The 72,089-nt window shown below is 37.1% G+C and overlaps 1 protein-coding gene across 1 annotated transcript; it reads left to right on the forward strand.

Annotated features, from left to right (window-relative positions):
- Positions 1-9,740: 9,740 nt before the first annotated feature.
- LOC125234207 (hemicentin-1-like) lies at positions 9,741-53,234 on the forward strand. Its single transcript, XM_048140416.1, has 7 exons — positions 9,741-9,795; positions 10,248-10,390; positions 21,216-21,426; positions 33,208-33,252; positions 42,778-42,895; positions 51,172-51,359; positions 52,982-53,234. Exons 1-7 carry the CDS (start codon positions 9,741-9,743, stop codon positions 53,089-53,091), a joined length of 870 nt encoding a protein of 289 aa, XP_047996373.1. The 3' UTR covers positions 53,092-53,234.
- Positions 53,235-72,089: the final 18,855 nt, after the last annotated feature.

Genomic DNA, 72,089 nt, shown 5'->3' on the forward strand with positions numbered 1-72,089 from the left:
TTAAATTGTGGCGTAGGCGAGAGGCTGGCAACCTGTCACTGCAATGTCACAGTTTCGTTTTCTTTCAACCCCTTATTTGCCAAGAGTGGCACTGAAGCTTTAGTAGTTTCATGTGTTCTGCCTACCCCTTTATGGGATACAGGCGTGATTGTATGTATGTTGTACGTAGATAAGGTAAAAGTAACAATGCTCGACAGTGTAATTAAATACATGCCACTTTGTCAATAAATGTGACTAAAGGGTGACATACATTGGCTATTAGCGCCTTGTACCTTTGAAATGAAATGAAAATATTTATTTCAGTACAGATGGTATTTTATTATATTACGCACTAGTGCGAGAAGTGGTTCATTATAATATGTCAGGCCGAAACTTTGGAGGACCATCTGTACTGAAAAATGTCGTACGATACACGTGCGAAAAGGAAATTCGTAACTCGTGTCGATTTAATTTATCGCCACTCGTTTCGAACTTCCTTTTCTACGCACATATATCGTCATGTACTATTTCAGACACCATCAGGTATCCATATTCAACCTAAATCAAACAATGAAAATAAAAATTTCAAATAATTAAATAATAGAACATTACTACAGAGGCCGGGACAAATGACCTATCTCAGACCTATCCGGCCTCGCTTCGCTCGGCCGTCTATATGTCTTCGGCCGGCAACCCCATTTCCCGCCGAGGTATGTATAGTGCTTTTCTCAAACATGGTATGAAATAAATAAAGTCTACTGAAAATAGTAACTTTGGATGGCTATATCTCCTAAACGGTGCGTCGTAGCGCAAAAATAATCGAATTTTCGTTCCCCTTTAATACCTCGTATACGCCTATAAAAAAAAAAACAAAAAATTAAAAAAATAAATAAAAAAAAGGCAGGAAAGGAGGAGTTGACCTTCCATCATCAGCTCAGTCACATAAAATTATTACCATCAGACGTAAATACTGGTGTATCTTTGAAAAATAGACTAAAAACATTACATGTGCCTATAACATTTGAAGAGTTCCCTCGATTTCTCCAGGATCCCATCATCAGACCCTGACTTGGTGCCAATGGGACCATCTCGGGGTTATACCGGTTCGATCAAAAAAAAAATTTTGAAAATCGGTCCACGATTCTCGGAGATATCGAGTAACATACATACAAAAAAAAAAAAAACATTCAGTCGAATTGAGAACCTCCTCCTTTTTTGAAGTCGGTTAAAAAGAAGACTTTGCCGGCCTTGGCCTGCAAGGCTTGTATGAAATTCCATTATCTATCAATCGTCCTAGCCGCACCTGCAACGTCATACTTCGCTGCCAGTTATAAGGCACATAACATCAATATTTCATACCATGTTTGAGAAAAACATCTTACGCGAATGTTATTGCAAAACATTAAGTTCATTGATTAGATCGAACATGCATTGACATCCAATGATTATGAGTCCTTTGTTGAAATTACTGACGTAACGTACGTAACGTAACGTAATCTTTACAAAGTCTAAAAACTAAAGCTGTAACAACGTTCAAAACTTGACACATATTTACCTCAGCAATATCCTCAAAAGTTGGATAGTTGAGAGTTTGCATTTAGTCGCAGGTGAAGCATGGCGCGTACGTGCCTCCCGGCCGATACGGGTACTGACCCGACCTTATTAAAGTCTTACAAGCGGAATCTAAGCAAGCGGGACGTCCTTCGATCTTGTTGCTGTTTATCAGAAAATGGCAACACTAATTCTATCTACACGTAAACCTTTGACATGAGTTTTTGAGGTTTAGAGAAAAATAAGTTAAGTACTCGGAAGTATAGGAGATTATACTTTGTCAAGCTATGTCAATTAAGGTGAAACTACTAGTGTGTGACAGTGAAATTTAGTTGAGTTTTTGAAGTTTAGATAAAATAATACGTCAGGTACTTGATAGCGTAAACGTCTCAGAAAATGACATTCACTGTACTTGAGTCAGAGTACTTGAACGTTTTTCGTAACGAAAAAAAAAAGACGTAAACTGGGCCAATAACTCTAATAATAATTTATAAAATAGATAAAATATCTGTATTCAGCTCATACAAAAATGAAAGTATTTACGAGTACGTCCCCTGACCGGGCTCGTCCTTGGAAATAAGGGCTGTTTTTCCGCTTCGCCAACTTCGCCGAGCAATTTCATGGCCAAACGGAAACTGGGAATAGACGAGAGCTTTCGATAAAGATAAAAGCAGAGATCAAACAAATTTTGTAAAAGTTACTGTAGGCAGATATAAATTAGGAAGAGTAACATGAACTCTGAAATGAGGTAAAAGTGTCAATGTTCGACTCGTGTAAGCTCAATTAACACCCCTCTTAGTCAGGCTTATTGACAATGACTTGAGATTGGAAATGGTATCTACTGGTACACAGTAAAGTTGAGCGTTCGTTGGCACCTACTTTTTAAGAATATAAACACAGGTGTTTAGACTTTCGAGTAGCGGCAAATGCACGTAAAAATAGATACTTGATACTGTCCAGTAATGAGAGAATCTCTCTGAGTTTATATTCTTAAAAAGTAGGTGCCAACGAGATATTATTAGGTATATCTAATATAATATATCACAGTTTCGTTTTCTTTTAACCCCTTATTTGCCAAGAGTGGCCCTGAAGCTTTAGTAGTTTCATGTGCTCTGCCTACCCCTTTATGGGATACAGGCGTGATTGTATGTTTGTATGTATGTAATATGTATATCTAATAATACATTTAAAAATAAGCAAAAAACACGCAGACGAATTGATAACCTCCTTTGCGATTGGAACGTCGTTTAAAAAAGCGAAACATGTCGAGCAATCTTCGAATATTGAGTAATACTCGAGTGACGCAGTTAACATTGTGAGTTTAAATAATATTTAGTGACTGAACTACGTTCTTTCAATGACTGCGGTGCCTATGATAATATCTTTTCTTACTGCAGTTGATAACTTTAAACGGTTACGATGGAATACATTAGAGAAACGCGAAAATTAGGTTAAGTTATTCCAGTGTTTTGCCAACTCGTGTTCGTTGCAGCCAAAATTATTATGTACGTGATTTTTCTGTACTTTATGCGCTTGTAAGCCTGTAAGGAGTAAAAACGTGTGATTTGTGAACACATTACATGTAACAGAAAATTGCACCTACCAACGTATGGCGTATCGCTACAACTACTGTACTCGAGAATGTTACATATTTTTATTTAACTGCTTCATAATTAAATTACCTAGCGTACCTTTTAATAGTTTTTTTTTTGGTCCGAGCTATAGCTCAAACTGCTATAATATTTACCTCCAAATGAAGTATCGCTAAATTGGTCAGAATTGCCGTAGTGGCACAAGTTATATAATAATTATAATTATGTTTTTAAAGAAAATGAGTTCATAGGTACTTTAGAAATGTGAAATCAAATAAATTTGTTTCAAAACTATAATTATAAATCGTAACCTAAACATTCTGAAACGGTACTACGGTTTATGTTCGGTTTAGTATATAACTGGCGTCTGTTCACCGTGTAGATATTAAGGGCTACTAGAGCAGCTCTTGAGCCGAGACTACAGCAGGAATGTTGCTACAGTATTGCAGTTGCTATCCAGTTAAATTTTCCATAAATAGGAAATTCTTACGCAGGTTGACTGAGTCCCACGGTAACCTCAAGAATGCTTGTGTTGTGCGTACTCAGACAACGATATACATAATACATATATAAATACTTATATACATAGAAAATATCCATGACTCAGGAACAAATATCTGTGCTGGGGGCCAATTTTTGAGTCTGACTGTCACTAAAATACCGGTTGAAAACGGTGAATTGCCTATTATTTTCAGTGACAATTTTCTGAATTCGAACGCCGTGAGACTCAAAAATCAGCCCCCTGATCACACAAATAAATGTCCTTACCGGGATTCGAACCCGGGACCGCGGCTTAGCAGGCACGGTCACCACGCGCTAGGCCAGACCGGTCGTCAAATGTGTGATTAGACGATTTAAAATGTGAAGCAGTTTCTTTTCACATGTTACAGAAATGCACATAACCGATCACGCGACCGTAGTCACATGCAATAACAATTAGATCTGATATTAGTAATTGCAAACAATTTGTGTGTGTGTGTGCGTGCGTGCGTGCGTGCGTGCGTGCTTGCGTGCGTGCGTGCGTGCGTGCGTGCGTGCGTGCGTGCGTGCGTGCGTGCGTGCGTGCGTGCGTGCGTGCGTGCGTGCGTGCGTGCGTGCGTGCGTGCGTGCGTGCGTGCGTGCGTGCGTGCGTGCGTGCGTGCGTGCGTGCGTACGTGCGTGCGTGCGTGCGTGCGTGCGTGCGTGCGTGCGTGCGTGCGTGCGTGCGTGCGTGCGTGCGTGCGTGTGTGTGTGTGTGTGTGTACATATGTATTGCAATTGAGAGATAAATAATACACATTACTAGTAATGAACAATTTAACATTCTGAATGAAATTATAATATATTTACTCATCAAATTCGATATATTATTATCTATATAAATGCGCAAAGATTTACGCGTGGCTATTAACAAATTATGTTACAGTTATATAACTCGTATATCTACTATGTTAGCGTGTTCTAAAGTTGATTATGTTGCCCAAGTCTCGACAGCTCGCCACGGATTTTAAAAGTTAGGTGAAACGCGAAGTTGCCTGCCAACTTATGTTTAGTACTGAACACATGAGAATAAACCCTTTTTCAGTGTAATTCGGGCATCAATTGTATATTGGTTGACATATATATCGTGAGGCTTTAATACTTAGTTGACACCCTTTTGTCTAATGTAAATGAGAGATGGAATGGAGTCTGAATTATAATTGTACTTAGTGTTACTTACTTACTCGAAGTACTAACTTACTTAAACTATTTACTCGAAATCCAACAACAATAATACTAAGCGGCCACATTCATAACTAAGTTATAACCAATGCACTGTATATCTCTCTCTCTCTCTCTTTCTTTATGAATGAGTAATACTTGATTTTTCTTCTCTCTCTGTTTTAGATCTGTATGCTCCTTGTCTGGTCTGTTTTGATCTTGTTATACGTATAACTACGTAAACTACGTAGTTTAGTTTAGTTTTAGTTTTAAGTCTAGTTTTAATTATGGGTGCCCTGAAAATCAGTGCCGTGTCTCTTAGACACGGTCTACGCTGAGCGGCATACTATTTGGTACACTTGTTCACTCGTTTTGTATTGTGTTGTATCTATATTTTTCTTATACCAAATTAAAAAAAAAATCTTTCTTTCTTTCTACTCAAGGTACAAAAAGGTAAAATACCTACAGGTTTATCTATTTATTGTACATAAAGGAAACAAAAGAGACACAGTTACAGTCAGTAATATACAATGTAGGCGGACTTATCCTTTAATGCGATCTCTTCCAGTCAACCTTTGAGGTAATGAGTCGAAATGACAAAAACGTACAACTACTAAAAAAATTAAATGCTAATTTTATATATTATTATTTTATAGACTGCAACAGTTTGTAAACTGTTTGAGAATATTTTTATTTGTCAATTATTTATTTATTTTAAGCCGTAGGTACGTTGTACAGTGCGTTCATGTCAAACATCAATACAAGGAGTTTTTTGTGGTTAAATAACCAGCTACCTACTATTATCTACGTTAAATGCGGAATTGCGAACTTAACGAAATGCAGTAGTCTTTACTCACAAAATTTCCAGAAAATTCTAAATCGGTTTAGGGTAAGTGCGCCGTTGTTCGTGCCTGGGTGCTATCGCGGTGCACGCGATGGTTGTCTCAGCCGCTTTAGGTAGGGTTAGGCCTTAACTATGGAACTGATAAACTACGCCCGTTTAGGCTTAGCGTGTTAACTGAACTAGCAGTTGCAATTTGGCGGTATTATTTGAAACTGATTGATTTGTTGACTTCTAGGTACAACCCCCGACGCAAAACGACGGGGTGTTATAAGTTTGACGTGCCTGTCAGTCATTCTGTCAGTGAGTGTGTCTGTTTGTGGAATCGTAGCTTTCGAACGGATGAACCGATTTAGATTTCGTTTCTTTGTTTGAAAGCTGAATTATTTTTTAGCCATGGTTGATGAAAAATTTTCCACTACGTAGGTATTTTTTTCAAAATTTACATCATAAAAATTGAAGTCAACACTCAAAATCGCGCCAATCGCGTAGGCTTACACAATCGTTGTAACCAATCATATGCTTGCCGCGAATTCATTAACCAATAACGGTGTACCATTCTACCGGGGAACTCCAAACGAGAATTCCAGTTATAAGTATGTAATGTACTATGTGAACACCGCCGGGCCTATGTTCGTTTTTCACCTTATTGCATTGTAATAAGGTGAAAAAATGGATACATCTCTTTGCAGTCGACTGTACCTAGGTATAATATAGCCTTTGCTATGGTAGAAATAAATGAGTAAGTACTAACAACAAACTAAATGGAGGAATTATAAGCCTGGCTTCCAATTTTGATTAACTCATTGCTGTTGCTATGATGGTATCCAGATTCGAAGATATGCAACCATTGAGCTTTATCTAATACGTAAACGCATTATTTTCAACAGTGTTCCATTTCTATATCAAAACGTATCACTATAGCAGAAAACCTCCTTTCACTCAAATATATAACACGTACACAAAGAAGTTATTCAACGCATCAGCCATCACAGCGTTTCCTGACCCAATGTTCATGTCACGACGAGATAAAAATTTAGAAACAGATGACTGCAGTCATGTGACGACAAAAGACGGTGGGTTCAATTTCCAGGCATCAACTTACAAATAAAACGAAATATAATATAAGTATTTTTTGCAAAAAAATCATTTTTGGCACAAGCTTTTATCGCCTACTGTATGTACCTTTCTTTCAACAGTCATCTACTGCTCTCCGACGAAGACGTTTCTAAAAACCCCTTACACGATGGGGATACAACGTTTCATAACAAAGTTCCTATGACCACCTTTTTGCTCCATCATCAGATCAGCTCCATGATACCATAATATTGCATTGTCACGTGATTTGCATAATTATGTATGCAAAATTTCAACTCAATCGGAAACCGGGAAGTGGGTCAAATTTTGCTTCTACGTTTTGACGCACACTAACATACTAACAAGGCAAGTTGAATAAAAGCTTGTAATATATAAAGTTCATGATGATAAAATGTGTTATTATACAATTTACCACTTTTACAATACAATGTGTATGGGTTCTTAGGACAAGAGCCTCAACCTTGGTCAGGTTGAAGTATGCGGCAATATCAAAAATACACACGATATAAAACTCATTACCATATAGTTCATTAAAAAACGAGTCATGACGTCACGTGACTCCATTAGCAGGTTTCCTGCTCGCGAACAACACACGCCGCACTCCGCTCATTTCCGAACCACCGTGGCACCTGCAGAGGCGGAAATAAGAAAGCCTTTGCCCTTCTTATGAAGGGAGCAGAAGGGGTTGGGGCCACGAAAATAGCGTGGCGGCTTGTCAATGATAGCTCACGCTAGAGCGGGCAGGGATGAGTCGATGTATAAAAGAATTTCGTATCCCGTAGATCACGAAAACTTCTAATTATCGTAAAAAAAGCCTTTGCCGCTCTCATGTAGAGAGCAGAAGAGGATGTGGCTACGAAGACAGCGTGGCTGTACATCATTTCCATTTTTCATACATTTCTCTTCTGCCCCACAAAAGATAGATTAAGAATTCAAGATTCATCCTTGACGTGTGTAAAGTGTGTGTCGTCATCAAAGATGTGATTTTGAATGTAGTAAGTGAGAAGTGAAAATATATGCACGTTTCCCCGCATAATTATAATGGCAGTTCATACAATTTCTACGTCAAGATACCACTTCGACTTTTCCCTTCCGACTCGTCGCCGTAAGGCGGTGTTGCTGAGCATGTTTTCTTACCACCCGTCATTACCCAAAAGTAATACTTTTCCTTGTGCTTTTTGGATATCCATTATTGGCTCAATAACCCTTTGATTTCATCTAATAAAATCTACCTTTATTATCTTGTATAGAATATGTAACTGTCATCAATCCAAACTATGTATCTAAAAACCACGCGCACATTTTTATTTTTATTGAACAGAGATAACTATATGTACAGTTTGTTATCATTTCGCCAAACTTGCGTTTAACGGCGAAATGAAGCACTCATTTTCAATGTTAGTACTTACCTTAAATTGAAAGACTTATTCTAGTGTTAATACATAATAATATCTTATCAACTACTAATGGCCCATTTCATAAACGCTTGTAAAAACCGGAATTAGCTAAAATCGCTTGACTTTTAGCCATAGCCTTACCTGCGCGCAGATTTCGGCGCCCACACGTCAGCGGTGCAGCAACTAAATGAAAATGACAGGCGTTTCTTTGTGTGCACTCGGTCTTTTGTTTTTCTTTAACGCCTCTCCGATTCCACATTCTCTCGAAAATGTCTTTGTGTTTTCAAGAATTATTTAATACCTACAGTGTATGAAAGTGTATTAAATACACTACATTTTCTTTGTAGGAATCGGTAGTTTACTGTTATGGTTTTAAAAGTAACTACGAATCTGCATGCATTGATACTTAAATTAAAAATGAATGCAACACACTTAAAATACACGACAAAAAGTAATTTCGTGAATACCTACTTTTGGTCCGGCCGTCCTTCACCCACACATTCATGGTTGACGACCACTTCGACGGCAACTGACTCGCGAACTGGCGGCGCGCGTATTTAAAGTGAATAGTAATCCAACGCACGATCGATCGATGTCGTACTGACGCGGCAAACTTGATTATTTTTCAAACTAGATTTTTTTATAGTTGAACGCACGATCGTATTAGCCTGTGCTGTAAGGGATAAGTTCTAATTTGCTTATGGATAGGACAATTAACTTGTGACTGAGACTTTTAAATAATAAGCTATAACATATTTATGTCACAGTTTGTATTTAAAAGTATTCCAGGACAAAAAATACTTAGGTGAGTTGTTTAATTCAATTATTTCAATCGCTGACCATACATAACATTGTACTGTTATACGATCATTTCAGCACCTGGCGCGCACACAATATTCAATTTCCACTAAGAGAAAACTCCAGTAAGAATTTCGTTCAATTTTTAAAAATACTTAAAATAAAACGCTCCGTTCGTTTCGTTCAATTTATGCAGTAACAGGTATTTGAAGTTGGCGATAACGGGTCCCATTTTGAAATAAAAATAACAGGTAAAAATACTAGAGGTACGTGTACTGGAGCTGTTCCTTTGTTTCTAGTTACCGAGGGACGCGAAAATACGCTTAGAGCATTGCAATTGTATCGCAGTGAAAAAGCAATATTTTGAAAAGCGGTCCAAGTTTGTTTACATTTTATTTTTGATATTTATAATCTGTGGCAGCATTTGTCCATCAAACATTGTTACATCAAACTGTTCAAAACAAAAGTATTTTCTGACAACGATTGTATGGAACAGCAGCCACCTCCTTCGCGTCAACATTTCGAACTTGGACTCCACTCTCGGAGTGGAGTTCGGCCAAATTCATTTCAAATGGAGTGAACTAGCACATGCGGCGAAGCTGTGACAGGTTGTTTACGCGTTCCTATCGCGGCGATCGCTGGCCGGGCACGTTACCACTGCATCCTACTTTGTGGTGACGTTATTGTTTTAGCTTTTGCTTTGTGCCAGGTGACGACAAATGCGATTTAGTTTTAGGGTTCCGGAAAAGGATATACGAATCCTAGTAGTCTAGCACGAGTGACCTTTTATCTGAAGCGCTAACGATGGATTTGGTTCCAAAGTCAAAACACAAGGTCTACCCGGGAGCGCTGGATCGAAGTACCTAGTAGGTAATTTAGGCTAAATTCATAAGAAGCCCACAGACTGTCAGTTCACCGGACGATATCGATTTCTTAGTCAAAATAACTGACAGGTCGTTATCCTCCGGCAAACTGATAGTCGGTAGGCCTCGTAATTGTATACGTGCGTAGAGAGTTACGCAAAGTCCGGTGTCTTGTCTTGACAAGGATGTCAGTACTCGTATGCTCCCAGATGTCTTTGATTCATCATGTCTAAAGAAAATAAGCTTAGAGCCCCTAAGTACACATTTTCTCAACACGACATCGTATTCCCGTATCCTGTTAGTTGTGATTTTTAACCCCCGACGCAAAAAACGACGGGGTGTTCACCGGCTACTTTTTAGATTGTTTTCGAGCTATTTATGATCCTACTGACTTCTTCAAGTTCTTCAAAGTCAAGCCACGAGTAATTTTCATTTGTTTTGTCCTCAGGTCTCGGTGGATTATCCGGCGTGACGACAGAAGTGCGGCCAGAACGACCGTACTTCGACGACGTGTCGCCTCGGAACGTGACGGCGGTCGTCGGACAGTCGGCCGTGCTGCGGTGCCGCGCCAAACACATCGGGAATCGGACTGTGAGTACAGTATCATTCATGGACCCCTAAGGAGCAAATATAGTCAGTTTTTTTTTTAGTTAACCAATTTTATCAATTCGTAAATATCGGGAATATATAAATTATTAAAAATATAGTAAAACAGTTAATGTGATTAACTGTAGGTACAGTCAACCATTTGGAACCCTAGGCCACTATAACCATGTCAAAATGACAAGAGATTTCTTACAATCTTATTTATAAAATCACTATGACATAGTTGGATGCTGATAAGCAACAATGTGTCAACCCACACGCCAACCATTTTGAGAAAATGGCGTCTAAAGATTTTTTCTCATTTTTTTGTGTTTCTCTTAAAAAAAAATGTTTTTATATATATTGTTTTGTTTTTCAGCTATAATACGTTCAGTAGTAGTGATTATTGTAGCTTAATTTCAAAACAAACTTCAATTTGACGAAATAATGCCCTTTTCTTTTATTGCGAATTGTTCGACGACGTCAAACTTTTTCAAGACTGTGTTATGATACTTAACCCACTTTTGCTAATTGTTTAAAAATATCTATGAGTCTTAAATAAACATGTTAAAGCACATAAATTGTTGTTGTAAAATACTCTACCTGTGCATATTTTTAACTTTATAAGTGTTAAGTAACATATCAGTCATGGTCACTTATGTTATTAGGTATGTAGGAATCAATACATTATTTATTAATCAAACCTTTTAATGATTTTTCTACTCCCGAACTGTTATTCGTCATTTACAGGATTGTGCGTATCGAAAAAACTGAAAACGCATTGTTTGGTTCTGTAATCATGGCAACGCATTGCATTAACGATACTCGTGTGTGCGCGGGAAGGCTTTGGGCAGCTGAGCTGACAGTGCAAACCTTTGCAATACAGGAAACAGTGTGAATTTCGCGAGAATTATTAAAAAAAACTATTAAAAACTAAATGCATGGTCGTTGTAAAAGTATTGTATGCAATGGTGTTTAACTGACTCCAAAATACTCGTGGAAAGTACGCCACTGATATTTCTTGACCTCCTTTAAACGCCTGTTGAATAAAATACTATAAATTAACTATTAGAGTAATGATCATTTCTAGACACATATTTAAATTATCTGTGCTTTTTCAACAAAAAATCGTTACAAAAACCAAATAATCATCTTTAAAAAAAATAAACTACTTATCTTAAATATACAACAAAATATTTTTTTACGCTAAGAAATAGACTAAGTCATTTAAATTATGAATAACTCATGACTTGTACAAGAACAAAACATAAAATATCTTTAACAAAATAATAAACTACCATTCAGTAAGTATTCAAAAATCAAACAATATTTTTATGCATACATTAACACGTCTTAATGTAATTAGTAATTATAAAAAAATAGTAGCTTATATTAGATTTTTATATAAAAACATACTTGTAAAAAATGTTTGCAAATTATAATAACGAATATGTATATTCATGACTTAAAATGTTCAATTTCGTACTGAATTTACCATTCATGTGCAAAAATATACTAATGGACTAAGTCATAACTTATTCAAACATAAATTAATATGAACAGTTATATTTTACAATATAGTGTCATGGTACTTACACCAAAAACGAACAATTTATGACCCGAATATAATTTAACAATAATGACTTATGTTTTATAACACGGGTCGTAGCATAAAACAACGAATAAAATATCATTTTACAATAATCATTCAAGTCTCATAGTGGGTAACTATGTCATTTTTTGCGTTTTGCAAGAATGAGTCAAGTGTAAAAAAATCGTTGAGTCAACCCTCTTAACACATTATTGTAATTTAAATATGTCTTCTGCCAATTACTATAATAAGTTAAGGTTCTTGACACATTAATGCAAAACAGGCAACACACGATAAAGGATTTGTGTTAACCTATTTTTTTACTTTTGGGATAGTGAAAATTTTCAAAATGAAAAGGTCATTTTTGCAAATAGAAGTTTAAAAATCCAGCTATAACATGGCATTAAAATCTCATGTTTTTAGTTTTTGTGGGTTGACACATTATTGCTTATCAGCATCCCTACAGTGGCTTAGGGTTCCAAGTGATTGACTGTACTTTAACCTGATGACCGGCCACCAGTTTACACTAAATTCGTCCCAATAAAAATAAATTAGAACATCCTCGCCATGTTCGCCTAAATCACTCCATCAACTTAAGCCTTGAAAAGCCTTTCATAAAAAAATGACACGGATAATACCCGCCCTCGCCATATATTATAATGCATCGCGGGACATGTCGAGGGGCCATATATTCCCCAAGTGTTCACCATTTATATGCCAGCCGCTGGACCGTGCCTGAGGAGGGCTATCGGAGGCCTTCGACATTGAAAAATCGTGTCATACTGCTAAGTGATGGATGGAGTGAGCTGTTTCAAGTGTTTTATGCGAGTTTAAAAAGGTTTACGAATGTATGATCGATTGGGAATGTACGTGATGTGGCCGGTAAATAAATAGACGTGCTGACAGTGCATGACTGATGACTGATGTTAGGAGCGCGTGTCAAAAAACGTGCTTAAATAAATAAACAAATAAATATGATAATATTGAATTTCACGGTACACAGGGGAGACAATATTGTAACTACAAATCTGTTAATACTTGTCTAAATCGAGACTACACTGAGAGAAAATACAACCAGTTTTCATGTACGTTCAACAAGTTTTTTGGTTAAAATAGCGCCTACGTCGCTTTGGTTCAAACGACAAGCTACTTGTCATTTGAATCGGCAATATATTTGAATCAACAAGTCGATTTTATAAAAACAACCTGACACATATTGTTTTAAACATACGTTTGGCTGATTCAAACGGATAAACCGCAACAAGTCGAACTTGTTAAATTCACAATACAAATTTCTCTCAGTGTAAGTAAATAAAACTTTGTAAGACTTAATTTTAAACTAACGCCGTCGAAGCTAGCGATAAAGTGGTCCAGTGCAAGATTTTTCCATACAGTTTTTTTAAATGTGTTGACAAAGTCAAACGCATAATCTCCCAGAACTTCGGCACATTTCCATTCTAACTTCATGGTTTCTGATTTCTTCGAAACTGCATAACTAACAATAATAGCAGAATCCTTGCCAAGAACACTAATTATTTGAAGTGTTGAACCGTGATCATGCCTTACGCCTGCCAAGCAGCGTTCTACATATCCACAAACTTACTGGTTCCGGCGCTCGCGAAGCTACTGTCATACAACTGTCTGAAAGTTTGTGTGTGATGAAGTTGGTTGTTGATTTGGCTGCTCGCACGGATACGTTTGGGCGGCCGCGAGCCAAATTGTCTTTATTGTCGAGTCATTGTTTTTGAATGGTCGTATCGCCCATATCTTTTCATTTTGAGTCGGATTTGGTTTCATATGCCTTTTGAAAAGGAAATGTTATTTTAAAATCTATCAAGTACGAATAAGATATTTATGAAAAAGTTGTTTGTACTTACTTAATTCGAATTATTGATGTTGTAATCAGCAGTAGCAATTATTTTTGTAGCCCCGATTGAAATATCCAAAACATCAATCATTTTGCGCCCATTAAAAAGAAAACAGCGCTTCATTTGTGCGTACAGCATCTTTATTTGACCACAACCATTCTTTGTGCCCTTTGAGGGTGAGTAAATGCGCGTTTGAATTATATTTTTTAATTCGGAGGTTCTGAAAAATTAAAAAATAAATTCTCCTTTGTCGGGCTTTTGTTTTTAGACGTAATTAGCGTGAGCCGCTGCGAGCCGCGTAAGCCTACGTAATTAAGCAAGACGAAGCGTCCGCCGTTTCTTGGCCCTCTAAAATAATAAAATAAAGTAGGGGACGGCATTTTTGGGCGCTCTCAAATTACTCAAGTTCTGAATATGCTAATTTTATACCATTCACTAAAACTACTTGATGCTGTGGACAAAGCCGAAAAAGCAAAATAAGAGAGGCTGACCCCATTCGCCACGTGAAATGTGTATCTGTATCTCATAATATTCGGTCTGGACCTAATTTTAAATTGCACAAGGTGTTAGGTCAGTGTTGGACGTAATCGTCAATTACCATTAACCATTAATCAATTGCATTGGCCATTGATTTCGCAATTAATCAATTGCATTAATGGTAATTGCAATTAAATGTAATGGCCATTTAATTTTTGCGAAGCTTAATGCCATTGATTGTCAATGCAATTGTCTGATTAATGCCATTAAAGTTAATAAAAATTAATGATCATTGATTTCAATTGCAATTATGTTTAATGCAATTTATTTATTTTTTTCATGAACTAATAATTGATACTACTATTTTATTAAAAGTGTTTAAATATTATAAAAATCATATGAAAACAAACTTCAGTGAGTCAATAAGGCCTAGCAGAATGACCCGACCTAAACCCTGGCAGTGCCTAGAGGAACTCAGGTTTGGTGCGACATAGACACACGTGTGTTGTACCGAACCCGAGTTCCTCTAGGTGCAACCAGGGTTCAGTATCAGCTCTACCTTGGGTACTGCTCACCCAAGTACTCATCAAGACAAGTCCTACGACGAAAACAGCGTTTGCCTATGTTACACCAAACCCGAAGTTCCCTTAGGTGCTGCCAGGGTTCAGCATCAGCTCTATCTTGGGCTCTATCTTGTTATCAGCTCACCCAAATACTAGTTGGATGACGAAAATGGCTTGTTTTTATGTTGCACTAAACCTGAGTTCCACTAGGTACAACCACAACCAGGGTTCACGAAGAGCAGATTAGAAATCTCAAAATAAGTACCTATTACCTACTTAAAACTTTTATATGTTTCGTCTTTTTTAAATTACACAATTTATTTTTGTTAATTGTTAATTGTCAATGACACTTTCAATTTACATTAGTAATTAATTTAATTTTTAATGGTTTGTGTAGCAATTAGCCATTAATCCTTTTCAATTGTTAATTTTTCAAAATGCATTAACGTTAATGGCAATTGGTGTTAATTGCAATTAACAATTAATTTTCCGTCAATTGTCAATGGTTAATGGCAATTAAAGTTTTCAATGGTTAATTTTTAATGGTTAATTGCATTGACGTTCGGCCAACACTGTGTTAGGTGCACAATGCGGATTATTAAATATAACTTGCACGTTCAAACTAAACTCTACATTATATTTATTAGTAAAGAGGTTTCATTATATAAATTTAAATAGATATCATACACGAAAGAAAAAACGACAGGGCCCACTGGTGGCCGAGCCGGGAATCGAACACGGGTCTTCAGCTTACGCGGCTAACGTCCTCACCACTAGACCACCCGCCCGCCCAGGCCGCCGCGCAGGTTTCATTATACTTAAATTGATACAAACTAAGACGAAATACTGTCTAAGATCAGTGTCTTTGTAAATTATGAAAAATTATTAAGAAAATCAGTTTACCTTGCATATACTTTCAACTCGAAAAAGCTTAGCCTTATTAAATTAATAAAAGATATTTCGAGTAAAAGCTTTAAATGTTCGCCTTAAGCAAAATGTTTCAGAATTTTATGTTTATTTTCCTTCATCAATATAAATTGACGAGGTACATTTAACTCGAACCCGACTAATCCAGGCGACTCGATTAAAATCCTCATTCAAAGCTGAATTTCTCTTAAAGCTTTAAGTACACGAATAATGGTACTATTTAGTACAATTTTAAGAATAAATAAATGAGTGAAGTGAAACAACATTTTTTTGTCAAATGAATTTCAATATTTGTATAAATATGCATTTAACTTCTGTCACTGCCATATCCGATCTACACGGTGTAACATGAGTACTGATGTGCTGACGGAAAGTTTCCAAAATTCTGAAATTTTCACATAGGAAAACTTCGGAAACTTTCCATACTTTGTATGGACAATTGTATGGATGGAAACTTTCCATTTCATAAATTTAAATTCCCTTTATTTTTCGTGAATTTTTCATGAAATTTAAGATTTGTTTGGAAAGTTTCCGCAACTTGCACATCACTAAACATGAGGAAACCGAATAATTTTAACCACGAATTTCTGAGGCCAAAAAAATGTTATAGTTATAAGTTTAGGCAAATTAAAAAAAAATGTTTTTCATATAAAAAGTTAATGTTAATCATGAAATGGCACTGAACTGGGTTTTTACATTGTTTCAAAACTGTCACATTTTGACATCTATTAATGAGAATAGTGAGACCCACATGACGGCATCAACGGCGTTAAAAAGGTATTCTGTAACGAGTAACAATAGGTAACAAGTTGGTTTTAATCCTTACTATTTACTATTAATATTATGTGTGTGTGTGTGTGTGTGTGTGTGTGTGTGTGTGTGTGTGTGTGTGTGTGTGTGTGTGTGTGTGTGTGTGTGTGTGTGTGTGTGTGTGTGTGTGTGTGTGTGTGTGTGTGTGTGTGTGTGTGTGTGTGTGTGTGTGTGTGTGTGTGTGTGTGTGTGTGTGTGTGTGTGTGTGTGTGTGTGTGTGTGTGTGTGTGTGTGTGTGTGTGTGTGTGTGTGTGTGTGTGTGTGTGTGTGTGTGTGTGTGTGTGTGTGTGTGTGTGTGTGTGTGTGTGTGTGTGTGTGTGTGTGTGTGTGTGTGTGTGTGTGTGTGTGTGTGTGTGTGTGTGTGTGTGTGTGTGTGTGTGTGTGTGTGTGTGTGTGTGTGTGTGTGTGTGTGTGTGTGTGTGTGTGTGTGTGTGTGTGTGTGTGTGTGTGTGTGTGTGTGTGTGTGTGTGTGTGTGTGTGTGTGTGTGTGTGTGTGTGTGTGTGTGTGTGTGTGTGTGTGTGTGTGTGTGTGTGTGTGTGTGTGTGTGTGTGTGTGTGTGTGTGTGTGTGTGTGTGTGTGTGTGTGTGTGTGTGTGTGTGTGTGTGTGTGTGTGTGTGTGTGTGTGTGTGTGTGTGTGTGTGTGTGTGTGTGTGTGTGTGTGTGTGTGTGTGTGTGTGTGTGTGTGTGTGTGTGTGTGTGTGTGTGTGTGTGTGTGTGTGTGTGTGTGTGTGTGTGTGTGTGTGTGTGTGTGTGTGTGTGTGTGTGTGTGTGTGTGTGTGTGTGTGTGTGTGTGTGTGTGTGTGTGTGTGTGTGTGTGTGTGTGTGTGTGTGTGTGTGTGTGTGTGTGTGTGTGTGTGTGTGTGTGTGTGTGTGTGTGTGTATGTGTGTGTGTGTGTGTGTGTGTGTGTGTGTGTGTGTGTGTGTGTGTGTGTGTGTGTGTGTGTGTGTGTGTGTGTGTGTGTGTGTGTGTGTGTGTGTGTGTGTGTGTGTGTGTGTGTGTGTGTGTGTGTGTGTGTGTGTGTGTGTGTGTGTGTGTGTGTGTGTGTGTGTGTGTGTGTGTGTGTGTGTGTGTGTGTGTGTGTGTGTGTGTGTGTGTGTGTGTGTGTGTGTGTGTGTGTGTGTGTGTGTGTGTGTGTGTGTGTGTGTGTGTGTGTGTGTGTGTGTGTGTGTGTGTGTGTGTGTGTGTGTGTGTGTGTGTGTGTGTGTGTGTGTGTGTGTGTGTGTGTGTGTGTGTGTGTGTGTGTGTGTGTGTGTGTGTGTGTGTGTGTGTGTGTGTGTGTGTGTGTGTGTGTGTGTGTGTGTGTGTGTGTGTGTGTGTGTGTGTGTGTGTGTGTGTGTGTGTGTGTGTGTGTGTGTGTGTGTGTGTGTGTGTGTGTGTGTGTGTGTGTGTGTGTGTGTGTGTGTGTGTGTGTGTGTGTGTGTGTGTGTGTGTGTGTGTGTGTGTGTGTGTGTGTGTGTGTGTGTGTGTGTGTGTGTGTGTGTGTGTGTGTGTGTGTGTGTGTGTGTGTGTGTGTGTGTGTGTGTGTGTGTGTGTGTGTGTGTGTGTGTGTGTGTGTGTGTGTGTGTGTGTGTGTGTGTGTGTGTGTGTGTGTGTGTGTGTGTGTGTGTGTGTGTGTGTGTGTGTGTGTGTGTGTGTGTGTGTGTGTGTGTGTGTGTGTGTGTGTGTGTGTGTGTGTGTGTGTGTGTGTGTGTGTGTGTGTGTGTGTGTGTGTGTGTGTGTGTGTGTGTGTGTGTGTGTGTGTGTGTGTGTGTGTGTGTGTGTGTGTGTGTGTGTGTGTGTGTGTGTGTGTGTGTGTGTGTGTGTGTGTGTGTGTGTGTGTGTGTGTGTGTGTGTGTGTGTGTGTGTGTGTGTGTGTGTGTGTGTGTGTGTGTGTGTGTGTGTGTGTGTGTGTGTGTGTGTGTGTGTGTGTGTGTGTGTGTGTGTGTGTGTGTGTGTGTGTGTGTGTGTGTGTGTGTGTGTGTGTGTGTGTGTGTGTGTGTGTGTGTGTGTGTGTGTGTGTGTGTGTGTGTGTGTGTGTGTGTGTGTGTGTGTGTGTGTGTGTGTGTGTGTGTGTGTGTGTGTGTGTGTGTGTGTGTGTGTGTGTGTGTGTGTGTGTGTGTGTGTGTGTGTGTGTGTGTGTGTGTGTGTGTGTGTGTGTGTGTGTGTGTGTGTGTGTGTGTGTGTGTGTGTGTGTGTGTGTGTGTGTGTGTGTGTGTGTGTGTGTGTGTGTGTGTGTGTGTGTGTGTGTGTGTGTGTGTGTGTGTGTGTGTGTGTGTGTGTGTGTGTGTGTGTGTGTGTGTGTGTGTGTGTGTGTGTGTGTGTGTGTGTGTGTGTGTGTGTGTGTGTGTGTGTGTGTGTGTGTGTGTGTGTGTGTGTGTGTGTGTGTGTGTGTGTGTGTGTGTGTGTGTGTGTGTGTGTGTGTGTGTGTGTTTGTTTGTCCGTCTTTCACGGCAAAACGGAGCGCGGAGCGACGAATTTACGTGACTTTTGGAGGTGGAGATAGTTGAAGGGATGGAGAGTGACATAGGCTACTTTTTGTCTCTTTCTAACGCGAACGAAGCCGCGGCAAAAGCTAGTTGGTTATAAATCTGAAACTAGGCGAAATTAGAAAAAAAAAGTCATTTTACTCTTAAAATATGATCAGGAATACGATGTCAAAATTATTCGATTTACTCATGTTACACAGTGGTGTATATCGTTTCTTGAGCAATTTTTACTCGTATCCAAGTTAATTAAATTAATTTTAATTGATGTCAGGTACTTATGAGTCTTTAAAATTAACATAAACTTACGGTATTTGAAATAAGTACTTAAGGATTCTTACAGGTTGTGTCAAATATTTTGTATTACTTATTTTTATCCAACCAATTTATATTATTACCAAGAGATTAAAAATTAAGTGACTTCCATGATATTTACCTACACGTGTTTTTACACCAAATACCTACTTTCATCCGCCGAGTTTTCCCAACATTAATTAACCTTCATTATGGTTAATTTACTTCTAAAGTAATTAAAACTGGACCATTTAAAAACAAAAAACACATTTTACAGTTGAATGTGCAAGCGTGCCTCATAAATAATTCATGCTGGAGTGTGGGAACACGCGAATGCTGCACAATGCACATTTTTATGACGTTTTATTACACTGTTTAAACAAACTAATGTTGATGAACATTTTGAGTGTTTCGCTTAAACTACATTTAGAGGCGAGGAGGGATTTTATAAAAAAAAAGAATAATAATTTCTAACTAAACTACTTACTACAGAAAGTGGAGTCTGACAATAAAAACTACTTATCGCGGTGAGAAATATATTTTGAGTGACCTACTTACAAAAAAGACAGTGCAAAACGCAAATATTTCAAGCCTCTGCCACATTAGTAATCACTTTACTTTTTGCCAGCATAAATTATCCATACTTAGGGCCGGTTGCATCAAACCGTCTGTCACCGTTAAAGCGTTCGTTATATGTTATTATGTATGGGAAGTTCCATAGACGTCTGCTGCGTGATGATGATGTGTCTGTCAACTGTGGTTGATGCAACTGGCCCTTAATATTATAAATGGGAAGTGTGCGTTTCTGTTTATTTCTCCGTCTTTCACGGCAAAACGGAGTGACGAATTGGCGTGATTTTTTAGGTGTAGATAGTTGAAGGGATGGAGAGTGACATAGGCTACTTTTGTCTCTTTCTAACGCGAGCCAAGCCGCGGGCAAAATCTAGTTATACATAAATAACTACCACCGCTGTCTTAGCAGTGTTAAACTGACATCGACGGTGTCATTCATTTGCAAGTAGGTACCTACGAGTAAGATGTATATTTTGTATAATTATAAAGATGGCGAATGCGCTCGCATGTATGTCAGAGTCAAACCGGTGGTAGCCGTATAGTATTACACACGGAGTGAAAGCTAAATAAAGAGATTTGTTATTTGAGTTCAATTTCAAAACTGATTTTAATTTATTGTTGAACAAACTAACCAAAACTAGTACCTACTCTGTATACTGTATGGCCACAGTATAATAAAGAGTAGGTACTATCGTATGGTATGGCCTAAATGAAAACGCGTTATCGCTAGTTAAAATTTGTTGCCCGTGTGGCCTCGGTGAAAATCAGTTTTAGCTAGAATTTTTCAGTCTAAAATTGTAAGTTCAGGAAGTATTTTGGTGCGAGTAAGGTTGACAGAGCTGAATGTACTATGTTAGAGTCGGTACGCATGTGACACCTAAAGTCGCATTTAATCAGTTGTTTCACACTTGCCATCCATGCTAGTGTAAATGGGAAAGTGGGTGTCTGTTTGTTTGTCCGTCTTTCACGGCAAAACGGAGCGACGAATTGACGTGATTTTTTAAGTGGACATAGGCTACTTTTTGTCTCTTTCTAACGCAGGCGAAGTCGCGGGGGAAAAAGCTAGTTTTTAATAAAGAAAATGCGTTTTTGGTCGAAAATATTCAGTAACTATTTAATTTATGTTTATTGTGCTCTGCCCCTCTAGCACAACTTGTCTTGTCGCGCGCGAGTCCATACTTGAAGTCGCGCTTGATGTATGAACTCACGCTCGACAAGGCAAGTTGTGCTAAAGGGTCTGGTATTAATTGAAACCTCTCTCCAGGTATCGTGGATGCGTAAGCGCGACCTTCACATCCTGACGTCACACATCTTCACATACACGGGTGACGCACGCTTCAGCGTGCTACACCCTGAGCCGTCAGATGACTGGGACCTAAAAGTGGACTACGTGCAGCCACGGGACGCCGGTGTCTATGAGTGCCAGATCAACACCGAGCCGAAGATTAATATGGCGGTGTTTTTGACAGTTGAAGGTAAATATAGACATATCTACTCTAAATAGTGTAGTTAGCTAGTTAGGTCACGATAGGGTACCTAAGATGAACTAATTTTAGCCGAGGGACGCCGGCGCGTATGGGCATTTCCAGAATTTGGGACCCCCCAATCAGCGAAAGTTGTTAACAAAAATTAACTCACTGTCAGTGATGTGACGATAATTAAGCATGAAATTTCAATAAAATATTGTTTTTGTATTAATTACATAAACTTTAAGCGATAATTTACATTCAGAATGTGAAAAAAGTAAATTTTTAGACAGATTTTATGCTTAATTGTCGTCACAATAACAACTTTTGCTAATTGGGGGGACCCAAATTCTGAAAATGCTCGTATGTGCCAGATCAACACTGCACCAGACAGAAGATAAACAAGGCGATGTTTTTGACAGCTGAAGGTAAATACAGAAATATCTACTCGTAAACATGACTATAGTAGGCCACCCTGAGCCATGTCATGACTAGGTGCAAAAGGTAGACTGCGTATAGCTAATGTGGGAGGGACGCAAGCGTATACGAATGACAGAGCAATACCGAGCTGAAGATTAATATGGCATTATTTTTGACAGTTGAAGGTAAATATACTCAATACTCAATACTCAAAGCTTTATTGCAAATAAGGACAAATCCATGCAGTAGTGGATACACAGTATCAATAGAATCTTAAGCTAAACTAAACCAAATAGGTATGTAGGAATATTCATCTCAAAAAGGTATTAATAAAATTCACATTATAACATTAAACAATTCATAGTGTAAAATTTAAAACGATTCGATAAAATGATGAATAAGAGATATAGAATTAACCACTAGAATTACTGAGTGATAGGTCCCTGGCGTCCGAAGACTGAGAAACCTTAGTGGAGCTGAGGGACGCCAACGTGTACACGCTTAAACGCTTAATTTAACAGATCGACTCGATCGAAGACGTACGTACCACGGTCGATAATACTTAATTTAACAGATCGACCGTTGCGTATGTATTTACCGGCATAATTACTCGTGTTGCGTCGAAATAGGGTTAATTATTGGGAACAGATATACTGTCTGTAGGTAGTGTATCTAGTAGGTAGATTGTTATTTTTAGATAAGATGGAGCGCATCGCCAACAAACTGTTTTACAGTTTGGCAAACTTTAATAATATGCTTGTGTACATTGCCTTTTTTGTTTAAAAAAAAAAGTTCTGTGGTTCAAATATTTATTGCGTCCAAGTACACATAAAAGTTTATATTTAATTGGTAATATTTAGCCCATTAGAATATTTATAATATTAGTTCGGGTTGAACATGAACATTGTCAAAGTAAAAACACTAGCCTCAACATTTAAAAATAAAATTAAACGGAGTGAATATAATATATTTGTTTTGCAACAAGTACAATTTGTCTGCCGACGTTGCTCGTAATTTACAATTTGGACGCAAACGCTGAACATGTACAGTAAAGCATGGCATTACACGATGATATATGTTTTGCTTAAAAGCTTTTATTAAGAGCGTTTTAAAGTTTAAATAAAATAAAACTGTCACGATGTACCTATTACCTATCTATCTAAATATATGAAAGTAGAAACTGCCACAGCCGAAACCGCTGCTGGTCCTAGGGATTCCAAATTTGGCACTGACGTTCTTTATAATGTGTAGAAGAGCACTAAGAAAGGATTTTTCAAAATTCACCTCTTAAAGGGGTGAAATGGGGGTCCAAAGTTTGTATGGAATAACAATATTAGATTAGTACGCGGGCGAAACAGCGGGAAAAGCTAGTTTAAACATAAAGTTTTAGTGATTTAAATTTTATATTTTATACCTGAAACCTGCTACATCTTTGAAGTCTGGTCTGGTCTGGTATATCTGAAGTCTGCGATACACATTGGACTAAAGCAGCGTAGGGTCTATAGCCCGAGCCTTCTCATGCGTCATACTTGGTTATACTACATAGGAGGCCTGTGTACAGTAGACGGAGGCAGAATTATATTTTTTTACGTTCTTTTGAAGTCTGAATTAATTTGAAGACACGAGTACATAAACGATCGCAAAATTTAAATTGTAAATAGTACTTAGTACCTAGAAATCTGCAGTTCTTGAAAATTTAGTCCCCAGTTTAGGTACCTAAAGGTCGCCGACCGCAAGATTTATACAACTCATTCCCTAATCCAACAAACGTTTTAAAAACTTTAATAAAATATAAAAACGGTCTCTATTCTGGGTACACACAAGGACCCACTTTGTCCCCAGCTGCCGTCCAATGTGAAAACTGACGAAGATATAATCGCACATTCATCTATTGTCATATTAGGGGGCTAATGCTCGTATACAAAGTGAGGCATATCAGTCTTTGTTAAGCACGTGGAACTCGGCTTGGGTATTTGATTTTCTTTCTTATGAGTTGCCGTCAGTTTTTAGGGTTCTGTAAGAAGGTTCAAAACGAACTTATGGTGCGACTCTGTCCGTCGATCACATTACTTTACTTACATTAGCCGGCGTAGCTTTATTTGACGTTCATATGCGCATTGTAATATGCCTACTTGAAAAATAAATATTTCATTTTCATTTCATTTCATTTTCATTTTCATACTAAACATATCGAGAACTACGTATGCTGTCTATTTAGATATAGTTATGATATGGATATTGTTAACTACTACAAATTGACCTATTATTTTCTAGTTACTAGGTCGTTAGAAAGAGCTCAAATTATACAGTCATTCAAACATTTTTTTAAAGGATTAGTTTATAGACACTAACATGATTTTGCAGACAAACGTGCTTGCTCGATGGTAAAATACTTTGTAATAAAGCGTTAACTGAAAAAAACTTTTAGAAAATAAATACTGCCTGGCTGCCGCTCTAAAAGTTTAAAGTGTGACTCGGTAAAACTGTCAACGCCTCTTTGTCGTTCAAAGCTTTGTCCAAAGTTAGTGTATAAATTAATTTAATTTGTAGGAGGTAGGGCATAGCGAATGATATTCCGCTTTGTGTGGTAGGGCACAGCACAGCGGATATCGTCTCACTCGAATCTAGAGCAGAGCCCAACTGGGGTAGTACCTCCGCCTTACAGAAGACCGCAGCCAAATAGCACTAGACCCTACTCATAGTGTTGTGTTCCTGCCGTTGAGTAAGGCTGCCAGAGCTCAACGAGGGTGCGGTGTGCTGATGACGGGAGGACTTACGGAACTAACTTGTTCCGTCTATTGTCCATTGAGTCGTCGGCAACCCGAACCCTCCTTAGAATTTGTACACTCCTTTTTGCTGTGAACTTAACACAGCAAAAGGGAATGTAGGTACAAGTTTCTAATGGGGTGGCAACGCGCATGTGACTCTGTTTGAGTTGCAGGCGTCCATAGGTTACGGTGACCGCTTTACATCAGGCGGGCCGTATGCTTGTTTGCCTCCGACGTAGTATATATATATATATATTTTTTTTTTATTATAAATGGGCTTACTCTTGACCACAGACTAGCCAAAGGCAAAGACGTGGCCTACGATGGAGTGAGTTCGCCCAGAAGATGCCTGTTCACTCTTGATTTGAATTTCGGAATTTTATAAAGTACTCCTTTTACACGACTACCCAAAAAAACAAGTACCAACCTATTTTGTTTGCACACTAAATACTTCTTTCTTTGGACCATTGTTATGAAAAAAAAAACTGATGTCAACAAATCGGCCTACGGCCAATATTAATATAATTACCTACACTATCATACAAGTCTGGCCAAAAAGAAATTAAAAAGTGGCAACATTGTAGTGTCATCCTTTTCAAACTAATGTGTGAGAAAAAGGGACGACACTACGATGTTGCCACTTTTTAATTTCTACTCTTTTTGGTCAGATTGTAAAACATTAAATTATGATCATAGATAACATGTCGTCTTCAACGTGAAGAAAAAGGGAGACATACAGGCCTATGATCAAAGTGATATGATAATGTACATAATATATAGATTTAAACTAACACGATCTTCACTCATGTCCGTGGTCACGGGTAGAAAGTCGGTCCGTGGTAGGGTCCGAAACGTCGGGTTAAATATAAACGTAAGTTTTGACGCGATTAAGTCCCGTTTTAATTTAATAATATGAATGTACATAATATCGGCCAGTCAAATAAAGTCAGACCATGATCTGAGCCAGACCATGCTAAGTAGGTAACTTTTTTTTAAAAAACGTCATAAATTCATAGAAGTAAGACTATGTTACTAAATATGAATTAAAATAATTATTTTCATATTTTCAGTTCGCTTATAATGTAGTTGAGGTATGATTTAACTATTTTATTGTAATATCAAAATGTTTTGATTATTCAATAATAGAATTCCATTGGTAATTTACAATAAAATTAAGAAACAAAAACACAGAACTATAATAGTACATTTCGTTATAAGTGCGAGAAGTTTGTCATTACCATTACCGAAGAATGACATTCTCGCACGTGTGACAGACGACGTTTTTTAATACAGTTGCGAAAAAACACTACAACGGAATAAAACGATAAGCAATCCGAACTCTCAATTTTCGCATTGACATTGACGCATTATTTGACAATTCAACGGCGTATCTTTTTATTGGGTGCCATAAAAACAAAAATTTACGATTTGAGACGATTGTTTAATATATACTTATATTTTAATTCAATCGATCCATTTAATGCGATGTATACAAATAACATTAAATAATTATGACAAAAATACGTAACATATTAAGTTTTTTGAACGTGACTACTTTGACAACAGACGCGTTTCGTTCCATTCATATTCTGTTTACACGACTCATTATGACCCATTTTTCAAAATATAAACCATTTTATAAATTATGTTTAATATGACTAAAAGTAAACAATTACATAGGAAATATCAATGTTTTAAATATTAATCCCTTAATAGTATGTTTATAGTTTTATTCCGTCTTAGTAAATTAGACTAATATTAAAACATCTCGATAAGTAGTCTTAAACTGGAACGCATACTTTTTACAAGTGCATAGGGGCGGAACACTGACTATATCATGTAGACTCCCTAACTACGCTACTCTTGGTCACAATACATTCAAGCAGCGATATGTAATAGGTACAGTCACGGACTTTAAATTGTTGATCCACTTCTAGCTCATTTTATACTGGAACATCATAGTTTTACTATGCTTAACTATAATATGTCCAGTATAAAATGAGCTAGAAGTGGATCAACAATTAAAGTCCGTGACCGTACATATTTAGTTGTATTCTACACCATTTACAAACTTTACACTTGAACGGTTTGTTTTCGGATATGTTAGTTCGATTTGGGGTTAAGTTTCACCTACATCCAATTATTCGACTTTTTACGTACTAGTGCGTAAAATCCAACTTCTCGCACGCTAAATAGCCAAAAACGGGCACTTTTTGAGCAACTGTATTAAAAAAGCATTTTTTGCATTGATTCTTATAGACTGCATCCTTTTGCCATCAAAAGGCGAAGTTGAGCATCAAATATTTGAACAGCCCGACCAGGGCCGGATTAAGGGTAGAGCGAGTGGAGCGGCCGCTCTAGGCGCCGAATGGTAAGGGGGCGCCAAAATCGTCATTGCGTGGGCGCACACATAGCCCAATGGCGAGAGGAGCCGGAAATGAAATTTATTCAGATATTGAAAATCTAGATTTGTAATTGTGATTCAGATTATCTGAAAAGTTGCACCACAATGCCACCATGTACCACATTCATAAGGTGAGAGCTGTTGCTACAGTTGCTAGGGCGCCGCGAAAGATGTTTCTAGCTCTTGATGAACCACATTGTTGGGAGGTGAACGACAAAGACAATGTTGCGTCGCTATCCAAACGCTCAGTGTTTATCCACAATTCAAAGCGGAGTTCCTCTTAAAGCCAAAGGCGCAAAACGTCTCACAGAGGCGCAATTTTTTATTTCTAATAATGAAAAAATACAAAGATATAGAACATCAAAGTTCCGGAGTGTGGGTTCTAAGTAAAAATTGCACCTAGGCGTGAATTCACGCGTAACTTCACCGCAGTGAACCGTTGTCATTTTTCGTTTACGAGAAATAAGAAATAATACTTGCCTAAAATTCTTTGATAATCTAACTGACGGACTAATTAGTTTTTTTAGTCGTCTCGCTTATTAACCTATTTAATTCCAAGCTTTGCTCTTCTGCAGTTTTGCAATTAGAGTGGAACTTCTCGACTTCTCAATGTATGTCCAAGTTGGCCATTGCTGAAATTTGCTTTTCTCTCCCATGCCTTGCCTTGGCCCTGAACTAAAGCTCAAATCCGACTGTTATCAGATATTGGTTCCTTGGTCTAGGGCTAGAGCTTGGTTTTTGGCCTCTTTTGTTTCATCACAGCCATTTGTTCTTGTCACAGAACTTAATTTAGATAGAAGAAACAAATTCATATATTTGTATAGGGGCCGAGCGTGTCAAATTTTGTACTGAAGTTGATTCTTGCCTGTAATTTTAAATATGTCTCAGGCTCTTGATTGTTCATAATTTTTGTGTTGTTGCAATTGAATATCACGTAACGAGGCATTTTTTATGTTTTGGTTGACTTTAACTTACAAAAATTGACGCCCGAAAGCTGCAAGCTGCGAGTAAAGACGGACAACTGGATTTCACTGAGTTCATTTGACACGCTAAGTAGATACGTTTGCTTGATCTATGGTATATATGACATCTGTGGTTCTTGTCCACTACTCAATGAACACGCCGCACAGGAAAGCATTAACCTCGCGTACGTTTGTCCTATGACAGCCAGGGGCTTTTATGGCACGTATTTAACCGGGCGACTAAATAACCATAGAAATGGGTATCAAATATAATAGTTTGGCGACTAAAATGGGGCCTCAAATTATTTCAATATGAGGTAGCATTTTAATGCCATTACGGCTACGGTTTATTCAGACGCGAGTACCAACTATTTATTTGGCAACTGAATTATTATATTGGAAACAATTTAAGAGAGACAGTTTAATAGGAAAACGGCTATCTATTAATATAAAATATACAGTTCTTTTAAAATATTTATATAGCAAATTAACATAAAAAGTACATTTAAAATTTATACATCGGCACTCATCACCTGAGCTGTCATTTTAATAAAAAAAAGGATTCTTATAAAATATAATGGTCGACAAAATATTGTACTTATGGGTATGAAATTAGGTGTTTGGGAGTGCTGGCAACTTCGTCTCTATACAATGAATTTAACTTTTCATGACGTTTACTCTATCGAATCTAAGGCCGGTCTTACGTAGTCTTAACGTCACTCTAAAAGATTCATTTTTTTGGCAGGAAAACCTTACTCAGAATATGCCTTGGCATAAATCGTTCCGCAGATTTTATAATATCCAATATTATGCTGGCATAATGTTAATGAGCAAAATAATCTTCTAAATTAAGAGTACTTCCGTAGATTTTTGTTTGCATAATATTTAGGCAGTAAAAAGTTGTCCATCTTCTTCCTATTTCTGTTTTGATAGCGAGTCTTGTGTGTTGGGGATGCAAGATACCTAACACTCCTCCTCGCTTCGCTCGTCGTCGTACCTAACGGTGCCTCTGGGACTGTATTTCATTTCCTTTTTGCTATCGTTGTTTTGTTCATACAAAGTACCTAAGAATTATGCCATAGCAAATTTGGTAGAACTTATATTCTACTAAAAAAATAACCTAACACTAACCCACTTTTCTGCTAGCAGAAAATAATTCTGCTCCTATACCTCTAATATTATACTATACGATTAACACGGTACTTTTTTTAAATGCCATGTCGGTGGTAAACAAGCATACGATCGGCCTGATGGAAAGTGGTCACCGTAACCTATGGACGCCTGCTACTCAAGGGGTATCATATGCGCGTTACCGACCCATTAGAAGCTTATACACTCCTTTTTGCTGTGTATTTATTATAAAATGATTTGGTACGCGTTCCCTTATAGAGATATTTAAATACTACTCGTGGTTTACGGGTCGCAAATACGATGTTTGAATAGAATAAGTAGAATAGAATAGAATAAACATTTATTCGTGAACACAGGCAAGACAAAATACACATAATAACAACAAGACGGAAAGGAATGAAGTGCCACGAAATGGCCTCATCTCAGCGTGTTGCTGGTGACTTCCAGCGCTGATTTTCCGATGGGACCATCGTATGTATGTATGTATGTATAAGCTTTATTGTACATAAAGGAAACAAAAGAGACACAGTTACAGAGTCAGTAATATAGAAACGATTTTATATGTTTTTTTAAAAAAACCTACTTCCCAGTAATTTTTTTAGTTGCCTCCGCAATTTAAATACTACTTTAAACGATGAGCTAAGTATAATTATTTAGGTGCTAACATCTATATGACTACAAATATTAAAAATCTTACGCTTTACAATACTAGGTGCCAATTATTATTTTAGTCGCCAAAGTATTGTTTAATGTTCCTCGGCAATATTTTTGTCGCTTGAAATTTGCTGCCGTTTTTTCAATAATAATGATGCTTAATATTTGAGGCTCATATATTTTTTTGTCGCCACAATATTAAAACACAGCCAAATTATTGTATGCAAGACTTAACTTCCCGTTTAATATTTTAGTTGCCCGGTTAATTATATGCCTTATAGAATCAAGCCCTCCCCCCCATAAACAATAGAAAAAATTTTCGCGCTCGCTTCGCTCGCGCTATCAATTTCTCTCGGTGGGCATACATGGGAAATATTTTAGTAACCTAGTCAGGCGGATGCGACGTTTCAGATGGACACAGCGAATCTCTTGAGCATTTTGGCAACGAACCCCCCGCCCCCCAAAGCTTAAACAAGGGGGCGCCAAAACTATATCTCGCTCTACCTTGATCGAGTGCGCGGGCCGGCGCTGAGCCCGACTACCCTGAAGTCATCAAACACCCGTGTTTTATTAAAATTAGAATTGCTTAATTTAAAGTATATTGAATGGTTTTATTATGGAGAATTATAATTAAGAATCCGATTTTTAAAGAGACTTGCGGAGTTCACTTCTTTATTTAGGTAAATGGGTCACGGCACGGCTAAGTAGTATAATTTTTTAATTTAATAGAAAAATATCCGATAAAGTATCTGCTCTTATAGATTGGTATTCTTTAGAGGATAATGGGGAGATGAGAACTTAATAATATGAATTGGGTCAAGGAGTGCTTTAAAGATTTCAGAAGTAACAGAATAAAGAATATTGAGTAGGTATCTAAGAATTTAATGTTAAAATATACTGCTAATAATCTCAATTTATTTTGGAAATTGGAAACAAGTATTGGAACAACTTTTTTAGAATTTGTGAAACGGAAAGCATAAGTGTATTGAGTTTTTTTATTGACATTTTATTTCAAAGGATAAAAGAAATAGATACTGATATTGAACACAACAACAAATAGGTTTTAGAAAAAAAATCTTTTTTTTTTTTTTTGAAATGGAATTTCAATGAGTCGGGCGGGTTAAGCGCCCTTTACTCGTTACGGGACGGGGCGCGTTACGGGACGGGGCGGAAAAAAAATCATTTTTGCCACAAGCTTTTATCGCCGACTGTACCTTTGTTTTAACAGTCATCTACTACTCTCCGAGATGTTTCTAAAAACCCCTTACTCGGTGGGGATACCACGTTTCATGACAGAGTTCCTATGACCACCTTTCTGCTCCATCATCAGACCAGCTCCATGATACGATAATATTGCATTGTCACGTGATTTACAGTATGTGTGCAAAATTTCAGCTCAATCGGAAACCGGGAAGTGGGTCAAATTTAATACGTTTTGTCGCACACTAACATACTAACAAGACAAGTTGAATAAAAGCTTGTAAAAATAGGTGATGTGAAAAGCAGTATATGTGTCATACGATATCTACTACGATCAGTACTCTATTTTAAAATCCTTCGCCACGCTCATGATTCAATGTACGCCCTCACTGTTAATATGCAATTTTGCTCCCTCCTTGTAATAAATACAATCTACTATTGCAATTCTTGTTGAATGACTATTTATTATTTTAGAAAAATATTATCCGGCAAAGTACTCAACGCTGGCATAGAATTTATCCTACATTCAATTAAATTATTCAGAGCTTTCCGCGCCTTTGATCGTTTATTAGTGGCAGCCATTTTGAACCATCCGGGTGTCAAATGGTGTCATGAATTAATAAATAGACTTAGTGGAAACCGAAAACAATCTATATTTAATAAGAAGCTAAGATACAATCAGAATTTCAAGTGTTTGTTTGTTGATAGTCTATTTGTAACGCCATAATTAAGTGCCTGAACAATAACAGTCTTGTTTCAACTATAAACATTTAAACTATATATAATAGTGGAAAGTATAAACTATAAGTTGGGACAATTGGGAGTTGGTACTCACTGCATGGGACTGAAGTTTCCTGGAAATAGTTAGAAGTTATATACAATTAATACACGGTGTAACATGACGAAACCGAAAAATTTTGAAGTCTAAGAAAAAAATATGTTAAATTTCAAATTTCGCCAAAAAAATATATTAGGTTTTAGTTTTTTTGGGTGTATTTTCTCATAAACCTGAATATGAGCGCCATCCAGCCTAGAGTCAACTAAAGGTATATGTACGCCATCTAGACGACCATACACTTCTCTTGATGGTTTCAAGGTACTTTTTTTCTTAGACTTTATCTGTCTATACGGAGTCGTAATATCTTTGGTCAGGGCAAAAAAACCGTACGCGATTGTAATATTTTTTTTTTTAATCAACAAGCCTTTTCTGATATCTCGGCCGTTGCTCGTTTACTGTTACCCATTCGTCAGGCATCATGTTACGTTACGCTCAATTACCCAGCTTGTTATACCTGAAAAATGTATACAATCCGTTCTGAATATTTTCCCACAAAATGTCTTTCTTTATGTCTGCAATTTGTTTCTGTCTGATAGTTTTTAAGTGGTCATTTTTGAGAGGTTGCCATCTCAACTTATTGCCGCTGGTATAACTAGGATGCATATGAGATGGAATACATTGCACGTTGTTTAGGCCATGGACATACAGTGCCCGGGTTAAAAAAAAAATACGCGACACAACTGCTGAACCTTAAATGCCGTCACTTTTTTAATTAATCTTATTTGCATTGAGCTGCAAAACAAAATGTCTGACTAATACCAATTTTATTGATACGATCAATTCATAAAATGAGGTGTTGAATTGTTTGTATTTTTTTTTTATAAAATGTGATGTTTTTTATTTATTTATAAACACAAATTATAAAAAATTAGACTGACTCACCGATATCATCAGTATTGTGCACAAATAAACTTATTATAATAATAAATACATACATACAATCGCGCTTGTACTCGTATCTCATAAATATATCCTGAAACTACCCACAATCCACATGAAACTACTCAAGTGTCAGTGCCATTCTTGGCATTTCAGGGGTTGAAAGAAAACGAAATAAACGAAATACGAAATATATATTATAATTAATGTTCTAACAATACTTCTGGGACAATTACCCCAGGAAATTAGTTTACTTGTAAGTACAGTTTTCTACTGTATATACAATTATAATTTGTCCATGTCGTTCTAGTATCTGCAACAAATATTTCAGATATCAGGTCGGTGTGGAAGACTTTTCAATGCCTTTTAAAATAAGCAATTTAATCCAATGGCACCTTTATTATTGCTAGCACGCTTTGCATTTTAACTTTAACCTCACTAATCTAATATCCTGTCTCTTTCACTCCCTTGTTATGGTCGTCAATGTCACTTTGTATTCCCTCCCTTCCTGATCTGTTGTCTTGTGCATTGCAGATGAGTCCCTAACCCCGGCGACCGAGGCCCCGTCCCGCTCCTCAGGTATCTCTAGAACCCTATTTTATTATTTTTTTCACGCTTTTTCTTTGCTATGGATTATTTTTGCTTCTTGCTGTTGTGAGTGTGACCTCTGCAATTCGTCTTGACAACATACAGAATAGTAAATTAGGATACAAGTGCAGAAAAAAGGAAGTTCGTTTAAATAGACACGAGTTACGAATTTCCTTTTCGCACGTGTATCGTACGACGTTTTTCAGTACAGATGACCCTCCGAAGTTTCGACCTGGCATATCATGAACCACTTTTCGCACTAGTGCGTAAAAAAAACACTATCTGTACTGAAATAGTACATTACAAAATAGTTCGGTAAAGGGGAAATACGTAACGATTGGAGATAAATTAAAACAAAACCGCAGATATTGTTGGATGATGGGTAGAAAAAAATACAGATAGGATAATAAAAAAAAATATTCAGAAAAAAAATACCTGGCTACATTTGCCCGCCAAACTCATATAACTAAGCCTATTTATAAGCTATTACAGGTTTATTACGTATAATAATGTTAGTATTATGTTTAGGTTCATCGATCGTATATATGCGATCCGATAAACATTTCCGTTCAAAAATCAATCCTGTAGTGCAGACAACAACACTTACTTTGCCTTCTTTTTATATGAAAACTTTGATAAACTTGTGTCTTTTATATTTCAATGATAATAATAATAATCGTAATCTTATGCCAGAGATAATCGCCACATGCGTTAGTTTAATTTTACAGATACAATGTAACCGCGATGACAAATCCATCAAAACGAGTCCATGAGTTGACACTTTCCTTAAGTTAGAGTCTGGCCCCTGAATGGCATTTCTGATATGCGACACGCCGCAAAAATGTAGTCTGGCTCGGTCGCGCCAATACGCAAGAGCGATAGAGATAGCCACGAAAGATTTATCGTGAGCGTTTCGTGAGAGTTTGCACATTCGGCTACGCACACTGCACGGAAAGAGACGAGTCATAATGTATTGAATATGAAAGTATGCCTCTTCTCTTTTTTCGCACAAACTATCAAATGTGTAAACTAGATCTCAATCCAGCTCTCTCACACTTTTGAACTATAGGAAAAGAGCGTAAAAAATAAATTCTAACTCGTGGTAGCCCCGCCCCACTCGTTGTTGTAGCATATTAATCAAGCAGACAAATTGAAATGCAGCTTGCATCTCTATGAAATTGCATTTCATATTAAAACAACATTAACTCTAGCGTTTCTCTATAATGCCGTTAGTATGAGCTCATTATACTAATGTGAACACTCAGCTTCTAGGTGCAAAGCAAACAATGTCGATATAGACACATATTCTCTCCCATAATGGAGCCATATACGAGTATAACAGCCATTAGGACCATTTAATTTAGAGTATTAGTTATATTTAGAACACAATACTCGTACAATAAATTATTCAATGAGTTTTGCAGACTTAGTTGATGTAAATTATTGTGTACAATTTTCCATCAACAAAATTTGATTTTTCATGTATTGTATGTACTGACTAGCTTTTTCCCGCAGCCTTGCCCGCGTACTAAAAGTAATCTTATTCAAACGTTGAACTTTGGTCGCCATTTCATCCCCTTAGGATGTGAATTTTGAAAAATCCTTTCTTAGTGCTCCTCTACACCTTATAAGGAACCTATGTGCCTTTGGAATCTCTGTGACCAGCGGTTTCGGCTGTTCGTTGATATGTCAGTCAGTCAGTTTCTTTTTTTATATATTTAGATTTATTTTGTGTCGCCGATGATTTCTCATAAATAAATTATGTGTTTAAGTTTGTCATAGTACCCTTTTCACGAATGGTACTACCACGACCGGATCATACTGTCCAGTCTACCCACTCTGTGTCAACTGGCAGTATCTTACTTGCACTCAATTTACGAGTACCTTCTTATATCAGCACGACACGAGACAAATCCATCGCTACCGTAAAACGAGGCTACTTTGCTTTGCACCACTTGGTAACTTTGCACCACCTTTAAATATGGTTTGATTGCCTCAAAAATCAAAATATATGGTTGATTAGATGAATTATTCGAATCCACCCTTATACACATATCAAAAAAGTTGCACTACAAGCTATTTTTTTTTTCAGGCGTCATACAAAAGATACAATACAATACAATACAAATATTCTTTATTGTTCACCAATATAACAAGATTACATCACATAACTTTAATTAACTATGGTAGACAACAGGCGGTCTTATCGCTAAAGAGCGATCTCTTCCAGACAACCTTTGGGTAGTGGAGACAAGACACAAAAAACAACTGATTTGAGTAGGTGATGCAGTGAGTGATAGAAAACGTCAAATAATCTTAATACTAATAAACATACATAAATAGGAATTAAAATAAACCTAAATATACCGTACATATATAAATACTATAACAACACAGCTACGAATGTACATAGATCAAAAACAATGCGGCCAATAGCGATAAAGGAAAATGAAACAGGACCATCAATAAATATTGTATTATGGAATAGATAAATAATGCTCTTTTACTTGACTTTTAAAAATGTGAAGAGACTTAGCATGCCTTATGTCAATAGGTAATGAGTTCCACAACCGAACTGCCTGGAAAGTAAAGGAATCGTTGAAGAATTTAGAAGAAGATGACGGGACTTTAAGAAGATAATTTCGGGAAGATCTGATAGATTGAACAAAACTAAAGCGGTCTTTGAGATAGCGAGGAGTTGAAGGGTTAAACAGTATATTATAAAGGAGAGAAACTATATGAAGGTTACGTCTGCGACGAATGGGGAGCCACTTCAGCTGCGATCGAAAGCTAGACACATGATCGAATTTGCGCAAACCAAAAATGAAACGTATACAGACGTTCTGAATACGATCCAGCTTATTGAGTTGCTCTTCGGATAGATCAAGATAGGAAACATCAGCGTAATCCAAGATTGGAAGGAGCAACGCCTGAGTAAGCGCAATTTTTGTGGGGATAGGAAGAAAGTTGCGAAGAGAGTTGTTGGAAGACGTAGTGAGCTAGTGCGTAATTAAAATGTTACAGCTTCTTAGGTTTAATGATTTATGATGATGCCGTTATTCGATTGAGCCCTTGCTCTGGTAGAACTGATTTCTAAACTTTAAACTACATTCTTTTTTATAAATTAAGTTCAGGAGCAATGTTACCCAAACACCGGGTAACAATGCTCCTAACTTATTGTTTGATATGGGGCTGATATTAATATCATATCACAATTTTAAACATTGGCAGTTGAAAATCGGGGAGGTCTTTTGTGTATACGTATATAAAAAAATATACTTCTGCATATTAAATTTTCTCAAAAATCAATATGTAAAAATTTTGGAGCAAATTTTGGTGCAAAGTAGGCGTTTTACGGTAGTGATATATTACAGTATCTAACGAATATAGCCAAACGTCACTCTTTGGGTCCATTTAGACACCGCTGCACGAACTCGCATGCGATTTTAGTTAAGACCCCTTATTCCTTAGAGCGCTCATCAATTTCACGAAACGGCCATCGATAGATGGCGTTGGCGCTCGGTACGCGAGCACCGGCAACTCAACGCGCGTTTCAACGCAGACACGAATAATCTTGATAGTTTTGAATTAAATTGCTAATAACATAATTTTCAATTTTATATGGGGACTCTTTATTTAATTTCATATTCATGGTATGGTAGTAGTAAATAAGGTATATGAATGTAGTAAAAGTATAGTATTAGTCTACATGTACATATATAAATTCAGGTTTCCTAATTGATTGATTCAACAACCAACACCGCTGAGCCGAAACTACGAAAGCTAGAAAGTCGAAATTTGTATAGACTGCATTAACAAAATTTCGAAGAGATAAGAATCGATTATGAAAATTTACACCCCTAGTAGAGGGAAAAAGGGGGTGAAAGTTTGTAGCGGGATCAATTTGTTTTTTTTTATTAGGAACATTTTAGTTAGGAACTTGAAATTAGAGAATAGTTTAATAGTGATTTCTGTTTTTTAGGGTTCCGTAGTCAACTAGGAACTCTTATAGTTTCGCCATGTCAGTCTGTCCATCCGTCCGTCCGTCCGTCCGTCCGTCCGTCCGTCCGTCCGCGGATAATCTCAGTAGCCGTAAGCACTAGAAAGCTGAAATTTAGTAACAATATGTATATCAATCACGTCAACAAAGTGCAAAAATAAAAAATGAAAAAAATGTTTTATTAGGGTACCCCCCCCCCTACATGTAAAGTGGGGGCTGATTTTTTTTTTCATTCCAACCCCAACGTGTGATATATTTTTGGATAGGTATTTAAAAATGAATAAGGGTTTACTAAGAGTTTTGAATGATTCACGGTTATTTTCATTAGACTTATATTGACCGGGATATAGACCGTGATTACCTTTTTGATTTTTGTCGAGCTCCCGATATTTCGACGCAGTTGCATGCATCATGATCACGGAAAACTGACGAAGGCGGGTGGATGTTAAAGTTTATAAGTAACAGCGCGCGATCAACCCTCCTTCGCGCGCGTCGGCTGCGTTCACTTTCAGCGTTACCACTGGTCGCGTTCACACTCGATGGTCTGTCCAAACACACTACACTCACAGTGTCACTACGTTTGTTCAATTCTGACTTCACCGGTTTTTTACACAAACAAATCACTGGATTCCATACATTAGATAGTTTGAAGCCATCCTCACGATTGAAATTTTTATATTTGTGAATCTCAATGGCTTCTCTGAATGGCTTCTTTGGCCGGTGAAGTCAGAATTGAACAAACGTAGTGACACTGTGAGTGTAGTGTGTTTGGACAGACCATCGAGTGTGAACGCGACCAGTGGTAACGCTGAAAGTGAACGCAGCAAACGCGCGCGAAGGAGGGTAGATCGCGCGCTGTCTATACAACTTTAACATCCACCCGCCTTCGTCAGTTTTCCGTGATCATGATGCATGCAACTGCGTCGAAATATCGGGAGCTCGACAAAAATCAAAAAGGTAATCACGGTCTATATCCCGGTCAATATAAGTCTAAGGGTTTACTAAGATCGTTTTTTGATAATATTAATATTTTCGGAAATTATCACAGTTATAGTGACTTTCATATTTTTATAAGAACAGCATCAACAGCATGCACTTACGTCCAGAACAGTGACATTTGGTGCATTGGAACTGCTCATGATGTGTCACTTTTTAACCGTCGCCTCAAATCTGAGAGATTTGAGGCGAGGTTCTCAATTCGTCTGTATGTTTATTTATTTTTTTATCTTTGTTCCTCGATATCTCCGTTGTTACTGGACCGATTAAAAAAAACATTATTGAATGTATATGAATACAGATAAAAAAAAAGTAGTAGATAAAAAAAAAAATATCTGTCCCCTCTTTACATGTAGGGGTACCCTAATAAAACATTTATTATTATTAACGACCTTCCACATATTTATAATGAGCCCAAACATGATGGGGTTATGATGAGGAGAATAGCAGTTCTGTTGACCACCTCCTGACTCCATCATGAGAACTTGGACCTCGTCTAGTTCGATGGTGCTCGTCAGCCCAAATCTAATGAGCCCGAACATGATGGGGTTATGATGAGGAGAATAGCAGTTCTGTTGGCCACCTCCTGACTCCATCATGAGACCCTGGACCTCATCTAGTTCGATGGTGCTCGTCAGCCCAAATCTAATGAGCCCAAACATGATGGGGTTATGATGAGGAGAATAGCAGTTCTGTTGACCACCTCCTGACTCCATCATGAGACCTTGGACCTCATCTAGTTCGATGGTGCTCGTCAGCCCAAATCTAATGAGCCCGAACATGATGGGGTTATGATGAGGAGAATAGCAGTTCTGTTGGCCACCTCCTGACCCCGTCATGAGACCTTGGACCTCATCTAGTTCGATGGTGCTCGTCAGCCCAAATCTAATGAGCCCAAACATGATGGGGTTATGATGAGGAGAATAGCAGTTCTGTTGACCACCTCCTGACTCCATCATGAGACCCTGGACCTCATCTAGTTCGATGATGCTCGTCAGCCCAAATCTAATGAGCCCAAACATGATGGGGTTATGATGAGGAGAATAGCAGTTCTGTTGACCACCTCCTGACTCCATCATGAGACCTTGGACCTCATCTAGTTCGATGGTGCTCGTCAGCCCAAATCTAATGAGCCCGAACATGATGGGGTTATGATGAGGAGAATAGCAGTTCTGTTGGCCACCTCCTGACTCCGTCATGAGACCTTGGAACTCATCTAGTTCGATGGTGCTCGTCAGCCCAAATCTAATGAGCCCAAACATGATGGGGTTATGATGAGGAGAATAGCAGTTCTGTTGACCACCTCCTGACTCCATCATGAGACCTTGGACCTCATCTAGATCGATGGTGCTCATCAGCCCAAATCTAATGAGCCCAAACATGGTGGAGTTATGATAAGTAGAATAGCAGTTCTGTTGAACATCTCCTGCCTGACTCCATCATCATGAGAACCAGAACCTCATCCTGGTCCCAAAATATAATAATAATTCAAACTCTCAACAAACTTCACGTATAACTTAAAATCCAAAATCATATGAAAAGCATGTCGAATGCTAAAATTGCATAAGGTGTAAAAAGGATCAAGATTTGTTTAGTCGCAGTTTACGGCACTTCTCGGAACTATCGCGCTGCTTACGAAAGCTAGGTGCGCCGGACGATCAAACGCAGGTCCGTTGTCTTCGAGCGCTCGGCGCAGACTGAGCGGGCTCGCGTTAGCACAGTGTCTTTTATTCGAATTTTAGGTGTTTTAAAAACATATCTATCGACAGAAAGGTATGTCTTATATGTATGATTTTTTTTTTATAGGTCAATAAGAAGTTCTAGTTTAGGATAATATTATTTAAGAGTTACAAAAAATGCAGGAATCGCAGGAAAAATACATAATGTAAACCTCTTTTTATCGAAAAAATGGGGAGGATACGGAAGGTTATTTATCCACCATTTCAAGTAAATCTTAAAATGTCAAAGTATTAGCTAACTCGTACAGGATATAACAAATAGGATTGTGATCATTTATTACCCCAAATAACATTTTTAACAGCACAATCACGATTCTAAACGAGCTATTCCACTACGAAATTTGAAAACGTCTTCCGAAAAAACTGATTTTTCGGAAGTATAAAAAGACATACTTATTTTAAAGTAGTACCAATTGACTTTCTAGCTTAAGATATGTACTTTTAGGAACATTATCATTTTTTTAATAATCATTTATAGTTTCTTTATAATTTTGAATGAAAAAGGTTCTATTTTGCAAAAAACGCTCGTCTTTAGGAATAAGGCCTCTTAAATTGGACTGTTTAGGATTCACAAAATTGAAAACACCAATCAAATACCGCAATGTCATGAAACTCACATACGAGTTCCACACCGTGTAAATGAGTCCTTTAGGTTATTGTATTGTATAAACTAGTAGTCCTAAGCAGCTGTCATGTCACAATCAACGTGAACCACATGGGACACACGTGCTGAGCGTGTCCGTTTCAACGTCTGCCATGCATAACTTAATCCAAATCTCAAAGTATATCAATATCCTACAGCATTTGAGCCTCCTAATCAGTATTCGTATCAGAGCAACACGGCTTATGAATATAAAATGGTACTTCTTACAGGCAACCAATAAAAATATCCGTGTAAATTCTTGGTCGATCCAGAAACTTACAAGCGCACGTATTAAAAAACACAGTCTAAAACAAAAACAGTAAAAAATAACAGTCAATACAGGAGCACATTTTAACGTAATAAATTAATAGTTTTGCTACTCCAAATCCATTTTTTTTTATTTAAGATTCTAGTTGTCAGGTAAAGGCCCATTGTCAGGTATTTGTCAGGATTACTCAATTCTCAGCGTATACAATGAGTTTTGCACGTCTTATAATATGTACGTAATTTTTGGTTCTAGTGAGTAACTGTTCTAGTGAGGCGTTGTGCTCACTTTTTCCATAAAACATATTTTTTCTTGACATAGCTATCGAGAATATCAAGTAACGTGTTCTAAGACGTCAAAAACTCCTGAGTCTGTTAATATGGTAAAATTCAAAATTAAATATTACTTGTTAATTCATACCACCTTCCATATAAGTATTAAGTAACGCTACGATACGGTGGCTAATTAAATAACTCGTCAGAAATAATATCCCCACCAACATCACATATTTGATGCAATTGAAGGTTTACTTGTTACCAACTTTAATTAAGTGAAGCTGCGTTTAAACCCGTATTACCGCAAATTATCCACGAACTTCCTCTGAAGTTCTTGCGTAGTGCTATTTATCAACTGCAATGTTCCTGTTGAGAAACTGCTGAAAACATTCGGCAAAACTCTTAAGCAACAGTTGGAACTTCGACGGGTCTTTGAATGCATTCGGGTTTTGCGTATAAGGAGTTTTGAATAGCCATATAAAAGTGTGGAAGGCAAAATATTCCGTTATTATGTACTTAATAGCAAAATTTATGACTAGAATCTGACTAAGTACCCTAATCTTGTCTCTTCTTATAAACACTATCAAAAAATAAATTGCTGGCTATAGATAACTTTTTTACCTACAGTTTAAAAATACAGTGAAATAGATATATTTTTAAGCTTACAAAGATAATTTTCGAATTTTCGAAGATAATTTTTGGTTCAGTAAATTATTACTTTCTCATTAACTGAGCCCGATAAAAAAGCATACTATTTAGAAAAGTCTAATAGGTTAACATAATTATGCTGTGTAACATACACAGCATATTTTTTACTACTAGCATAAGACTCAAATTCATAGCAATCTATTCACATGACGTTTCATAACCGTGGCAAACCATACAAAAACTGGAGCAGAGATTTCAACGAACGCTTGCAAAGCGTCTATAGATTAAACCTGGCTTAGCCAAAGTGACAATAGTTGACGCTACTATCGAAACGCAGTCTGGCCACAGTATAGTAGGCTAGTTTCCTATACTTAAAATAAAATATTTAATGCAGTGCACGAAATAAAGCACCACATAATTAGAAGAAAAATATGGACAGTAGTTATTTTTAAACAAAATTTTTATTTAATAAGTCAAAGAGAAATATATAAAGTCAATGAATTGAAATTGAAATTCCTCAGTATTTTATAGTTATTCCATACTAACAAATCGTTTTGACAGTTCATAAAAAGAAGCTGATTTGACTAGTAGGAAACTAGCCTATAAAAAGTACCTACTATCGTGTCTGGCTCTGACGCGCCACCACATAGCGATAAAAAGTACTAGCTACGATACGCTTAGATTTTACTTTCCCCCTCGGGACGCCGCAGCTCCGCCGAAGTGACAATCGCTGACGGTGGCGTGGCGTGGCGACCAACACGCTAGTACGAGTATGTCTGGCTCTGTCGCGCCACTATAATTTCTGTAGATAAAGAGTGCAGTGCTAGTTACGAAGCGTAAGCGATAGTGACGTTGGCAATTGTGTGGGTTATAAAGTGCATTTTACGTAGAAGCATTTCAAGTTAAATTAGACTAAGACTTGTGTGGAATAAGGTTGTCTGTTGTTGCAGCGGCGGCGGCCTCCATCTGGGGCTCTCAGGACGTGTACGTGAAGAAAGGAAGCACAATATCTCTGACTTGTTCGGTGAACGTGCACTCCTCGCCGCCATCGAGCGCTTCTGTGCTCTGGTAAGATATCATTTGTAAATGTTGGATATACACCGTGTAACTTAAGGAGCAAAGATTTTAACCACGCATTTCTGAGGCCAAAGAAGGAAATGTTTTAAACTAAATTAAATTTTGACTAAAGTAACGACGAGTTTCGACAAAAACAAAATTGAAATTTTAAAGTAAGTTTTTACATAAAAAGTTAATTTTGCGTAAACGTGGCGTGGCGTTTCTTGAAACCCACTTTTTGCACTTTTATTATTTTATTTTATTTATTTAATTATTATAATCAAAGGTAACAATGGTATAAATATACAGTGCTCCACAAAACTATGTTATAAGTTGACATCTATCAATAAGGATAGTGAATTAATGCCGCATAAAGGCACACCAAAAAAGGATTTTGTATTCAGAAATAACAATTGTTTTTATTTTAATGGTAATAACTCTGAAACTAAGCGAAATAACAAAAAGTTAATATGATATTTTAGTCTTTAAAATGTTATCAGAATACGCTTTTGAAGTTACTCAGTTTCCTGATGTTACACGATGTATATCCTAACTTTGTTTGCTTAGCATCGTAGTGTGAGCAGTGAATTTTTATGGTTGCGTAACATGAAGAGGGACTTATCGGTCGATTTTAGACTCAGACACTTGATGTGTTTGCGTTGACCTTTGTAAACTCATCTACTCTAAATGTGAATATAAGAACTGAGACGCCGTAATGCAATAACTCTTATTTATTGATAAGAATCTTAGTTAAAACGTATACATGTTAATTCATTGAAATATATTGCAAAAATAAAAAAATCTAGACTTCTGTCTTCATAATGTAAGCTTCGGTTGACAGCAATTCAAAAATGTGACAGCTATATCGATTCTCGATGGTCAATCTTCTTGCTGGCCACGACATTCTCCCGCCTGAAGAACAGCAGAATCCTTTCTTCCAACATCTGGTAGTGGGCACAGCTTCGAAATCGATCTAGTTAACACTCCAGTTGCTGTGCGGACGTCGTAGACTCGCGTAACATTATCTTTTCCAGGATGTTTCAGTAACACTCTACCTAGTAGCCATTTACTAGGAGGTAATCTATAGTCTTTGATTAACACTAAATCTCCGACGTTGAACTCTTGTTGTCTAATTTTCCACTTAGGTCTCTCTTGTAATCTTGTAAGAAATTCTGTTTGCCATTTTCGCCAAAATATCTGTAACATTCTTTGCATATTTTGCCATCTCGATAGGGAATTTGCTTTATGTTGAGTCAAATCTCTCTCTGGTATTGTGACTAATGGTTCTCCGACAAGAAAGTGTGCTGGTGTCAACGGTTCTAGGTCATCAGGATGATCGCTCAGCGGTGATAAGGGTCTCGAGTTAAGACAAGCTTCGATCTGGTTCAGAAACGTTGATAATTCTTCGAAGGTAGGTGTAGTATCTCCGAGGGTTCTCTTTAGATGGAATTTCGAACTCTTCACCCCCGCTTCCCATAATCCCCCGTGATTTGGTGATCCAGGAGGGATGAACTTCCACTTGGTACCTTCAGTGTCTAGTAAGGCTGCTAGTTCAACTGGGATCGTTGATTTGCCAAGTCTCCAAGTCTCTAGTATTTCTTTGCTCGATGCAATGAAATTAGTACCGTGGTCGCTCCACATCTCTTTGACGAATCCTCTTCGTGATGTAAATCTTCGAAATGCAGCCATGAACGCTTCCATTGTCATGTTACTCACACATTCTATGTGTATAGCTTTAGTTACCATGCAGATGAAAATACATATGTATGCTTTGAACGTTTTCGTTCCTCGTCCAGGGCTCATGCGCACGTTGACTGGACCTGCGAAATCTACACCTGTAGTAAGAAATGCTCTTGATGGCTTAACTCTTATTTCAGGTAAATCGCCCATCAGTTGAGTTACAGTTTTCGCTTTTTGTTTAGCGCAAGGAAAGCAGTTTCTAACATACTTCTTGATAGTATTTCCTGCGTCAATCAGCCAGTATCTTCCTCTCAAGTATATTGTCATAAGTTGCGGGCCTCCATGCAATGTCTTCTTGTGTGCGTCATCGAGTAAAAGTGGTAGCAGTACATTGTTCTTAGACAGAATGACAGGATGTTTGCTCAGGAACTCTAAATCTGCATGTTTCAATCTTCCTCCAACTCTGAGTACTTCTTTTTCATCAAGAAAGGGTGTAAGTGACAGTATTCGACTTCTTTTCTTAAGTGGTTGACGATTTCTCAAAGCTTCGATTTCTTCTGGAAACTCAAGTTGCTGTGAAAGCTTGATACATGTAGTAAGTGCTTTTTCTCGCTCATCATGAGTTACATACTGAGGTAAGTTTTCTTTTACATCTTTGTTTTTGAACATCAGCCATCTTTGACAGTAAGCTATGACTGAAATGAGTCTTCTCAATGATGAATATCTCTTTGAAATTGTGAGTATGAATTCTTCTTTATTCTCTAACACTGTAGTAGTAGCACATTTGATAGATTTTCTCGTTTCTTGATCTGTATCTTCTACTTCACAAGATTCTTTTTTCCATTCTCTTTGTTGTAAGAATGTTGGACCTTGAAACCATAAGGTATGTTCTTTCAATTTCTCAGGTGTGACTCCTCTCGACGCTGGATCTGCAGGATTTTCTTTAGTATTCACGTATGACCATGTAGTATTTATGTTATTGTTGATTTCAATGACTCGGTTCTTCACAAATGTTGTCCATTTCAGCGGGTCTCCGAGAATCCAAGCTAAAGTTACTTTTGAATCTGAATATGCGTATGTATTTTTGTTCTGGATCTTCATAGCTGTAGCAACATGTTTCAGCAGTTGACTCAGTAGTAGCGCTGCACTCAATTCTAGACGGGGCAAAGTAAGTTGTTTTTTCATCGGTGAGATTTTTGTCTTTGCCATGATAAGTGACACTTTGACTTCTCCATCTGGTTGTATTACTCTGCTGTAGACTACTGCTGCATAGGCTGACATTGATGCATCAGCGAAGCCATGTAGTTCTATTAACTCACTGTGGTTGGTTGTTCCAATCCATCTCTCAAGTTTAATTTGTGACAGGTGCTCTATACCATTGCAAAAGGTTTTCCACTCTGTCTTTAAGTCTTCTGGTAGTTCTGTATCCCATGATAATCCTCTTGACCAAATCTTCTGTAGAAATATCTTTCCCATGACTACAGATGGTGCTAGCCAACCCATTGGATCAAACAAGGAAGCTATGACAGTTAAGACGTTTCTCTTAGTTACTCGTTGTTCAGATAAAGTGTTAATTTTGTTAGTTACTAAGAGAGTATCTTCGTTTGAGTTCCATGTTATTCCTAAGGTTTTGATTGTCTCTTTTTTGTTGATGTCTATCTCACATTTCTTCGCTCTCTTCTCTGTTTCGACTGTATTGATGAATTTTTTGCTATTTGAAGACCATTTTTGTAGTTCAAAACCTCCTCTTCTTAGTACTTCTGTTAATTGACGTTTTGCTTCTATTGCAGTTTCTTCTGTATCTCCCCTGACAGTACATCGTCCATGTAGAAAGAGTGGTTGATAATCTCTCGAGCTTGGGCATATTCTTCTGTGTTTGCCTCATCAATTGCTATTTGTCTCAAGGTTTTGATAGCTAAAAATGGCGCACATGCTGTTCCAAATGTGACTGTTAGCATTCTGTATTCTCTTATGTCTTCATCAGGGCTGAATCTCCAAAGTATTCTCTGAAAGTCTGTGTCTTCTCTTCTTACAAGGATCTGGCGATACATTTTGATGACATCAGCCACAAAACAGACTTTGTGTGTTCTCCATCTCATAAGAATGTCTCGAAGATCTCCCAGAAGTGACGGACCAACTAGCAGTTCTGCGTTGAGGCTCACTCCGTTGCTTCCTTTGCATGAAGCGTCATAGACTATGCGATACTTGGTAGTTTTTCTATCTTCACGGATCACAGGGTGATGTGACAAATAGACTCGTTTGTCAGTCTTCTTAACAGACTCATCTCGTTCGATCAATTCCATATGTTGAAGTGTTATGTACTCTCTCATGACCTCGTTGTAGGCTTCTCTCAATTTTTTGTTTGCTTCTAATCTTCTCTCAGTGCTCATGAATCTTCTCAGTGCAATTTCTCTCGAATTCTCAGGTAAAATAGGTTTGTCGCTTTTAAAGGGAAGTGCCACAATGTATCTTCCATCAACATCTCTAGTTACAGTTTCTTGATATATTTTCTCAGCTCTAAGTTCTTGTGGGGTGAGAGTGTCGTTTTCCTCTGACCTAATCTCTCTGTCTCCCAAAATTTTTCTACCATCTCCTCTAAAGTTATGTTCAGATGCATGGTTTTGAATTCTCTTGTGCGGTTGTTTGTCAAATGACCTCCTGACAGTATATATCCCAAGCGTGTTTGTTGTGCTATGGGAGTACCTGGTTCTCCTTTAATCACTCCATTCATTAAGATGTCTGAGTAGATATGAACTCCAAGTAGTAAATCAATGTTGCTTGGTGTATGATAAGTTGGATCTGCCAGTGACAGGTGTTGCAGATGACTCCATTTCTGTGGATTGATCGGGACTTCTGGCATTATGTCAGTAACATCTTCAACAATGTAGGCTGTGCAGTCAGCTTTAAAGTTGTTGTCGAATCTTGAGTAAATCTCTATGTTTGTAGCGGATTTGATTGTAGTTGACATGTTACCCACTCCGGTAATTAATCCATCAACTGTTTTTCTTCGAAGTTGTAGTTTTCTAACAGTTGCTTCACTTATGAACGACTCTTGAGAACAGGGATCAATGAGTGCTCGTAGTACTTGCATACCATGGCCGGTCTTGATATTTACTAGTGCGGTAGCCATTAGTGCAGTATGACTCTGAGTGATAAGATAATTTCTCAGTTTTGGTGTTTCTGAAGTTTTAGTGGTAGACTCTTCTCTCATGGTATAGTTTGAATTGGATGCGGGTGCTTTCGACGTGGATTGTTGATTGTTCTCTCTCTCTTCAGCGGTTTGATTCTCAAAATGAAGTAAAGAATGATGTCTTCTTTGGCAATGATGACAGGATACTTTGGATTTACAGTTTTTCACATTATGTTTTGATGACAAGCAGTTGAAGCATAGTCTCTCCTTTTGGGCGTGTTGAACTCTATTGTTGACATCTAAATTTGCAAATTCTTTGCATAGATAGTTCAAATGGTCTTGCTTGCAGTAGGAACATTGTACTGTAGTTGTAGCGGGGCTTGTTAGAAAGGATCTTTGTCTCACGATAGCTCTCTCTCTGTCCTTCGAATAAGTTGTCGACAGAATCATTTCTAACACTCTGAAACGTGTGTCTAAGAAGGTTGTTAACTTCTCAAGTTTCGGCAACTCTTGTACAGGTAGCGTGCTTATCTCCTCTTCCCACTGTTTGCGTGTCTCTTCATCCAATTTGTTGAGAATAATGTGAATAACAATTGTATCCCACTCGTTTATCTTCACGTCGTTGTTTTTAAGACTGTTCAGACATTCTTGAGTAGTATCGAGAAGTTCTCTAATAGATTTGGAAGTGCCGTTGTATACTCTCTTCTGATTCATAAATCTATTCAAGATTGTATTCACTATCATGCGTTTGTTGTTGTACCTCTTGTCTAAAGTTTCCCATGCGACATCGTAGTTTTTCTCGGTTATTTGTAGATGCTTCAATAATTGTTCAGCTTCACCAGTGACACTTGATTTCAAATAATGAAGTTTTTGTACCTTGCTCAAAGATGGTTTGTTGTGAACGAGTGACGTATATAGGTCTCGAAAAGATGTCCGTTCTTCATAATTTCCCGAGAATTGGGGCAGTATTACTTTGGGAAGTTTTACATCTTGCGTAGATTGCTTGTTTACATCTGACGTGTTATTCTGCGGATGCGGTTGCGGGTTCTCTCTCACAGCGGTAGATTTGTTGAACAGATCAATAGTATCTGACAATTCTCCTTTTATCATAAAATACTCTTCTTCTCCAACAGAATAAATGTCGTTGACGAAATAAACATGTTCTTTTCTTTGAGCGCTCGTTGCATATTTAACAATTTGGAAATGGTTTGTCTGGAATTTCTGCCAATACTCGTTAAGTGTGTCGATTCTTGCTTGTACGTAGCCTTTCGTAATGCGTGTTTTTCCTTGCTTTTTGAAGTTTATTCCTATCTTCCGTATTAAGTCGTAAGTAGTTTCTTGTTCCGATACGTATGTATCCATTTTGTAGGTTATGTAGTAAAATCTTGCGACGAAATATCTAGAATCTTCGGTCTTGTTCTTCGAAAACACGAAATGTTCGGAAATTCACACTTTTTCTTCCAATTATTACGAATCGCGATGTATTTTCACTACTTTATGTCCATTGTTTACACTGATGCGCGGATCGTTTTTTACGAAAATATGACGAAATTTCTTCAAATTATTGTCCTCGCGGTAGTTTACACAGTTTTTTATCGTATTTATGCACTAAAACCTCGAATTATTGTTCATTTACTTGTATTACACGTATTTTTCTCACTATAGTTCGTATTTTGTTTTCTCACTTTTGTTCATTTGACTTTTATTTTCTTCTCGAATGTACGATGCGTGACGTCTATAATCTCTCTAAACTGTTCTTATTTCACTGCGATGGTTTGTTTTTCACCACTAATTCACTATATTTATCCCGGTTCGTATGGACCACTTTGTAAACTCATCTACTCTAAATGTGAATATAAGAACTGAGACGCCGTAATGCAATAACTCTTATTTATTGATAAGAATCTTAGTTAAAACGTATACATGTTAATTCATTGAAATATATTGCAAAAATAAAAAAATCTAGACTTCTGTCTTCATAATGTAAGCTTCGGTTGACAGCAATTCAAAAATGTGACAGCTATATCGATTCTCGATGGTCAATCTTCTTGCTGGCCACGACAACCTTTCTGGCGGGATTTATGTAATATTCTGAACGGAATTCTTTACTTACGCCATGGCTTGCGTGGGCGACGGTCGCGCGATGGTCGCGCGACGGCGATGCGGCGCATACGAAATCAAACCTTATCGATATGGAGGTATGAGACGCGACGGCGACGGTCGCACGACCGTCGCCCACGCAAGACACGGCGTTAGAATAATAATAATATCCGTATTTTTAGTTTACTAGTGGCGTAGCTTTATCCTGTACGTTCTTGGATTATGAATAATATGACACTAATAAATAAATGGTATTCAATTGGTACTAGGTAAGGTGCATTGGGGTAATTTCGAAAGTCGTCTAATCTCGAAAGTCACATAAAAATCCCCATTATTTCTATCATGTCAAGATCCCCCATTCGAAATGCCCCACTGCACCTTACTTCGTAAAATGACCAAATAAAAATGAAATGATTAGATGGTAATTTGGGATACATACCAGTGGCGGCTGGTGAAATTTTCTATAAAAATGAAATGATTCGATGGTAATTTGGGATACATACCAGTGGCGGCTGGTGAAAATTTCTACTAGGCAACACTGAGCAAAAAAAATCTACTTTTACATTAAAACTACTTTAGGCAAAAAAAAATGGGAATCGACTTGTATAAATTAGCCGCTGCTGATACATGCAGAAAGAAGTGTTTGTATCATTGGTGAATAAATAAATTAAATGATTGGTCATTTCTAACATAATTATTTTACTCGACGATCCACATGGAATCTACATACATACAATCACGCCTGTGTATCCCATAAAGCGGTAGGCAGAGCATATGAAACTATATACTTAAGTTTTAGTGTCACTGTTGGCAAATATGGTGGGGAATCTATTTATAAAAAAGCCTGTTTTCTTAATAGTTTGTACTTGCCTACTTGTACCGATTTACTGTGCTGAATGTCGAAGTTCAAACAATTGACTAGAAACTATTTATCTTACGAAATCCACGACTTAGTTACACAAAGCTACATTTATCCTTTAAGTAGTTTTTGGATTATTAAACAAATTGTTTTCTGAAAATGAATTATGAAATAACTGTACATATACATCAAATCCTAATCATTAAAATGCCAGCTATACATTTTTTTTCTTTTTATACCACGTCGGTGGCAAACAGATTTTTTAGGTATAACGATAAATCAGTACCTACAAAAGTGACCACTGTTGGTACCGATGTGTAGGACACGATAATCTCTCACCACCATTATTTCATATTAAGTCCGGGCAGGCAAGTATGGTCACGCGATAAATGATAAAACATCAGGCCGTCCCTATCGCACTTTGTAAGTTCGATAGGGACGGCCTGATGTTTTATCAGCTTTATTTTACGTTTACACTCTATTGATATAATTAAATTAATTCCTGTAATATTATCTCAGGTACCACGGCAACTCCGTGGTCGACTTCGACTCGCCTCGCGGAGGCATCAGCCTCGAGACGGAGAAGACAGAAGGCGGAACCACCAGCAAACTGCTGGTGACCAAGGCGGCTCTGACCGACTCTGGGAACTACACGTGTGTGCCGAATAACGCACACCCGGCTTCAGTGTCCGTGCATGTACTCAATGGTAAGTTCCAAGTGACCTATAAAGTAAACTTCACTTTGAAATCCTAGAAGATTGAATGTGGCTGAAGCCTGGGAGTGGTGATCGTGGCTTGTTATCTCTTTGCTACACTTTAGCACCGAAGACAGGGAGGCGGAACCACCAGCAAACTGCTGGTGACCAAGGCGGCTCTGACTGACTCTGAAAACTACACGTGTGTGCCGAATAACGCACACCCGGCTTCACTACTCAATGGTAATTTCCGGTTAACCTCTGAAATAAAATAGGTACTGTCTACCACTGCTAGACAATATGTAGGCCTGCCTTAGAGAATGCCACATCGATCGATTGCATTTAGTGAATTCCCCCGATTCTTTCCAAGGCACTGACCGGTCCAACTTGTTGGTGGTCTTCCTACGCTGCGTTGATGTGATGATAATGTGATCAGAGAAAGACTGAAGGCGGCACCATTCGGCAAACTGCTAGTCACCAAAGCGAGTCCAATGAGCCACGTAAGCTAAAGACTCCCAGCTCAATTCCCAGATCGGCTGCCAGTGGACATGTCCACTTTTTCTTCAGTGATAAATAAATAAATAAAATAAATATAACTAAATTATTATAGGACATTCTTACACAGATTGACTGACTCCCACGGTAAGCTCAAGAAGGCTTGTGTTGCAGGTACTCAGACAACGATAATTATATATATCCAACCAATTACCTCTTGGGAACCCTTGGATACAATTCATTGGAAGTCAGAATGACCTTTAGTTTGTTAGGTACTGCGTGTCGAGTGCTGCGCGGAGAGTCAGATTGCCCGGAACTAGTTCGCCACCTCGTGCGACTGTATGTTCCGGGAGTCTCCAGAATAGATCTCAGGTCTCGGCGACGCGTTCTTTTAGCGGTGCCGGCTGCGCGAACTGAGTCGCGAAGGAACTCTCCACTACTGCGCGCTCTCTTACTACTGAATGCGCTCTTGGCGTCAACACCCGAGTGCGATCTGATTGAATGGCGATGGGCGGCTGTGAGAAAGGAATGCTTGAGGTTTTGTGAGGTGATGGATGCTAGGCCATCGAGTGTAATGTGATGTACTTACTCGTAGTGTTATATTATGTACCTTTCTAATTTTATACGTTGTTATGTGTTATTTAAGTTTCATGGCGTATTAGCTCACTGTAATGTCATGTTAACGTATCGACAAATAAAATAATTATAATATTAAATATACATAGAAAACATCCATGACTCAGGAACAAATATCTGTGCTCATCACACAAATAAATGCCCTTACCGGGATTCAAACCCAGGACCGCGGCGTAGCAGGCAGGGTCACTATTGGCACCGGTCGTCAAAGGTCGTCAGTAAGCACACCTCGGACACTTGACTGACGATCAAATTATATGAAAGAGGCGCGTTCCTAGCACACAGTCTAAGCTCGTGTTGGTGAACGCGTACTATGCTTGTATGAGTGACATATGACAGGTCGAATGTTCGCGTTTTTGATAGGCGGTAACTGGGAGCTAACCGAGAGGGGGTGGGCGGCACTTTCAGAGGGGAGCGGGAGTGGCCACACTGTACGATAGTACTCTTTATTATACTGTGTCATAAGTATCTGAATTTTACAAGTCTTGTTTTTTTCTTGACAGGCGAGCACCCAGCCGCCATGCAAACGAGCAACAGAGCGTCGTCCTACCTCACTGCGCAGCTGAGCTGCGCGGCCGTCACCTACCTACTCTCTTCCATGGCTTGCAGATGATCGGTTTAAACGATACGTTAGAAAGAGACGGAGCTAATCCTTCGGCTTCGATGTGGAATCCGTAAATTATGAACAATTTGTTTGTGTTGGAAATTCGACCGCTGATCAGTTTTCTGCATAATATTGTGTTATAGATACATTTTCATTAGTTGTTTTATAAAATTTCTTATATTTCTCTGAGAAATAAAACCTATGTTTATAATTTGTACTATAAAAAAATATTTTTATTCTGTTAATGAAAATCTTTTCCGAAAGGTAAAAGCTCCATTCATGTGAAAACTTGAAAGTTGTTAATATAGGCATAATTAACATTAGATATTACTTAAACCGTTAGGAAATTGTTAAAGAATACGTAATTTTAAGATCTAATTTAAGTAAGTAAAAATACAGTATTTGATAATTGAATAATATGAACCATTGAACATGCGTTAATTACTGTAAGTTTGATGTTATTACACTAATTATATTTGAAGGCATTGCCTTAGAGGAATTGTATAAACAAATATTTAAAGGGGCCTGTAGACTATCAGCCGGTCTAGCCGGTGACAATCGTTGACGCTACGCGGCGAGCCAAAAGCAGTTTGGCTGCCTGGCTCTGTCGCGTCGCTACAGAAGAGCTACAGAGAAAGCTAGCTACGAAACGCTTACGTAGCCTGTCAGTTAACAAATTCAGTGCCAGCCCGTGCTACGCGCTACAAGCTAGTAGCCGATAACATGTAAGAATGCGTAGCGAAAAGTGCCTACGAACAGAGAACCAGACTATTGATTTACTGACACTGAATGTATTAATCGATAAAGGTGATGACGAATATCCGATAAGCGAATACCATCTGGCGAACTGATAATCTATTGGTCCCTTAATACTTACACAGTGATCATGGGTTATATTGATATTATTTTTGGCGCCTACTTACCGTATTATTTTTATTTTCCCCTCACTAGCTCGGAAACACGTGTTTTGTCCTTTAATACCAGCGGGTAAAAACGAATCTTATCTACTAGTGGGTAAAGTAATTTGACCTTGAATAAAGTCAAATTAACTGCTTTAAAATTTATAAAAGTAGGTGAATCAGGTAATAAAGATGTTTTACCACCTGAACTACAAGAAGCAGTGATAAACGCATTTTTTGCGTTTTAGTTTCCTGGCTATAGTGAGGGGAAAAGTTTTGTTTTACACTCGGGTGCAAATGTATTTTACTTCTCGTGTGTTAAAAAACTCGCAAGTTCAGAATTCTATTCTCGAACCACTCGCTTCGCTCGTGGTTCAACTATAGAATCCTTTCACTTGCTCGTTTTTCAATTCCACACTCGGCGTTAAAATACAACTTTGCCCCCTTGTATAACAAATAACTATTGTTATAATTTAACGAAAATTACCATTTTTTCATCATTTAAAACCGTTGTTTTTTTCCTAGAAAAATTGTACAGGAAATTTTTAATAACAATGTCGCAGAGTAGAATGTTGGTATTCCAGGGATTTATAAAAAAAATGTTAAATAAATTCTGGAAATCCAGGAAATTGTTGAATTGAAATGAATATTGAAAATCAAGTTTCCGGTAATTCACAATTTTTATTTTTAAAGGAATTTATTGAAGTAAACGTAAGCAATACTACAAAATATTTAAAAGAAAAAATCAACAATTTCGATTACATTTAAAATGTCTGGAAGGTGCTCACAAAATATCGGAACCCACAGGCAACTATCGAGGCTCATATTACTCGAGATCCATGGCCCGTAGTTTCAAGAAATCCAAAAGAAGTAGGTTATATATATACACAGCCTTGACACTCTTACACGTATAAAATAAGTAGATTGATCTGCAAAACGAAGTCGAGCCATACAACTCCAGGCCCCGTAGCCGAATGGCATTTCTGCGAAACGAAACGCCGCAGAAATGTAGTCTGGCTCTGTCGCGCCAATACGCAAGAGCGATAGAGATAAATAGCTACGAAAGAGATATTATCGTTCGCGTTTGTGCATTCGGCTACGCACACTGGTATTGAGATTTTACTACTTCAAATATTATGCTGACCTACTTTTGCTAAACAAAACGTTTTAGTTAAAGATTAATCAGAATTAATCAATTCAATAATTTCTCGTCGTGAATACAATGGTTCTGAAATCATTGTTTCTAGTATATTCTAAGGAATTCTTGTTTTATTTGAGTATAATATTGTCAAATGCTTTCATTTGAAATCTAGACATGAATTATGATGGTTAACACTTTCCGCCTAAAGTGAAAATAAAAATATGAATAATTATGTTATAATTTTTCTATTGGCTTTACTTATATTTGTGATTTAAGTATGTTTCAAGATAATGCTGAACCCAAATTACCTATACTCCAATTTACAATACTTGTTTCACTAAAACAACGATGTCGGAAAACAAATTATTTAGAAATGAAGGTGTAAAAGCAAAGAATACATACAATATATATTATAAAAGGTATCCCCGGGATGTATTTCCCCGGGATGTCCCGGGGACATCCCGGCGTTCATTTATGGATATGATAGAGCATTGCTCTAAATTCCAGTAACTCACTTTATAATATATATATATATATATATATATATATATATATATATATATATATATATATATATATATATATATATATATATATATATATATATATATATATATATAAGAGGTAGGTACTGTACTCGTAAGTAAAGCTGGTACCACTTCGGTGGGCGGAGAGGGTCACATCACACATACGGGTGACAATTTTCTGATAGCTGACCCGCACCAAGGTCAAGCTCATCCTGTAACTGAGAACGAAAAAATATATCTATAAAATATATCTCTTGCAATGGTTCCTAAACCAACAATGTTATGGTAACGTTCGAAATAAGTAAATGATTTCATATTGTTTAAAACTACTTGTCACCTTCTAACGTTACTATAATTTCTTGGTTCAAAAAACATTACCGTTTGTGACAACCTATCTCTGTGAGAACCAGCCATATTTGATTCGTTGTACAGTCAACCAATTGGAACCCTAGGCCACTATATAACTATGTCATAGTGACGTTATAAATCAGTAAAACGGGACTTAATCGCGTAAACACTTACATTTATATTAGGCCCGACGTTTCGAACATCACATTATGTTCGTGGTCACGGGTAGACTGGTGAGGAATTGCATCAACATCTTCTAGCCGCGCGAGTTTCTCGAACTACCCGCACTTGTTCTTGATTATTCACTTTTGCGCTAGGGTTGTCACTTTGCCTACACACAACACTCACGACATCAGCCGGTGTGTCCCTCGGTGTTTTTTCACGCTTACATTTGCTAATCACTGGATTCCACGAAGAAGAAATTCCCTGTCCCTCATTTTGGTTGAAATTTCGATGCTTCCTAATTTCAATCGCTTCACGTACTTTTCTGCTGTAGAACAGACGTTCCGTTGATAGAATTTAAGGCCTTTATTTAGGGCCTAATATAAATGTAAGTGTTTACGCGATTAAGTCCCGTTTTGTTCTAAAATTATGTTACGAGTATAAATCAGATTGGAAGAAATCTCTTACTGCTTGTCATTTTGAAATGGTTGTAGAGTGACCGAGGGTTCCAATTGGTTGACTGTACCTAAACCAAACAGCCGAAATACGGCTTAGTCATTGAACTTTTCCTTATACATACATAGTTAATTACGTATGTAAATTTAATTGTAAATAACGCAAGGAAAATCTAGAATAAAAATTTATATCATTGCATTGTAAATATTTTGATTCGTTGTAAATAAATAAGTGAGTAGTTGTTTTTACCATTCTTGTGGTAATAAATTTTATTATTTATGTTCCTAGAACAATTTGTAATTACCTAAATGAAATGTCTGTTTTGATTTTTTTAAAGTTGTATGTAACTAAACGTGTTGGTTGCAATTTCAATTTTCTGTTCATAAGTTTAGTAATTTCTGTCCGTAAAAATACCGGGAATGGAGCACTTTTGTCAAAACCAAAAGCTAATGATGAATATCTAAATAGTTTACACACAAATATAAAAGAAACGTACGTACAGTGGAGACGCTGGGCCCTTGGTTAGCTGACATGAAGCCCTTTATGAGGGCTCTGTCGACTTGGCTGGTGGACACCACAGGGGCGCGTATTTCTCGCAACGTATTGCCTTAGCAATACAGCGAGGAAACGCTGCCAGCGTATTAATTGGCAACTTAAGTTTATTCTTAGTGTAATTTTGGAGTATTTATAATTTAAGGCTGCTTTCAAAAAAAACGTCAAAAGAATGTAAAATTTATAGTTTTAGTCGGTGAAATACTACACTTTCCGTTATCCAATAGATTTATTTAATTTAAGTTCCAGTTAGAGCATCTTATTGTCTTGATTTTTATAAGACTGGATTTTTGAAAACTAACTCACTAAATTAATTATGAATTTTTCTCTAATGCACGTTTAGAAAAACGCACGTATAGAGCTGAATCAGTCGATCTTATTTGTAAAATTTGGACAATTTTGAATATTAAAACGGGTAAATTTATAATTCGTATATCCTGTACCACAATCATTTCAGACTAGATTTTTATTTTAAGTTTTTGAAAAAGAGTAAACTAGCCTAAGGCGAATTCAATTTTTTTCAGAAATTACCTAAAATTAAGTGACAATTTCTTTGAAAATCTACATCACATCGAAGTAAGTTTTGTACTAAATTAATCTGCAACGTTTACTTAAATTGCTGTTATGCTTTACTGATTATAAATTGCTATTATTGATTTTTGCCAATTTTTTGAAAACGAGCCTTCACCGGTACAATTATTACCACTTTTGGACATTTTCTCATATTTTGTTAGACCAAGTAGAAAAAGTCCTATAATGTAATATATATTTATAAACTGCTCGCAAAGCCCTTTAATTTAATACCACACACGGTATGATCGAGCGCTCGGTTGCGATTTCACTATTTTTAACACGAAAGCCCTCTTAAGTTAATTTTAGTTTATCATGTATTACGTTTTACAATAAAATTATGACTTATACTGACCGGGATATAGACCGTGATTACCTTTTTGATTTTTGTCGAGCTCCCGATATTGCGACGCAGTTGCATGCATCATGATCACGGAAAACTGACGAAGGCGGGTGGATGTCAAAGTTGCATAGACAGCGCGCGATCTGCCCTCCTTCGCGCGCGTCGGCATGCGTTCACTTTCAGCGCTACCACTGGTCGCATTCACACTCGATGGTCTGTCCAAACACACTACACTCACAGTGTCACTACGTTTGTTCAATTCTGACTTCACCGGTTTTTTACACAAACAAATCACTGGATTCCATACATTAGATAGTTTGAAGCCATCCTCACGATTGAAATTTTTATATTTGTGAATCTCAATGGCTTCTCTTACCAATCTCGGTATGTAGTGGCGTTCCGTGGAAATTACCTTACTGCGTCGAAATATCGGGAGCTCGACAAAAATCAAAAAGGTAATCACGGGATACCCCCATTTGCCAGAATTTCATTTGCCATAATTTTATTTGCCATCCTATTCAACAATCATAATATTGTTTCTCATAACATCTTATGCCATAATCATTGTTTACTATATTAATCTAGTGCCAGAAACTTTGTTTCCCATAAAGTCAGTTTCCATAATGTCATTTGTCAGAATCATCGAAATCCGTAATTACCACATTCCATACCATCATTTGTCATACAAATTAGCGTCCAGAAAAGTTAATTTCCATAATGTGCTTTGGCAGAATCGAAAACTACTATAATAGGTACTAGAAGGACTAGAGAATGAAACTGCTATCAGAAAGTAGGTTAGGTTAGGTTAGAACTGTGACCCCTGGAAAATGAAACTGCTATCAGAAAGTAGGTTAGGTTAGGTTAGAACTGTGAACCTCTGGAAAAGGAAACTGCTTGAAAAGTAGGTTAGGTTAGGTTAGAACTGTGACCCCCCGGAAAATGAAAATACTATCAGACAGTAGGTTAGGTTAGGTTAGAACTGCGACCCCCTGGAAAATGAAACTGCTATCAGAAAGTAGGTTAGGTTAGGTTAGAACTGTGACCCCTTGGAGAATGAAACTGCTGGAAAAGTAGGTTAGGTTAGAACTGTGACCCCTGGAAAATGAAACTGCTATCAGAAAGTAGGTTAGGTTAGGTAATTATATGGGCAACAATTAATATGGCAATAATTGCTTATGGCGTTTGAATATTCTATGAAACCATATTATTGCACTTAATAATATGGCTAACAAATAGTATGGCATTGTATGATTATGGAAGGTAATATTCGGATAAACAACGAGTATGTCATATGATTTTTATGGTAAACAAATCATTCGGGCAAATGAAATTCAGGCAAGTTAGATTCGGGCAAATGAATATTATGTTAAATGACTGTCGGGCAAACAATAGACAACCAAAATTATGTTTAACAAACGTACTACTGACAATGGTTGTGAGACTCAATTTAATTGACATACGGTGTTCTCGCACAGAATACTTCAATCTTTTCGGAATTTATTGTTGTGAGGAATATCTATGCTTATTTTAAAATAGCATGGTAATACGCTTCATCACAGCTAAAATTAGTATATTGTCTGATTCAAAATATTGAGATTCCTTGGCCACAGAAATTATTTAGGATGTAATTACTTACTGTATTATTTATGAACTAAATAAATAAAAAAAATTAAATCATTTTTTTCTGTACTGTTTATGTTTCAGGAATATTTATTCTGTAGTAAAATTGCATCAATTTGCAACACAGAAAAGGGATCTGTGACACACCTAAAGAGTAACTATCAGCTTCAGATTTTCAAATCATCAAAAATAAAACTATATTTCACAAAAAAAGTATTTTCAAATTAAAACAGACATTTCAGCATATTTATTAGGAAATAACGACAAATAATAAGAATGATTATGAATCTATCGACTGTTTTTAATAGAAAACTTTTTTATGATACGCGTTTCAAATAATATTTTTGTTTAACTTCTCTGTTAACCTAGCTCAATAATATTAAGATATATACGTCAACTTTTTACAACTTAGGACAATTTAGGTCAACTTTACCTGATTTACAATTACAAAACTTTTTCATTTCATTTCATTTATTATGAACCAACTTACACTGACAAATAAACCAAACATGTAAGTTATAGGTTACAGGTAAAGATTACAACAAAGGACTATACAATGCTGAACTTTCTTATATTTCTTCCTCATTATTTACTTCAAATACTCATTAGTAAAAAAAACTTTGTTTAGGGCTCAAAAACTCTAAAATAGTCCGTAAAATCCCGTTTCAGATACATAATAAGATGTAAATATTTTCCATAGTATTTTTTCGGAAATGATCGTAGGTATTTATCGTACTAGTTCGGTCAATGTCAATACTTCTTGTACTGAGGCAGACTGAAATAGGACGAGACGTTCGTGTTTCCGTGAAAATACGAAGAAAAACATTTCGCTCTACATCAGTGACTAGTTGACTAAATACATCTTTGCTTACACAGAATACATGAAAACGTCTAATACAATTTTTAACCCTTAATTGGACAGTGTTCGCTGTGGCGAACATACATTTCAAAAAAATCTACTGGACGCATTTTCATCTTTGTTTATTTTTGTTTTGACTTAAATTGTAGATTTGTATTTTTTTAATTGGTAGAAAATTAATTCATTACTGTCGCAATATTCGTATGCCAGCAGTGCACGCAAAATCGCAGCAAGACGGCAACCGCGAAGTATCATCTAGTTATTTATGACATTATATTAGATTTTTATGGTATCACTTTAATAAAAACGATATTTATCGGTTACCAATTAGGTAATGAATCGAACTAAAGAGTTTCTAGTTTAGTGTAAGTCTTAATTTAGTGACAGTGGCACTTAAAAAGTCATGTTCGAGGTGCCGAACACTGCCATCTTCACAGTGAAATAGTAGGTTGGTTGCATGTTCGGCGTGGCGAACACCGCCAGCTACGCAGTGTTTGAGTTCCAGGCTTGCATGTTCGATGTGACGAACATTGCCAACTAATCGGTGGACTTTATACCAAAATATTTATTTCGCAAAAGAGCTCAAAAGTAAATTACATTACTCTTACATCTGAATACGTAAAATGAATAGCTAACTCTAACCTAATTACGCACATCCCGATGCAAAAGTACCTACCCGTGCTCTTACCGCGTTACGTGTTGAACCGCGATGGATACCCTTTGCACCAGGAAGGACCTACAGCGAGGATTTAGACCCCTCTTCATCATGAGGACAAAGTATTTTAGGGGAAGTGGGAAGATTCCCCAAAAATACTTTGGTCTCCGCACACCAGAACCCGCGCTGTGAGGCATCCATGCCCGAGGTTCGCTTCACTCAAAGTATAGTTAGGCGTGCAATTTTTTTCCTCGATGTCAATAAGTCCAACGGGCCTGATGGTGTACCAGCTATTGTGCTGAAAACCTGCGCTCCGGAGCTAACCCCGGTTTTAACTCATCTTTTTCGCTTTCATACTGCTCAGGTAAATGCCCGTCATCCTGGAAGACTGCTTGAGTCCATCCAATTGCAAAGAAGGGTGATCGCACAAACCCTGCACACTATCGGCCCATTGAGGCCCAGATTAGAGAATCTCTCTTCTCTCAAAGGTAATGGAGTAAGTGGTTAATAACCAGCTCTTAGCGTACCTGAAGAGCACCAGCTTATAGTGACCGGCAATACGGCTTCCGCCATGGTCGTGGTGCTGGTGATCTTGTGGTATAGTTGACTCATAGTTTGGCCACCGCCATTGATACAAAGGAAGAAGCTCTGGCGGTTAGCCTAGATATCGTTACCTAAAGTTTTTGATAGTTTAGCATAAGACGCATCTTCCCTAGTTCCCCTCGTACGGGCTCCCAGAAGGGCTTTGCACGTGGGTAGCCAGCTTTCTAACTACTTAGGCGGAGCAATTCAGTTTTCATCGACGATCAATGTTCAGAAATCCGACCCATTAACGGTGGTGTACCCTAAGGAGCTATCCTATCACCGACCTTGTTCATCCTTCATAACAATGATATGCTAATAGTAACTAGCAATATCTATTGTTATGCGGATGACATCACAGGTGATAGACAGTAGACAGGTCGTGAAAATGCCTATCGTGAGCAGATTTTGCTATGCAGAATGCAACTTGTGTCTCAAGTCGAGGCCTCTTTTGAGCAGGTATCCGAGTGAGGTAAACATAATCTTGTCGAGTTGAACCCCAGTAAGAATTTTTGCACATTTTCCGCATATAAAACCCCATTTGACATAGCATAGCGCCTAAATTCCAGGACATTCCCCTTACCGTCTCCAAGAGTACCGGGATTTTCGGTGTCAACATTAGGAAGGAGGTCCAGTTTCGAGGTCACAAAGTACACAAAGGACACACAAAGTGTAAACAATACTTTTATGTTAATTTTCTACCAATAAATTTGCATGTTTCTTAAAATTTACATAGCAAATTATTTCGCACTTTTTATTCTTGATCAGCTGGCAGTGTTGAGTAGACGACCGCACACCGAACATAATTTTCCTGAAAAACTGAAAGATTGTGATTTTTTTCATTATTTTTTCGGGGCTCCTTATGACCCACAAAAATAGTATTCAACAAAAAAAACGGTATTTTTAATGTTTTCTATGTCTGCCAAATTAAGGGTTAATGCTCAACAACTAAAGGAAGTAATTTGTACGAAGTTATGTTGGTTCACCGTTTAACCTGTTTGCGGATGATTTTTTGTATTTTGTAAATAAATTGTATGTGAGGAAGGGAGTAACTAATAAATATTATGAAAATTGTGTGTGGTTTTTATTGGAACAAAACACTGTAATACCCCGCTACCCCTTAATTAATTACCCTCTTTATTAACCTAACACTACCTAACTTAAGTCCAAATTGTTAGCCCTAATTAAAACAATACACTATTAAAAATTGGCCATTAAAATAAATACTGTGATCGTCTAGTAAGTGGTAGGTCCCCGTAGTTGTGCGTAGTAATCCAGATTATTTTTACCTTTAGGAACTTGCTATTAGGGTTAAATTTAATTTGATAAAACTAAGGCAGTAATATATTCACTGGAGGTATAATAAGCAAAGTGAACGACATTTGTGAAAGAATTTAATGCGTTGAGATAAGAGTGTGTGAGATAAGTAAAATTGTGTAAGGAATATAAATACAGGAAATATATTAAAAATATATACAAGACATTATTTAAAATGGGGTTAATTGCTTCCGACCCACGAGTCCCTTATACATAGGAATAATAGGTGTATAATATAATATAGCCTATTATAAAGACCTCGCTCGAGCATATGGACAAATCAGGTTGCCGGTTCAATTCATGTTTTATAAAACATTGAACAAATTGGTTCCTTAGAACAAAAGTAAACTGATGTAAAGTGTCTTTGCACTACTTAAAAATGTACTACCATAGTAGTAGATATCAAATAATTAGTCAAGGACCCTTTAATCCCAGTATAATTTTATATGTTTTGGGATGTTTCTGCAACGAAATTCTCTTCCGTCAGGATGAAAGCTGCTCTAAACCTATTCCTGGTCTATCTGGGAAACAGAATATCTATTTTGATATCCATTATTGGGCCTATTCATTGACCTTCTTTTGATACTAAGACAAATACTTCATTGAACTAGCCTTTTGAATGACAAATCCCTAGACTCACACGCCATCCCATATATATAGTTTGGTTCGGCCTTAGCCATCGAAAGTTGTCCAGGATCACAAAGTATAAATTCTATATGCGGGCAATATCCCACGTTCCAAGTATGTCTATTGCTTGACATCGTGTTACACTAGTCAATGCTAGAATTGTTTGATTCCCCAGACAATGTTATCGTTAAACATATTATGAAAATGGAATGATGGTTCCAAAGTCTGCCAATCTCGAAGTTAGTATTATTAACTCTATTTCCACTTTTGTGAACAAATCTTACTTGATTCAATACTTCCCCAGATAGAGTCAGGAACCTAACATCCATAGATGTCCTATGCCTTCCTAGTATTTAGTATTAGTATTAATTCCCACAAGTTATCCTTTAACTCTAATAAAGTTTACATGTTATGAACAATAAATAAAGTTATTAATCCTACTTTCATTGAAATAGCAAAATTATCTTACTTAAGGATGAGATAATAGTGGGAAAATCCTTCTAATCACCCAAAGAGATTCTAGCTAATAGAATGTGTATGTACATAAAGTAAATATGTGTAATATTTTATGTATCTATTTTGTTACAATCACCCAGAGAGATTCTAGCTAATAGAATGTGTATGTACATAAAGTAAATATGTGTAATATTTTATGTATCTATTTTGTTACATGTAGTAGTCATATTAGAAATACTCAGATCCTAATTTTAATTAATAATATTCCAAATTAACCGTTAGTGTTAATTGTATGCAATAAATAAATTGAAATTTGAACAACTTAAAATAATCACCACATAAATATAACATTCATGAATATCCCGTTTATATGAAATGAATAAGTACCATAATCAATTTTAACACACAATTAAATAATTAAATTTTATCACTTACTTGCTCTCCTTCACTATACTTTACCAATATAAACTCCTTCTCACTCTAATTATTTCTAATTAAATGCTTCAATCAAAATCACAGTAACTGACTTCCTCTTACTAAGCCCGTACAACTAATACTGCCCCTCTCTCCCATTTTGCTCTGCCTTTTATATCCTATCCGCGCATGCGTTTGCATCTTTCGTCCAAAGTTTCCCTTTCTTCTATTCCTCTCAATAAATCAATAGTTAGAGACGCCATCTTTAATATTTTCGTCAAGGCTGACCGCTTTCCTCGATAACAACGCTTACGGCAATAGTTTAAAGAATGTTTGATTTTGTAAATTACGCTAACTTTAATATTTTTATCCCGATTTACTGCTTTCCTCGATAATAACGCTTTTGGCAACAGTTTTAGAAATGTTGATCTTTGTAAATTATGTACGTTTGAATTCCGGGAATAATTATTATTTTTCATACTATTAGACGTTTACTTCTAATATAAGTTATTAAAATTGTTTACTATAATTACACCTAAGTAAGGGTGTTTTAATAAATATCTCCTTTGATTTGAATCGAGGACTGTGTGGTCCGTTACAACACCCTGCAGTGATTCAGAATGTATGCCATTGTGCGTCATTTTTGCTTTAATTTTCATGGAAATGTGTTAAGTGCATCTTCTGTGTTAGTACACAGAAACACTTATGAACGTTTTCCTAAAATACGAGTTATGTAGGTACGAGTTAAAAACCACAACTGCTAAAAAGAAAAAGTAGGTGTACGAGTAGGTAGGTGTAATAAATTTCTAAAAATAAAGATTTTGCTCTTAGCACTTTTATATTCAGGTTTATAATCTTATTAGAAAGTAGGTAAGTAACGAAAACATAATATACAATAATATATTACATGTGCAAAGGAGGGTGCCGCCATCAGTTAGGCGGTCTCAAGGTGCCGAGTATAGTGTGGCAGAAAAATAATAAGAACGGTAACCATTTGTCCGTCTTTGATTCAACCACACCCACATTAGCGAAATAGGAAAAAATACTTCTGATTAAAAAAAATATTTAGTATCAATTTTCCGCATTGTGGTTACCTCGTCTGTATTCATTATAGATTAGCTAAATATCGGTATTGACGCCCGTAACTCAAAATGATAAAAAAACGGCAAAAAGGGCTGCATAAAAAAAAAAGCGACAACTTGTCATCGCCATCTATGACAGCGCCATCTATGATTGATTTTACGTACTAATCCGAACCCTAGATGGCTTTCCTCAAGGATCGTATGTTCCGTCGATATAGATCAGTAAGAGAATTACGTAGTTCCCAATACTGCCAATAGGTGGCGGTATTATCAATAGTAATAACGTCATGCTAATGCCTTAAAACTGTGTAACTGGAATAAGTACGTCCACTTTTGAAATAGCTGCCCAAGACCCTCGACCACCAGACACGTGGCAACAAAAAGTGATGTGAAATTAGACAAATCGCCACTATACAAAAACATGTCGACTAATAGGTAGTAACTTAATTACCCAATCTTCTTGCATGGGAGGCATATAACACATAGGTAGTTTATTGCGCCTTAATTAAAAAAAACAGATTGAAGAATTGAGATTCAGAGTATTTTATATAAGGTTTAAAAATTAAAAGTCAAGTGACTCATAATTCAAAGTTAATAAGAAAGAAAAACTGATCAGGTAAATAATATTGAGAAGATTAATTCAAAAGAAATACAAGGATCCCAAACAAAATAACATAAACTAAAACTAAAACAAAACCATACCACAGTGAAGACACTCGGTCAAGGAGGGAACCAGTGCACCTTATTCGGTAAGTTATTCCTCATCCCCATGAGTAGGTATTTAATTTACTTATATATTTTCAATAAAACATGACAACATCCCAACGGTCCCACCACGAGCTAGTAAGCTATGAGCTATCGGCTATAAAAACGAACAAAAGATAGTTGCTCCCGTGCAAATAAAAGAGACACGGCGATGTTTATAGTTACTCGCCCAGCGGTGAGCTATCAAAATCGCCGTGTCTCTTTTATTCGCACGGGAGTGCTTATCTTTTGTTCGTTTTTATAGCCAATAGCTCATAGCTTACTAGCTCGCGATGGGACCAGTGCCTTATGTTCAGCATACGACATAATTTTAAATTATTATAAAAACCACCTTATACATAAATTATAAACTTCAACCCCCTTATTCATAAATTCACTAAAGTTATCAAGCCGATAAATTTAATTTGTCCCTTTCTATCACACCAATATGTCAGAAAGGGACAAACGAATTTTATCGGCCTGATAACTTTAGTGAACGTTTATGAATAAGGGGGCTATTTTCTAGTCTGAAGCTTCAGGAAAACAGAAGAGTGAATAATTTTTTTTGGCCAAGACATGGTTACTTAGAATTTTGCAATCAATTTACACAAAACAATCAAATAAAGAGCACCCACTTTTGAGATATAAATAAATAAATAAATATTATAGGACATTCTTACACAGATTACCTGAGCCCCACGGTAAGCTCAAAAAGGCTTGTTTTGTGAGTACTCAGACAACGATATATATAATATACAAATACTTATATAGGTACATAGAAAACATCCATGACTCAGGAACAAATATCTGTGCTCATGCCCTTACCGGGATTCCAACCCGGGACCGCGGCGTAGCAGGCAGGGTCACTACCGACTGCGCCAGACCAGTCGTCATATTTTTAACCACAATCCTAAGCAATATCACTCGACATCATAGAGGAATAATTAAGGGAAAAGTTGTAACTCCATACATCAGTAAATGCGGGTAACTTAACTATGCCTATTTGTATAGGCATAGTTAAGTGACACCTAGTGACAATCACGCGTCAACTAGCGTAAATTATCAGTACTGCTACTTGTCAATAGATATCGCGACGAACGAAAAGTCTAATGCTCATCCATTTTTAGCTAATTATATTACAATAGCATTAATCAGTATTCTGTTTTCAATTCCTTCTGCTTGTAATATAAGTTGTAAACTGCTCTAATATTAATTTTTTGGCAGACGAGACACAGTTGCCACCTAGTATCGAGTAGTGGTACTGATAATTCACGCTATTTGACGCGTGATTGTCGCTAGATGTCACTTAACTATGCCTATACAAATAACCCGCATTTACTAATGTATGGAGTTACAAACTCTTCCCCTACTTATTCCTCTATGCTCGATATCCTTAAACCACTACAAGCTTTTCAAAACACGTCCCACTTTAAATTCTCACCCATTCAGCTTTGCAAACAGAACTGTCAATGCACCTCAACGTCCGAATACGTCGCACCGACGCCGACGGAAAGAATAGGGCTGTCCACACCCAGACAGCTGGACATGAATACAAGCCAACCCTGCGTGTAGGGTTGCCACACATTTGTGACAGCTTCCCAAACAATAGGGATCAATCGGGCTCTCGGGAGCCGAAGTATTGTCAACTGCGAACGGTTGGAGGGGTTCTTTGTATTGCTTCCAGTACAGACTTGTGGCTCTATTTTAGCGGATTTACTGTTTACAGATACCTACACAGAATTTATTGGTAAGTAAGTAATTTTTTTACATGTCATTATACTCATTACTAATTAAAATTACTGTTGTCAAATAATTTTTGAATTTTTTAATCTACCTATGGCATAAATAAAATTGGTTATTATTAAAGGTGATCGAATAAAGATTCTGAAGTTTCTTTCATCATAAAAAGTTTGCCTATACAGAAAAAAGTAATAATATCTTAAATTATTATTGAAAAAGTGAGGGAGAACGTAGTGTTTCATGGCGAATATGATGATACACGCTCCTAGCTGATTTTCTGTAATATAAGTGAAATCTAATAAATATACAATAGCTATACCTATATATTATACAGTTTCTACATGTAGAAGCAGATTACTTACGCTCTAATGTGTCCTTTAAGTTTATTTGTAGGTACCTACCGATACCGCGACCGCGAACGATAGTAAGGTATTAATTATAATATGTATTATGTTTGTTCAAGAATGATAATCATAGTAAAAGCAGGTTGTCGCGCGCAAACAAAGACAAATTACATTGTTGATATCCAGCGAATATATAACATCAATCATAGTAAAAGCAATTATTTTGTAATTTACACGACGAAAACCACAATCACACTTTACTCCAACGAAATTTGCAAAAATAGGCTGCGAGCCTAATCAATGTACCTATATACATTATAGATTAGACGGTGTTATTCACAATGGCGCCCGAATTAGATCAATTTTAACTTTAATGGCATGAAAATACAAATCAAGGCACTCGTCTTCGCGAATACCACGATTTATTCAATACTAGCTTTTGCTCGCGGCTTCGCTCGCGTTAAATTTAAAGATTGCGTACATACAAACTTCTCCATACACACTTCCACCCCCCATTTTAGGGAAGTGGGGGTTACAAAGAGACAAAAGTAGCACTTGTCAAGTTGTCACTCTCCATCTCTTCAACTATTATCCACTTAAGAAATCACGTCATTTCGTAGCTCCGTTTTGCCGTGACAGATGGAAAAACAAGCAGACACACACACTTTCTCATTTATAATATTAGTATGGATTCAACACAAAGTGTCACAAAACACGCAACAAAATCAAATTAGAGCCGGGAACGAGACATTTTGCGTACAAAGCGATTGCGACTTACTTATCACATTATACAAGCACCCAAAACGAATTTGAGACGAAAAAATGGCTTTGAAGGCGAACCAATCTCGGAAATTATGTTTTCTTATAATCCTCTAAGTACAATATTTTCTTTTCGGAGTGAAATCTGAATTGGTCTCAGGCACGGGCTGCCATACATATATTTGTGTTCAAAATTAAAATGGATACTCGGAAACAAATGTAAATTTAGCTTTACACGTGGCAATTTTACACGGAAAAGTGCATATTTTTTTCCTCTCACTAGCTCGGAAACACGTGTTTTGTCCTTTAATACCAGCGGGTAAAAACGCATTTTATCCACTAGTGGATAAAGTAATTTGATTTTGAATAGAGGCAAATTTTCTGATTTAAAATTGATAAAAGTGGGTAACTCTAGTGATGAAGATGTTTTACCACCTGTGCTTTTGCGTTGTACTTTCCGCGCTATAGTGAGGGGAAAAGTCATTTGTTACGAGTGCAAATGTATTTTACTTCTCGTGTAATGAAAAAGTCGCAAGCTCCAGATTCTATTCTCGAACCACTCGCTTCGCTTGTGGTTCAACTATAGAATCCTTTCGCTTGCTCGTTTTTCAATTCCACACTCGGCGTTAAAATACAATTTTGCACTCTTGTATAACTAATAACTATTTTTCTTAAAAAAGCTTCGCTGGCTTTCTTCCTGAATAATTACGAAGAAACGACATGTGGCAATCGACAGTGGGAGGAGTAATAGGTGTAATAATAGGAGCAATTTTGTTCCGCCACCAGTGGGATTGATCGCTTTTTCTTTAGTGTATGGTATCTATTTCAGTTTATTAATTATTTTAACGTTTATTTTATTGATTAAAGTCAAAAATATGATGTGACAAAAATATATTATTAGGCGTTTTAAATTGGCATGTCTGCAAGAGTAAATAACTTGACTGATTCATTATGTTAGCAAATTTTTGTAGAAAATTTGAGGAAATCATCATTTATTCTTGTCCATTTTATTTGAACTAGCCATATTTGAATTTAAAGAACACTGTTTCCATGTCTTTAAGAAGAAAGTCACAGAATGGCTTCAGCAAAATTGCTTCTACAGCCAGAGGCCGTCAATATCAAAAAGTAGAAAATCGTAAAATTGGTAGTTTTCTACGTCCGGTTTTAGTTTCAGTATATACTTATTGATAAGAAAAGCACTTGTTTTAAACAGCGCGTATTCTTATCTACAAAATCAGTAGTTAACGTCAAGGAAAAGTTACTCCCTGAATTAATTATGATTTTTTTCCTGACGCTAGTTTAAGAAAACCCGCAAATAGTGCTCACGTCTGAGTGAGCTGAGCTCAATTTTGTATACTTTAGGCTGCTAAAATTGATGTTGTCGCATTACTTATATCCTAAACTTGCCTAAACTAAAAATTCAGTAGTTTACATGTGTGTTATCATGCTACTAAAATACAGTAAATGGAAGTTAAACGACATCAATATTTGTCTAAAAATACTTCGAATCAAATGGCAATTACTTCGAAAACCTTTTAGGCAAACAAAAGGCTTTCTTGATAATTATAAACTTTAAGTATGTATATGCAAAATAGTGTGTAATACAAATCAGGAAACACTTCCAATTTTAGATACATACTTACTTAAAGTTGTAACTAAAATGCGGTCGGCCCCTGTCGGCATCTTCATAAATTTGAATAGCTATGTACGACCGTGTTTTAGTTTTAAAATAATGTTATTTTAACTGGACTACAGAATTATTACCTTTTCATATTTTTCCTTACAAAGAGAACGAATAAAATCAATGTTGAATATAAACTTTCGTAAATTTTCCATACAAACGTCAAAACTGCGAACAGATTCTATTGAGTCAGACGCCCGATCGGGCTCGTTCGGAGCAGACGTGTCGCCAAATTTGCTCCAATGACATTTGTTTTTGACACTGGAAATCATATACGGATACAAAAAGATTGCCAGTGCTATGAATGTATTCAAAAGTAATAAGGTAAATAAATATCGTCACGTCTAAAAGAGTCTCAGTTTAAAATCGTTTTTTTTTGTGTTGTTTACTACTTATTATTGTTGAGAAATAAAAAAATACATGTAACTTTAATACAATTATAAGAAATATAGGTATTTTTTGTCTTCTAAACTTTATTAAAATGAAAGAGTTTTAAAATTAATTTTAACTCGTTGGACTTTATTTTCATTATACTGGTCACATTATTTAGTGTGTCAGTGTGTGTAACATTCTCTTTCGCGAAGAGACATTCAGTGTGGCGTATAAAAAAACTAACAGAACTAATTGTATAAAACGCCTACTTTCGATAGTTGTCTCAATATCCCGAGAGATGTCGCTTTTCCTTCTAGAAACTAGCGAACGGTAGTGCATCGTAGTTTTGTTAAGACATTTTAATTATTTTGTGTTCGGTGTGATTTGTGTGGAATTAAACATACTTTTGTTTATTATTAAACTGGGTGTTTAATTGAAGCTCTTCCTTTTCGAGGCCAGTGTCTAAGTTAAACAAACATGGTCCTCCGAATCGGATAATAGAGCAGTTTTTGAAGTAGTGTCAAAGTGCGGCGGAGCCTTTCTTCGTCCAAAGAAGGAGAAGTTCAGTGAAGCAGCGCACAGTGGCGCCACCTAGCGGCGTCCAGGCTAAGTCACCGGCGGTGCGACAGGAGCGCATGCGCCAAGAGAAGGTCAACGAAGAAGGAGCTTTACGTCATCAGTGTCAGTGTTGTCAGTTCAGTGAGTGTGTCAAGTGCAAACTGTAAGTACATTTATTTAATTTTCAAGCAATTTTCAA

This window comes from Leguminivora glycinivorella, chromosome 15 (assembly GCF_023078275.1).
Source record: "Leguminivora glycinivorella isolate SPB_JAAS2020 chromosome 15, LegGlyc_1.1, whole genome shotgun sequence".
NCBI classification, from domain to species: domain Eukaryota; kingdom Metazoa; phylum Arthropoda; class Insecta; order Lepidoptera; family Tortricidae; genus Leguminivora; species Leguminivora glycinivorella.

Bases quoted from the DNA above. Each gene is read 5' to 3' on its own strand.
- LOC125234207 (XM_048140416.1), top strand. From the start codon at position 9,741: ATGGATTTGGTTCCAAAGTCAAAACACAAGGTCTACCCGGGAGCGCTG. The intron at 10,391-21,215 runs GTGAGTACAGTA...ACCTCTCTCCAG, and splicing joins AACACATCGGGAATCGGACT to GTATCGTGGATGCGTAAGCG. The intron at 42,896-51,171 runs GTAAGATATCAT...ATATTATCTCAG, and splicing joins TCGAGCGCTTCTGTGCTCTG to GTACCACGGCAACTCCGTGG.